Source organism: Delphinapterus leucas, chromosome 10 (genome assembly GCF_059928025.1).
Source record: "Delphinapterus leucas isolate spDelLeu-1000000601 "Yukka" chromosome 10, BTC_Dleu_Yukka2, whole genome shotgun sequence".
Lineage (NCBI taxonomy): Eukaryota > Metazoa > Chordata > Mammalia > Artiodactyla > Monodontidae > Delphinapterus > Delphinapterus leucas.
In genome coordinates, this window is record NC_143138.1 from 54,220,781 (window position 1) to 54,292,869 (window position 72,089).

Here is a 72,089-nt window from a genome sequence, read left to right on the forward strand (position 1 = left end):
ATTTTTATGCTGTATTTTCTTTCAGACCAGATTTCAGCACTTTTCAACAGCCAGGCTTTGGTTATATTCTCTGTCCATTTGTGCTGTGGTTGAATTTATCACAGACATTCAGTGAACGGGCAAATAAATCTGTGCAGTTGGTGGTTCCAGTTCTTATTTCTGGCAGCCTTTCACTTTCTTTATTGGGGTGGTGTCTTTTTCTTGCACCCATACTACTGGACTCTGAATGTTGTATGTGAAAATCTACAGTTCCCAGAATGCACTGCTACCAGGGGTCTCTTTGCCTCTGCTCCTGCCTGTGGCACTTTTCTTGTGGAATTCCCACTGCCCCAGATATACTGAAACACATATTGCCTTAACTACTATTCAGGTCGTTTTTTGGTGTTGTAATCTTATCCCAGATGTAGAAAAAAATGGTGCTTAGTTATGGACCATTTGGGGAGTGGGTAGGGGAGGGTGTTAATATTCTGTTTTTATTACCGAAGAGTTGGGAGCATACATAGGCAGTAGAGAGGGGTTGCTCTTTAATTTTCAGTTCTGTTGTTATTAAGTTTTAGATGCAGTTATGTCTGGATTATATCTGTTCTTTCCAGATTCATGGATTGCCTTTCAGCCTAAGTTTTGGGGATAGTACAGTTTTTCACCTTTTGCTATATTTTCATTGGTAATTCAGTGAGATGATAGATAGGAAAGCATGAATGGGAACTGCTAGTCAAAAGTCGTTTTAAACCAGAAAACATTTTTTTTCCCGTACTGTATGTCAGCTCTTGGTGTGTAGCAAACCACCTCCAAACTCTGGCTAATAATAATAATAATAATAATAATATAGTATCGCTCATTTGTGGTTTGGCAGAGCATCAAGTAGTTTAGTCTGAGTTTGGCTGGGAAACTCTGCTTTACTTGTCAGGCTTACTGGGCTTAGTTTCTCATTGAGGATTGGGCTCAGGTCTACTCTGTATCTGTTCATTATACAACACAGGCTGAGGTGTCTGGAAAGGCTCACCTCATGGTGAGGAAAGAAGTGCAAGAGAGGTAATAGAAACATATATTTCCTTTTAATGCCTCGGTTTGGCTGGCATGTTGTCACTGGGACCCAATTTCATTGGCCAAAACAAGTCAGATGACAGAGTCCAAACTCAAGGAACAAAGAAATCTATTTCACATCCAGTGGAAAGGACAGCAAAACCGCATCAGCAAAAGCATGGAATCAGGGAGGGAGCTCAAAGTATTTACTGTATGCAGGTACTATGCCAAGTCCTTCCCACAGATTGGTCATAGCTTTCATTTTCCCCCAACACGTCAAATCAAAATAGATTTCCTTCTATTTCATAATGAGGAAACTGAGGTTGAGGAATTTTCAGGGACTTAGCATCAAACACCTTTTCTAGGATTTAATTGGGATTTCAGACTAGGTCTCTATCCAGGAAGTTTATGCTTTTCTGACTCTACTCCTCCAAATAAAATTTCTTTCCCAAACCCCGCAATTGCTTAGACTTATAGTGCTCATTGAAAAAAATCAGACACAGAACCAGAAGTTATAAACCATCTGACATTTGAGAAGCTACCACCAACGACTCCCTAATACAGGAGGAGGTGAAAGATGCACTTTTGGGAAGAATCATGACTTAGTTAAAGGATGGGGAATTGATGCCAGGTAACAGTGCCTCTGGTTAACCTTGTCACTTGGTGTTGGCTGGATTACAGGGCTTGGAAGAGTGATGTAGAGAAGACCTTGCGAAGAACAACTCCAGCCATACCTGCTGTCCCACAGTTAACATTTCGACATCTGCTGTACAGAGCGGGTTAGCACAGAATCTCAGCTTTGGAGGCATATATAATAATGACTCACACAGTCATTAATGTGTGAATCCCAGGCTGGGAGCTCACATTTCGTATGAGAAAAGAATTTTTGTTCAGTCAAAAGTGCTCCCCTACTGGGCCTAGAATTACTCTCTGCACCAAAAATGCCTGACTTCATTTTCTTTGAATTTAAAAGGACGTTCACAAACATTTTGGCTTAAATATAACGGAAAACTTTTTATAAAGGAAAATAAATTAGAAAAAAGGTTAGTAGAATGTTATTGAAAATAGTTTCATTGAAAATGCCTCCAATGAAAACACACTTAAAAAATATTAAGACTATGCCCCCAGCCCACTCCCTATACCTCTTTCTCAGGTTTCTTCTTGTTTCCATGAAGGAGAGCAAAGGAAAAGAAGCCTGATAGATCTAGATTACTTATTTTTGTAATAGAAACTAAATTAGAAGTATCTTTTAAAATGATGTGACTAAAATAAACACTACAAATTAATTCATGTTTTTCAATAGCATAAAATATTATAAGCATCCCTGCAAAGGGATGGGCTTCAGAGTTTGGACTCAAATATCAACCCTAATGGTACATTATGGGTTAATCTGTCTCCTCTTGTCTTTTCTTAGTCTCACTTATCTTCCCATTAGTTATAACTGGGCCATACTGATACCTAGAGTTGGTCACCTTGTCCTTGTAAAAAGATCAGCTTTGCCATTTTTTCTTACTGGCTATAAACAGAAAAAAGCAGGGGCTAGTTTGCACATATGGGCGCCTGAGACTTTCTTGCTGTTCCAAGCAGAAGACACTGCAAAAGCATTAAAAGTTGGGAAGTCAACTCCGTGATTAGCAACAAGCCCCTAACTTTCTTTCCTGCCTGGGGGATGCAACTCTAGACCTTCCATTGGGAAGGGTAATCTTTACTGGATTATGACCTGAAGGAAATAAGTTTCTAAATAAAATCATCTTGAAAGAAGGTGAAACCATCATGGGGTCTCTATCCCTCTTTTTTCACCTCACTTCAAATTGTGTTCCCCAGTCCATGAACCTTCAAGGAAACTTCATCTAGGGTCTATCCATGTTTGCCATGCCTTTGGTAACATGATGGGGTGATGAAGTCTTAGGAGGGAAGACCCTCAGTCTTAACATTACATGCTTCCTGCTGAACCTCAGAACACAGATCCATGAATTAATACATTTTCTGTTGTGTACATGTAAACTTTTCTCTTGGAGAATTTTTTGTAATGGTCGATGCTTCAGAGTGGTATATTTGGTTATGGTTACTTCTAAGCTAAGCATAAGCAACTCATCTCAGTAAAAATATCTGAAACTCTTCACTAAGTTCTTCTCAGAACCAGCCATGGGCAAAACTAAAATCTGAAAAATTCATCTGTACTGGGATTATACTACCAGCTCTTTGTTTTTTTCTCCAGCATGAGACCCCTGAAGTTATCACCTGCTCCTAACCTCAGATGATCTCACTTGCCCCATCAACGTTTGCTCTTAGGCAAGAATCATAAACTGAATCACAGCAAGATGTAGGCAACTCTTAGGAGAAAAGGATGCTTTTTACAGGAATAAATGAATATTACCAAGATGGTCGTGGCTTCCAACCTGGGGTACCTGGACCCCAAGATTCTGTGTAGATAGGAAAGGAAAGAGCTTTAAGCTGTTTTCAACATTTAAAAGACACTTACCCATGAGACAATCATCTAGCAGATAAATCAAGTTTCCTTCTTTGAACTTTAATTTTATCAACTCAGTGTGGTAATTTGGGTTAACATGTGCTTGAAGAATATAAATACCAAATATTTGTTATTCAGAAATCCATCAGAGATGTGATTCACGGACGAGATTAAGAATCAGTTTGAATGGTGAAAAGTTTGGACTTCTGAAATAAAGATTTAGTAGCAGTGTTTCCAACACAGCTTGGGACTGTGATAAGGGAGAGAAGGATGTAGAGAAAAAAGAAACTACCATGGAATGAGCACCTGCTCAGGGCCTGGCTGGACACTTTTACACATAGCCATTCACTAGGCTGTGGGTAGCTTTGTGTTGGGGCTGTGGTTTATCCCAGTCTTTCCCTAGTGTTGAGTGCAGCAGTTACTTTCTATGTGGAAGGTGCTTCTTAAACATTTATGAAATGGGATGGAAGATGAGAGAACTTAACTCCCTAAGAACACACGAACTTTCACATCATCTAGATGTGTCTTGGTCACTTCCATTTTTTTTTCGGCCTCACCATGCATTTGTATTAGTGGGATGAAGAAGGATCATCCTAGATGTGCTGAAGTCATCCACACAGAAAATCACATACTGTATTCTATAGATTCACACCTATACATCTGCCCATCATGGAGCTATTGTTCTTTATGCTGTGTTTATCTGTCCTGAATCGGAAACCTTTCTGCTTTTCACAGTACCAACTATTTCTCCATATCCCTCCAAACAGAGAAGTGTCAGAAATTAGTGGCTTAGGTTAGTCTGTGAGCCCTGTGCCCTCTCGGGCACAGAAGCCTTGTGTGCAGGCTGTGCTGAAGCTCATGGAGCCTGTCTTTGAGCTGCCCACCTAGCTGGGGTGTTCGTCTCCCTTGGTTCTTGCTTGTGCTGCCCTCCAGAGCCTGCCTACCAAGCTAGATCTGCTCTCATTTGAAAGCTCAAGACTGAGCACAGCAGGCCCAGATGCAAAAAAAAAAAACCAAAACAAACAAAAAACAAACAAAAACTGAAACCCACTGACATTGTGAACCTGGAGAAAAGACTCCCTTTCACAGTCATTGTCAATTTTAGTCAGTCAGCCCCAGGACTCCTCTGCACGGCTGGGATGCCACAGCTTAGAAAAAAGGATGCTGCTGACAATGGAACACACACACACACACGCATATACACGCATGTACACACACACAATCACACAGCACAGGCATGCAGGAAAGGAGGGAGAGAGGTATGGTGATTACATCTTGTGTGTCAAGGATGAGAGATCTCACCACTCACAGCTGCATTCTTTTAATTTCAATAAACATTCACAGAGAACCCAGTCCCGTGGAGCCCTGTAGCAGCACTCTGCAGGCTCCGAGTGGGATACAAAACCCCCCTAACACAAGTAGGGAGAAGCAAAAAAACCAAACAAAACAGAAACCAGACAAAAACAAAACCACCAACCCAGGCATCAACTTGAGAATTTCCAAGCACTTGCACAAACATCTCATTTAGCCCCATGTGCAAGGCAGGTGAGGCAAGTGTTATCTGCGTTTTACAGGTGAGACCAAGGGCCTTGTTGAAGATCGCAGAGCTGGCAAATGGCAGTCCCAGAATCCAGGTCATCCAGCTCCCGATTCAAAGCTTTTCCTACAGTATGACACTGCCTCTTTGTAAACACTTGGTTATAATACAGCACTCTGTTAAAAGAGCACAAAGAAAAGAAAAAAAAGATTAATTCTTTCCAGCCCAAGGGAGATGGAGGATCAGGCTTCTCAAAAGAAGTAATTTTCCACAGGTAGAGGAAATGCAGATGGTTGTTTGCAGAAAAACACAATGGGATGCGGAGGTAGGCAGTGTTCCCATGCAGAGCAGTGGTGAAGAGGCCGACTTACTTAATCCAAACTCTACCAAACGATCAGGTCTAGGTCCAAGAGAAAACAGGCAGAGACATGAAAGCATCTGTCTGCCTGCAGCTTGCCTCCTGGGTTTCCATTTCCTGTGTGAGGACCATGTATTTCTCAGGAAATGAACATGGGGAGTAATGACCCCTCTTCATAAGCCCTAATCCTCCTCTAATCCAGTGGCTTTGCAGGCCTCAGGGTGAAGATCCTGTCAATAAACTATGGAATATCTATGTATTGGTCATCCAAGGGATGCGTGCGTAGGATTCAAGGTGGTGTTTTATTTCACAAAGATGCTTCAGACTTCCCGTGTGACTTGTAGTGCCTCATTTGACCCCATCCAATCCTATTTCTTCATTTGTAAAATGAGGGTAATTATATCAACTATGAAGGGTGGCTATGGGGATCAAGTGAATTGATTTTTGTGAAGTATGCAGCACAGTTTCTGACTCATAGCTACCTGTTTATAAATATGAGAGATTATTACTACTACTTGACATGAGGAAAAGGAACTAGTGAAGGTCTGTTACGTGCTGACCCCACTTCTCCATTCCAGCCAGATGTGACTCCTGCAGGGCCAATGTGACCAGAGGCTGAGTGGCCTCCACTGTCATAGTCAAGTGGGGTCCTTCAAAATGGGGTCCTTTTCTGAGACTTCTGTTTCATGGTTTCATGGAGAAGAGGAAGAAGGAGAAAGCAAGGTTTAGTATCTGATCTGGCTGAAGGAGTGGATCTCAGTGTGTTTTCAAAGCAGTAGCTTTGGTCTGGGTGGTTCATTTTGCCAGTGAGTACAGGATGTGTTATTCAATATGTGGCAAGGGACTACAGTAGGTACTGCTAACCCTCCAGTTATGGGTGACCCCAGACAGCAGCTGGAGGTGGGCAGGGACTGGGGCTGTAGCCAAACCAAAAGAGCTGGGGCTGTAGCAGGAACGACCAAGTGGAATAAGACATCTATGCCTGTCTTCAGGGAAAAGGTGGCATACGCAGGGGAAAATACAGCTCTGTGTTGACTTGGATGTCCGTGGCTCATTCCTGGCTCATCAGATCCTAGGTCTTTGGCAGCACAATTAAACCCAGATCTCCACTGAATAGTATGGCTGAGGCTGTCTTGCACCTTGTAGCCTTATACAGATGGACTCAGGATTTAGGCAGGACAGGGTGAGGAGGTCTGGGACTGAGCAGGGCTGGAGAAGAATGGAGCTGAAGCCCACCATGAAGCCCCTGTCACTGGTTGTTCTTTGCCAGCACCCAAACTCTTCACTTCCTCTGGATTTTGCTGATGCCACAAGGATCATTTGTCACCTGTTGAAACAAACATCTGATACTCCATCCATATGGCACTTATATTTCACAGTCCTATCAGTTAATCAGGAATTAATAACTTCAGCTAGGAATGTGTTTGCACTTTGGGGACTCTTCAGTGTGAAGGAAGAGGCAGTGGAAAAAAGTCAGAAAATCATATCCCTGGTTTACAAATGGGTGATTTTTTTTTCTAGAAGGTAGAAATCAGGGAACAATGCTTGGGAATTTTAACTTTACTCAGAGGTCACTCATGACTTTGTTGAAGGCCAATTCTATTTCCTGTGGAAGAAATGGAATTTGGACTTTATTTGATCTGATTATATACAGGTAATGGGGATAGAAAATCATGATTAAAAGTGGATTTTAGTTCTAAAGATGTGATTTTATCATTATAGTGAATGCACTATTTGTAGCTGATAATGTAGACTGGCTTACTCAGCACCCTTTCCACCCTCCTTTTAGCTTGCTGTAGAGAGTGAAATGCTAAGAACTACATTTCCCAGACTCCCTTGAAGCTAAGGTTTTCATGTGACCTAGATTATCAGGCAGGTGTACCTGCAATAAGCTTGGGGGCAGATGAGAGCAATGTGAGGTACCAGTCATGCAGAGACAGATACAATCTTCTGGAAAACACTATGGCAGTGTATTCTTTCCTTAGCCTCGTGTTCCTGTTTCATAGATGCAATCTCTTCTCTTATTTCTCTAGGTCACTGACAATCTGTATTTTATGGAAATTTGTTCTTTCTGTAGAAATTTTACTTTCTCTGAGTTGCCTTCTTGTTTGTTTGTTTTTTGTTTTGGTCTTTATATTTTATGTTAGAGGTTTTCCAAGAAGGCTGGTGATTCTTGGTTGTGTGTTCATATATAAGAGGTGGGGACTAAATACTTGGAAACCCTGAGCAAATGAGTTGGCTTGGAGACTGTGATCATCGCTGTAGGGTGGTCTGATTGGGGAACCTGTGGTGTCAGTATCTTCTGGTCCTTCCTCTGGGGCTGGGCAGAGGGTGAAGGCATGGCTGTCAGTGTTCTTGGAGCTGAGAGAGGGAAGAGGGCTGGCCTCTGCATTCAGTACACATAACTTTACCTAACTCGACTGCTTTGGGTAGAGTTGCCCACAGTCATCTGTGCCAGCTTTCTGGGAGCTTTCTGCCTAACCTAACCTTCTCAGAAGGAGACTTCCAGATTTTCCCAGGCGGGAAATCATCCTGCAGTGTGGGGTGAGCATGGGGCCTGGAGCACTACCTGACTCTTCACCCATCCTTTTCAATTTGGTTTCTATTTCACCTCACTTCCTGAAATACTTAATGATCATGGTACCTGAGCTTTTTGATGATTCTGCTGTGTTATTCAGATTGGCCTTAGATTCCCTGCTGCCATTTTAAAATTCAAATTTCAACAGTTTGCTAAATCAGTTACCCCTTGTCCATCTTCCATTCACTTTGCAATTTTCAACATTTTCTTGCTATCTCCTCCCCTGTTCTTTCCATCTTTTTGAAATTACGCCTTTAAGAAAACCCCCTTTACTATAGCTTTAGTGACACTTTGGGAAAGGAGGAAAATCAGATATTTTCAATCTGCCATCTTTATGTACAGCTGTTCACATATTTCATTTTTTTCAATACATTTTTATTGGAGTATAATTGCTTCACAATACCGTGTTAGTTTCTGTTGCACAGCAAAGCAAATCAGCCATATGCATACACATGTCCCCATATCCCCTCCCTCTTGAGCCTCCCTCCCATCCTCCCTATCCCACCCCTCTAGGTCATCGCAAAGCACCCAGCTGATCTCCCTGTGCTATGCTGCTGCTTCCCACCAGACAACTATTTTACATTCTGTAGTGTATATACGTCGATGCTACTCACTTCGCCCCAGCTTCGTCCTCCCACCCCAGGTGATCAAGTCCATTCTCCATGTCTGCCTCTTTATTCCTGCCCTGCAGCTAGGTTCATCAGTACCTTTTTTTTTTTTTTTTTTTTTAGATTCCATAATTGTAGGCGTTAGCATACGGTATTTATTTTTCTCTTTCTGACTTACTTCACTCTGTATGACAGACTCTAGGTCCATCCACCTCACTACAAATAACTCAATTTCATTTCTTTTTATAGCTGAGTAATATTCCATTGTATATATTGCCACATCTTCTTTATCCATTCATCTATCGATGGATATTTAGGTTGGTTTCATGCCCTGACTATTGTAAATAGTGCTGCAATGAACATTGGGGTGCATGTGTCTTTTTGAATTACGGTTTTCTCAGGGTATATGCCCAGTAGTGGGATTGCTGGGTCATATGGTAGTTCTGTTTTTAGTTTTTTAAGGAACCTCCATACTGTTCTCCATAGTGGCTGTATCATTTTACATTCCCACCAACAGTGCAAGAGGGTTCCCTTTTCACCACACCCTTTCCAGCCTTTATTGTTTCTAGCTTTTTTGATAGTGGCCATTCTGACCGACGTGTGGTGATACCTCATTGTAGTTTTGATTTGCATTTGTCTAACAATTCGTGATGTTGAGCATCTTTTCATGTGTCTCTTGGCCATCTGTATGTCTTCCTTGGTGAAATGTCTATTTAGGTCTTCTGCCCATTTTTTAATTGAACTGTTTGTTTTCTTGATATTGAGCTCCATGAGCTGTTTGTATATTTTGGAGATTAACCTTTGTCTGTTGTTTCATTTGCAAATATATTCTCCCATTCTGAGGGTTGTCTTTTTGTCTTGTTTATGGTTTCCTTTGCTGTGCAAAAGCTTTTAAGTTTAATTAAGTCCCATTTGTTTATTTTTGTTTTTATTTATGTTACTCTAGGAGGTGGGTCTAAAAAGATCTTACTGTGGTTTATGTCAAAGAGAGTCTTTCCTATGTTTTCCTTTAAAAGTTTTATAGTGTCTGGTCTTACGTTTAAGTCTTTAATCCATTTGGATTTGTTTTTGTGTATGGTGTTAGGTAGTGTTCTAATTTCCTTCTTTTACGTGTAGCTGTCCATTTTTCCCAGCACCACTTATTGAAGAGGCTGTCTTTTCTCCATTGTATGTTCTTGCCTCCTTTGTCGTAAATTAAGTGCCCATATGTGCGTGGGTTTATCTCTGGGCATTCTATCCTGTACCATTGATCTATATTTCTGTTTTTGTGCCAGTACCATACTGTCTTGATTACTGTAGCCTTGTGGTATAGTTTGAAGTTGGGGAGCCTGATTCCTCCGAAAAACTCCATTTTTCTTTCTCAAGATTGCTTTGGCTATTTGGGGTCTTTTGTGTTTCCATATGAATTGTAAGATTTTTTATTCTAATTCTGTGAAGAATGCCATTGGTAGTTTGATAGGGATTGCATGAATCTGTAGACTGCTTTGGGTAGTATAGTCATTTTCACAATATTGATTCTTCCTATCCAAGAACATGGTATATTTCTCCATCTGTTTATGTCATTTTTGATTTCTTTCATCAGTGTTTTACAGTTTTCTGAATACAAGTCTTTCACCTCCTTAGGTAGGTTTATTCCTAGGTATTTTATTCTTTTTGTTGCAGTGGTAAATGGGAGTGTTTCCTTAATTTCTCTTTCTGATTTTTCATTGTTGGTGTATAGGAATGCCAGAGATTTCTGTGCATTAATTTTGTATCCTGCAATCTTACCAAATTCATTGATTAGTTCTAAGAGTTTGCTGGCGGCATCTTTAAGATTTTCTATGTATAGTATCATTTCATTGGCAAATAGTGACAGTTTTACCTCTTCTTTTCCCATTTATATTCCTTTTATTTCTTTTTCTTCTCTGATTGCTGTGGCTAGGGCTTCCAAAACTATGTTGAATAAGAGCAGTGAGAGCAGACATCCTTGTCTTGTTCCTGATCCTCATGGAAGTGCTTTCAGTTTTTCACCATTGAGTATGATGCTTGCTGTGGGTTTGTCGTATATGGCCTTTATTATGTTGAGGTAGGTTCCCTCTATGCCCATATCCTGCAGAGTTTTTATTATAAATAAGTGTTGAATTTTGTCGAAAGCTTTTTCTGCAGCTGTTGAGATGATCATATGGTTTTTATCCTTCAGTTTGTTGATATGGTGTATCACACTGATTGATTTGTGTGTATTGAAGAATCCTTGCATCCCTGGGATAAATCCCACTTGATCATGGTGTATGATCCTTTAGTATGTTGTTGGATTCTGTTTGCTAGTATTATATTCAGGATTTTTGCATCCATGTTCATCAGTGGTATTGGGCTATACTTTTCTTTTTTGGTGATACCTTTTTCTGGTTTTGGCATCATGGTGATGGTGGCTTCATAGAATGAATTTGGGAGTGTTCCTCCCTCTGCAATTTTTTGGAAGAATTTGAGAAGGATCAGTGTTAGCTCTTCTGTGAATGTTTGATAGAATTCACCTGTGAAGCCATCTGGTCCTGGACTTTTGTTTGTTGGAAGATTTTTAATTACAGTTTCAATTTCATTACTTGTGATAGGTCTGTTTATATTTTCTAAATCTTCCTGGTTCAGTCTTGGAAAATTGTAACTTTCCAAGAATTAGTCCATTTCGTGGTGGTTGTCCATTTTATTGGCATATAGCTGTTTGTAGTCGTCTCTTATAATTCTTTGTATTTCTTCAGTGTCAGTTGTGCTTTCTTCATTTTCATTTCTAATTTTATTGATTTGCATCCTCTCTCTTTTTTTCTTGATGAGTCTGGCTAAGGGTTTGTTAATTTTGTTTACCTCTCACAGAACTAGCTTTTAGTTTTATTGATCTTTGCTATTGTTTTCTTCATTTCTGTTTCATTTATTTCTGCTTTGATCTTTATGATTTCTTTCTGTCTAGTGACTTTAGGCTTTCTTTGTTCTTCTTTCTCTAGTTGCTTTAGATGTAGGGTTAGATTGTTTATTTGAGATTTTTCTTGTTTCTTGAGATTGAATTGATATAAAGTTCTCTCTTAGAACTGCTTTTGCTGCGTCCCATAGGTTTTGTGTCGTTGTGTTTTCATTGTCATTTGTTTCTATGTATTTTTTAATTTCTTCTTTGATTTCTTCAGTGATCTCTTGGTTATTTAGTAGCACCCTGTTTAGCCTCCATATATTTGTGGGTTTTACAGTTCTTTTCCCTGTCATTGATTTCCATCCTCACAGCGTTTTGGTCAGAAAAGATGCTTGATACGATTTCAGTTTTCTTAAATTTTCCAAGGCTTGATTTGTGACCCAAGATATGATCTATCCTGTAGAACGTTCCGTGTACACTTGAGAAGAAAGTGTATTCTGCCACTTTTGGTTGGAATGTTCTATAAATATCAATTGAATCTGTCTGGTCTATTGTGTCATTTAAAGCTGTATTTCCGTATTTATTTTCTGTTTGGATGATCTGTTCATTGGTGTAAGTGGGGTGATAAAGTCCCCTACTATTATTGTGTTACTGTCAGTTTCCCCTTTCCTGGTTGTTACCATTTGCCTTATGTATTGAGGTGCTCCTATGTTGGGTGCATAAACATTTATAATTGTTATATCTTCTTCTTGGATTGATCCCTTGATCATTATGTAGTGTCCTTCCTTATCTCTTGTAACAGTCTTTATTTTAAAGCGTATTTTAGGGGCTTCCCTGGTGGCACAGTGGTTGAGAGTCCGCCTGCCGATGCAGGGGACACGGGTTCGTGCCCCGGTCTGGGAAGATCCCACATGCCACGAAGTGACTGGGCCCGTGAGCCATGGCCGCTGAGCCTGCACGTCCGGAGCCTGTGCTCTGCAATGGGAGAGGCCACAGCAGTGAGAGGCCCGCGTACAGAGGGAAAAAAAAAAAAGTGTATTTTATCTGATACAAGTATTGCTACTGCAGCTTTCTTTTGATTTCCATTTGCATGGAATATCTTTTTCCATCCCTTCACTTTCAGTCTGTATGTGTCCCTGGGTCTGAAGTGGGTCTCTTGTAGACAGCATATATATGGGTCTTGTTTTTGTATCCATTCAGCCAGTCTTTGTCTTTTGGTTGGGGCATTTGATCCATTTACATTCAAGGTTATTATTGATATGCATGTTCCCATTACCATTTTCTTAATTGTTTGGGTTTGTTTTTGTGGGTTTTTTTGTCCTGTGTTTCCTGCTTAGAGAAGTTTCTTTAGCATTAGTTGTAAAGCTGGTTTGGTGGTGCTGAATTGTCTTAGCTTTTGTTTGTCTGAAAAGCTTTTGACTTCTCCATTCAATCGGAATGAGATCCTTGCTGAGAGTAATCTTGGTTGTAGGTTTTTCTCTTTCATCACTTTAAGTATATCCTGCCACTCCCTTCTGGCCTGCAGAGTTTCCACTTAAAAATCAGCTGACAACCTTATGGGGCTTCCTTTGTATGTTATTTTTTGTTTTACCCTTGCTGCTTTTAATATTTTTTCTTTGAATTTAATTTTTGTTAGTTTGGTTAATATGTGTCTTGGTGTGTTTATCCTAGGGTTTATCCTGTATGGGACTCCCTGTGCTTCCTGAAGTTGGGTCACTCTTTTTTTCCCCATGTTAAGGAAGTTTTCCACTATAATCTCTTCAAGTATTTTCTTAGACCCTTTCTTTTTCTCTTCTTCTTCTGGGGCCCGTATATTTCAAATGTTGGTGCATTTAGTATTGTCCCAGAGGTCTCTGAGATTGTCTTCAATTCTTTTCATTCTTTTTGCTGTATTCTGCTCCTTGGCAGTTATTTCCATCGTTTTGTCTTTCAGCTCACTCGTTCTTCCACCTCCGTTATTCTGTTATTGATTCCTTCTAGTGTATTTTTTGGTTCAGTTATTGTGTTGTTCATCTCCGTTTGTCTGTTCTGTTAGATCTTTGTTAAACATTTCTTGTATTTTCTCAATTGGTGCTTCCATTCTATTTCTGAGACTCTGGATCATCTTTACTATAATTACTCTGAATTCTTTTTCAAGTAGATTGCCTATTTCCTCTTCATTTATTTGGTCTTGTAGGTTTTTACCTTGGTCCCTCATCTGTGACATATTTTTTTGCTGTCTCTTTTTTTTTTTTTATGAGTGGGATTGTGTTCCTGTTTTACTAGTTGTTTGGCCTGAAGCTTTCAACACTGGAGTTTGTAGGCTCTTGGGTAGAGCTGGGTCTTGGTGCTGAGGTGAGGAAATCTGTGAGACTTCACTCTGATGAATATTCCCTGGGGTCTGAGGTTCTCTGTTAGTCCAGTGGTTTGGACTCAGAGCTCTCACTGCAGGAGCTTTCGCCTGACCCTGGGCTCTTGAATCAAGATCCTGCAAGCTGTGTGGGGCAGCAAGAAGAAAAAAAAAAAGAAAAGAAAATACAAAGTAAAACTTGGACTAGGAAACTAACAGATATGTTAGAAAGAATGTAAAAATAAAAATATAGATGAATCAACAAGTGGAAGGTGCATCAGTACAACACTAGTAAAAAAGAGGAGGAGGGAAAAGAAAAAAAAAGTGTGGGGGTGGGGGGGGAAGGCCTTGGCTGTGGAGGGCGGGGCCTAAGCAGGGTGAGGTTTGGGTGGTGGGCAGGGCCTATGCTTAGGACCCACAGGGCTGGAAAAGGCCCTGGGGGCTGTGGGGGGTGGGGCTTAAGCTCAAGGAACAGAAGGGCCCCGGGTGTGCCCCCCACTCCTGGTCTCAGAGGGCAGGGGACCTCACCTGGGAGCCCAGCAGGCTTCCTGGCCTCGAGTGGGTGGGGCAAATGCCCTCCTCTCCTCTCCTGCTCCTCTGGTCTGGGGTCGGGGAGGGCCCCTCCCGCCTGCCTCTCCTGATCTCCTCAGCCTCCCTCCTATGCCCCCAGGACCAGTGTGGATGGTGGGGGGGCCTTGGAGGGCAGGAGACCTGCCTGGGAGCTCAGCAGGTTCCCTGGGCCTGAGTGGGCGGGGCAATAGCCCTCCACTCCTCTGCCGCTTCTCCCAGATGGCCCCTCCCACTTGCCTCTCCTGTTCTCCCCTTGCCCTTCTTCCTATGCCCCCAGGACCCATGCGGCCTGGATGGGGCTTTGGAGGCAGGGGGAACCGGCTTGGGAGGTCAGCAAGCTCCTTGGCCTGAGTGGGCCAGGCGATCACCCTCTGCTCCTCTCCTGCTCTTCCCGGAGAGTCCCTCCCACCTGCCTCTCCTGATCTTACTGGCCTCAGGGGCTCCAATCTTGTCTGGCCTCCACTTCTCTTCCCCCCTCGGTCCCGCTACATCCTACTGGTTCACTCTGGGGTTCCTCCCATCTCCTTGGGGGTCAGAGTTTTCCACCAGTGGCCAGCAGGTGCCCTAGTTGTGGGGAGACACTAACTCGGCATCTTCCCACACTGCCGTCTTGACTCCTCCCACATATTTCTTTATATCCAGTTTTTACTGTTTATCCAATATTCATAACTAGTAGAAATGACCTGCTACTCAGTGTTTATTAATTATAACATTATAAGCATGATTCATGTTATTATACTTTTGAAAACATTTTTATTGGCTATATACTTTAGAACATAGATGTACTTTAATTTCCACACTTGAGCAGGGAAGTTTTAGATATACAGGTTTCTGAAGATCAAACTGAAAACTCAGAGTATCAGGCTTTTACTTAGTGTTGGATATTTATCTTGTTTCAGTCATTTCACTGTTATGATGAATATCTTTGTGCATAAAGTTTTTCATGCATTAGAATTATTTCTTCAGGCTGGATTCCCAGTAGTGGAATTACTAGATTCCAAGCTATAAACATTTTTAAGGCTTTAGATTCTCACTGTCAAATTTCCTTCCAAAAGTTATGGCATATTTGCTCAACAGAGGGGAACAAGGGGTCAAAATATGTTTGGTACACCCTTGGGAAAGAGTGGGATGAGGTAGTCCACACAGCTCATCTCAGTAGTGAAGCACACACATATAAACAGCACAAAATCTTTGCATTTCCTCCTTTGTCCACTTATGATGCCAGCTCATTTGGTCATTATGATAATAGCCAATCCCAGACTTTACCTGCTATGTGGGGTCCTGCCAATCATGATTCAAGAAACACTTACCATGTGCTTGGATTACCCAAAAACACACAGTTAGGGATAATTCTGAGTGGCAGCTCCCAGTTTAGCAAAACTCTGAAATGTTCCAAACAGGAGGTTGGTGGTAATCCCTGAGCCTTGTCACCATTGGAGCCCCTCCCTCAGGGTCCCCTGTCTTTCCCGAACTCCACAGGTGGGACCAGACCTATGAAAATGGTGTATCAGGGACATGGAGAGAGGGGTGCTCAGTGGGACCTGACTGTCTCTGGAGCCATCTCTCCTTGACCCATAAGGCATTTATGATGTATCTGTCATTTTACTTAACAATGTATCTCCTTTCACATGTGGTATTTTGCTTTAAGCAAACTTATAAGACAGAACAGGCTTGAACAAGCTTGAAGGGGAAAAATGAGTCCTCATTCCCAAATGAGGGACCGTATCCTTTACCATTCCACAGCGGTCAGGCAAGGGGTCACTTGACTAGAAATCCCCCAGGGTCCATAAATGGATAGAAAAGGGGGCTGTGTCTCAAACACACTGAAGCCCAATCCATGGCTTTATTATATGAGGTGTGTGTGTGTGTGTGTGTGTGTGTGTGTGTGTGTTGGTTTACTGTTCCAGAAATAACAGGTCCTGGTTTTTTCTTATCAGTTTTCAGGGATGGTACACCCTATAGTGGTTATGGGGGTGACAGTGAAGGTTGTTGCATGCAGGGTCCTCATGGATAAGCTGAAGATTTGTGGGCATCCCCATCCATAGGCTCTCAGGACCATAAGGCAACCCTTTGAGGGGATCCTAGAAACCTTCTAAAGGACCGATGCCTTGAACAAATCTTTGGACCAACCAAGTCCACCTCCCTGATGGAACCCTGTTTACTGAATATTGCAACTGCCTTGGAAATTTTCCTTAGAATTTTATTGATGCATCTGCATGAAATGTCACAGAAGAAAGCACCCCAAAGATAAATATATTGTAGGAAAGAGCTTCTTCTTTAGTGTTTGAGATATTTGAATTCTGATTCATCTGTCTGGCTCTCAGGGGTTTCCACATCTGAAGTGGAAACATGATGCTTAGCTTATAAGGTTGTTCTGAGATTATAATGACCCTTATTGATGCATCGGGCACAGTGCCTGCCCACAGTTTGTGTTCTATGTGCTAGTTCCCTTCTTTCCTGCCAGGAGAGAAGTGCCTTCGGTGGTGGGTCCCAATCTGAGACCTACCTGGACAAGCCATCAAGACAGAGTTCCTGGAGCTTTGCTCCCACCTGCTTCCATCTGGCTTGAGTGATTGATGTACCTCTGGGAATCTGCTTTTACTCTACCACCTCCTCCTATTTCATTAAGCAGTGGTTCTCAAAGTGTGGTCCCTGGACCAAGAACATCAGCATCACCTGGGAAGTTAGAGATGCAACTTCTCAGACCTTACCCTGAACTACTGAATCAGAAACTCTAGGGCTGGGGCCCAGCAATCTGTGTTTGAACAAGCCTTACAGGTGATTCTGAGGTAGACTCAAGTTTGAAACCATTGGTCAAAGGATGCCAAACTCTCGTTAATATTACCTACTTTCACATTTGGCCTGCTGTCTGGGCACAGCCCACCTGCCTTGAGACTGTGAAATTAGCTGAAATCTCTACCCGTGTCTCCAGCAGAGGCAGACCCAGTAGTGGAGTCTTTATCTTGTCTCAGTGGCAGTGGTTCTTCTCACCTGTTGGTGCCCGGGCACACCTGTAGTCCTCAGCACTTGGCAGGGCCTCAGCATGTGGGGGAGGAAGCCTTGCTCTTAGCTCTCCTACAGCCCTGCATCTGGATTATGGGATATAAACTTTATTGTAGTTTTTCTTTCACTTTGTATTTTACATCCCGTCCGTCCTTGAAATGATTCTGTTCTGCCAAAGTGGATAGAAAAAATAAAACCTTCAAATGTTACCAGAACCACCTCAATAGTCTTGAGTGTTTTTCCTGATCAGAGGTTCAGAGCATATGCCAACCTTTTCTTCATTTTCCACTTCCAAAGTTCTGTCACCTCTTTAGTAATTAGGGGGAAATTCTCACCATGTCAAGCAGGGCACCCAAAGTCGCTATAACCGTAATCTTTGAAGTCAGGATCTGAATATTACCATCAAATCCTCGTTCCCAGCACAGGCTCAGCATGCTGAGGGTTACTTGACAAATATCCATCGAATGGACAGGCTCAGTGCGTTTCTGGCCTCTACAGAGCCTGCAGGTCTGGCTTGATCAATTGCTGGCATATTTTGAATGTTATTGAATTAAGACTTCCTTGAGTAGGCTTGTATTTATCTTGCAAGGAGCTCTGCCAAGATGAAATTAGATTTTATAAGGTCCTGAATGGTTGCGGGAGCCATAGCAAGGCTTTAATATTTCAGAGAGCAGTTATGTTGGGCTTGATCTCAAGTTCAAGGAAAATATGCAGTATCTCCTTTGTGTGGTATTTGGTTGGGGGTTTTCAAGCATGATGGTGATAGGCCTCAGACATTACCCTGACTTTAACAGTTGTTTTGGGTTTGGCCAGAAGTGGAAATGACTCAGTGGTCCAAACAGAAATTGCTGTGCTAGGGATGTCTGCTTTCCAAACATAGGAACTTGGTGCTTGCTGTACCCTGTCCCAGGGTGCTTGCCAAGATCTTCCCAGGACGTATTTCTTTATAGCATTTGCTAAGAGGCAGTATAGTGCAGTAGCTAAGCACACAGACTCCAGAGCCAGACTGCTTGGGTTAGGGCGCTGCCTCCGCCTCTGTCTAGCTGTGTGACCCTAGGTGCGTAATCAATCCCTTTGCCACCCCGGTGTCTTCAGGCAGTAAAATGGAGATAATAGTACTGACTTTATGGAGTTGTTGAAAGGATAAAAAATAATTCATACATGGAAAGTGCTTTGAACACTTTGAACATCTCTTGACACAAAGAAAGCCCTCAATCATTCTTGGCTGTTACTATTATCATTCAGGTTCAGTTCCAAAACCACCTGTTCTGAGAGTCCTTTCCTGACCACTTAATCCAAAACAGCTATCCCCACCTCAGTTTAATCTTTATTACACCACTACGTTATGGTCCTCGTGACGCTGGCACGACCTGATATGAGAATTTGTTCTGTTTATTTCATGTCTCACCAACCCCAGAAATAAGCTCCATGGTATCAGGGGTTGTGTCTTGGTCACTGCTGAATCCTCAGCACCTGGAATACTGCTGAGATCACAATAAGCATTCAGTCAAAACGTGTTGAATGAATTATGGGTTCCAGAGCTAGTCTAGTCTGACCAAACTCAGAGCTATAGTTCTCCCGTAGTGTGGAGAGGCAGGGCATGATCTAGGGCTCACACACCCCTTGGAGACCAGCTCTTATCCTGCAGTTCTTGAGAGCCTGAGCTGCACTTTGGGGAACTTCGGAGCCTGGTTCATTCCAGCATCTTCTAAGGCCTGAGAAGTGTGCAGTGCTCAGCAGGAGCACAGTGCAATGGGGTGTCTCCACAGACTAAAATGACTTGGTATTTCTAGCCCTCCAAGGACTGAAAATAAAATGAGAAGTTTATGTTTATTTTGAGGAGGCTTGGCTGGCCTCACTCAGACTCAAGGAGATGGATGCAGACTGGCCATGCTGCTCATCCTGACTACTCCTATGGATGCCTGGTCACTCCTGCCATGAGGTTTTGCTAGTCCACGTCCTGGCACAGTTCACAGGGAGCCTTCAAGTGAGAAAAATCTTACTTCTTCTTTTCCAGGCTTGGCCAAGGGTGCATAACATTTGGATGCCCAAATCTGTAACTTGCAGCGTTGGGCTTCTCTATTTTATATGCAGATGCATTCATTAGGATGCAGCCAGTCTGGGAACACTCAATCAAGACCCTGTTGGGGTCAAGCACTTGATGACTAAAAGCTGTGCTTGTCCACGTGGTTCTGGGGTGGATTATTTTTCAGTCCTTCCGTATTAATCAGGACAGAATAGGCTGTGCTGCAGAAACAAACAATCCTGATTAAGTCTCAGTGACTTAAATGCAAGAGGAGTTTATTGCTCTTGCCATGTGTGTGGGATTCTCTAGGGCAGCTGTCGTCCAAGTGGTGACTCAGCGAATCAGGCTGCTCTCAGTATGAGGCCTCCCCCGGATCACTGCAGGAGGAGAGGAGAGACTCTGGAATTGTACACAGATCTTCCCCTGTTCAGCTCTGAAGTGATGCGCTCGCTTCCCCTCTGCTTCTCTTTCATTGGTTAGAACTGGTCACACGGCCCAGCTACCTGCAAGGGCCTGCAAAGTGTGATCTGCCATGTACGCAGGAAGGGGAGACGAAGTGGGTGTTGGTGAATGCCCTGATTCACCAACCATGTTTCCTGCACCTCCCGAGTGAAAATGACTTCGTTAGGCAGAAAGACTGAGACTACTCACTTTGCACCTACTATTTGAAGGGACATTCCCCCAGCATTAAAAAGATATATACTTTCTATGCCAAGATTGTAGCACAACTTGAATCTTCACTGTCTAAAGAAAAAAATAAAGTCACACATTTAATATTTAGTGGGGGTACCCTCATGGTAGCACAGCTGTTAGACTGTGACCCACTAATGCATAGGATTTGGATAGAAGAAAAAAGTAATATTTCAAGGACTTGGGACATGTAAGCAGTGACTCAGAGACAGGGATGATTATGAATAGTACCATTAGCATGAAATTAGCTGCTCAGACGTGAGAGTCTTTGAGGGAGAGGCTAACTACCCAGAAGACTTATTCCCTAACTTTGCAGGATTGGTAATGATATAAAGAGATGAAATATTCAGGTCCTTGAATAGAGGTACCCAGGCATTCGTTAATTTCCTCAAGGAAGATGTGTGGATGCCTGCTATAGGCCGGGTACTGAACTAGAAAGGGATGTGTATATAAGTAAGACATGGTTCAAGCCTTCAGAAAACTCACGGTCTAGTGGGGGATACTGATTAAAAAAATAATAATGTCTGTAAAACACGGGAATTGTAATAGAGAAGCATGCTCAAGGTGAAGTAGTGGCTTGTGAGGTCAGAAAAGGCAGGAGGAAGTATTTAAACTTACTCTGGAAGAACGGATAAGCATTAACCAGGTAGAGAAGGGAGCAAGAGCATTCCAGAATACTGTTTAAAGGCACAGAGTTGTAAAACAGTAAGGCATGTTTTGGATTGGAGAATACACATATAAATAAATAAATAAAGTATGATTGGAGAATGGAATGGGGATGGCGGGGCATGTGATGTGCCTGGAGTGGTCATCTGGGCCGGGTCACAGGGAGTCTTGTTTGCCATGTTAAGGAGCTTGGGTTTTATCTTGAGGATAATAAGGTGCCTTTGAAGAGTTTTAAGCTGGAAGCATAAGGCAATAATGATTCAGTTTTCTTTGATAGCTGGCAGGAGGATTGGGTTAGAAATGACGAGACTAGAAGCAGGGAGACTGGTGGGGAGACTGATGGGGAAACTGATGAACTGGCCCAGGTGAGAAATGGTGGGATCTGCACTAGGACAGTGACCCCTGGAGATGAAGACGAGACCTAGTGAGTCTGGCATTGTTGCAGCAGAGACAAAGGAACAGCACATTGTACTTTTGATGTTGCTCAGATTAGGGGTACAAAAGAGGGTGTGGTGAAGGTGGGACCCATCAAGAACTACATGATGTTTCTAACTCTGGTCTTGCCAGATGTAGCAGATGCTATTGGTGCCTTGTCCAGAGCCCATTTATCATGCTGGGTTGCCCACCCCCTAACTGCTGGGAGTGTAGGCTGCTGAAAGCTCACAGTTGTACTCCTTCTCCAGAGAATTGTCTTCCTTTGATAGGAGCTGCCTGGCTCTGGTGCATGCACGTGTCTTATCCTGGGGAAGCCCGCAGCCAGTGATGGATGCATATGGGAGCACAAAAGTTGGACCTAAAGGGTGCACAACATTGTGTTGTAGTTTGTCTCCAGAGCCTCTGTGGTCAAATCAAAGCTAGACTTTACCTGAGACCCCCATCCTTGCTTGGTTCCTTTCTCTGCCTTAGCCTGCTTCCCTCCCTCCCTTGTTTCTGACAGCACTCCCTTAATATGGCACGTGCAGCAGAATCCTTGTCTCAGGCTCTGCATCAAGAGAAACCAGTCTGAGATACCAGGAAATGGTGGAGATGGAAGTTAATAAATGATTGGAAAATAAAACCCCCAAACTGCTACCCATCTGAGGAATGAGAATTAGAAAACATAGTCTGAGAACAAATGATGCAGTGGAACTGAGGACAGACACCCTCATCGTCTTGCCCAGCTTTGAACGAGAATCCGAATTCTTCAAAGTGTGTGTGTACATGCTGCCCTTAGGGATCTGGGCCACAGCTGCTGAGTTCCAGGCCCCTTCTGATGCTCATCTATCTACAAAGCAGATGTGGCCGGTGGTGGAAAGTAGAGTGAGGGTCTGAAGTGTTCTCTTGTTTCAGTAGAGCAGCCTTGGCAATAAACCTGTGGTGGCTGGACCCCAGTTGCCTCATCTGGAAAGAGAAAGGTTGGGACCAAATAACCGCAACTTCTCCAGACCTTGCTTCAGCTTTGGAATGGAATTGCAAATACCAATAACATCTATCTCCTTTTTTTTTTTTTTTTTTTTTTTGCCTGGGTGGCCCTGAAGGCTGTGGGCTGCAGAAATAGATAAAATGTGTCCCTGGCACACTCCCTTCCTTTCTAAGCCACCTTTACAAAGCCTGTGGCTCCCTCCTGTCCCCTTTATGCTGAAAAACACTACTCATGTGGGTAGAAGTCATTTTTAGCCTCTGCGTCTGGGTCGAAGGCTCCGAGCCCAGTTTCCCCACTGTTTTGTTGTCTCCTGTTCAAAGTGGCCCCCACCATGCTGAGGAGCAGCCTGGCCAGGAGGAGGCCAGGCCAGTGCCGTGGGTGGCCTTGCAGTTACCCTCTTCCCAGTGAACAAGCATCAGGTCACTGGCACGCAGAACAATACTAAGAGGGGCTGGCTGGGAGTTTTATTTTTGACTTCCCCTTCCAAAAAGCTTTGCTTCATTTTGGCGTGGGGACAAAAGGCAACTACCCCCTTCTGCAAACACTATAAAACCATATCCAGACCAAACCTCCCTTAGTGCTTTAATCAGGCAGCTGAAAGGTACCAGGTCCAGGTTGATGCTGAGGGCTTGTGTGCAAGGATGAAAATGCTCCAGGTCATCTTATACCCTGTGGGTTGTTGTGACTTGTCATTTTAGCTCCTGGTCTTATGGATGGCCTAGGGGAGGGAGTAAGAGAGGAAGCGGGGGAAGAGAGTGGTCAGAGAGAGAGGGAGAAGCAGGGGAAGGAGAGATAGTGGGAGGAGATGATAGAGACAGGGAGAACAGTAAAGAAAGCCATTGAGGGACAGGGAGAGAGGGAGAGAGAGATTAAAGAGAGGGAATTAAAAAGAGAGAATTAGAAACAGAGAGGCAAAGACACACAGAGAAGGAAAAGGGACAGGAGAGAAGAAAAGTGAGGAGAAGAAGAGAAAAGAAGGGAGAGTTAGAGAGAAAGGTAGAGATGTGGATGAATTAAAAATAGTGGAGGATTCTTGCTCGTTGCGAAGAATTTTGAAAGAGGAGGGTCACGGGCTGAGGCACAGTTGCATTGAGGAAGGGTAGTTATGAGTGAGCAAAACTGATGAAAAACTCTGAAAAACCATTTTGGCAGGCCCAGGATTGGGGGAAATGAGGGATATATGAGGCCAGGCTGGGTTTTAGGCCCAGGGCACACTGGCTCTTCCCAGGACCCTGGTCTCCCCAGCACACCCCCATCTGCCCAGGCACTGGCCAGTATTCCTGCAGCTGCCTTCCTCTAAACGGAGGGGGCCTTAGGATCATGACCTTCTTTCCGACTCTCTGCTGAGTGTAGCAGGAAAGGGGATGCTGTAGGGGGATCTACAGACACTTAGGGCACAGGGTTCTGCCTCTGTCCCCTGCCAGCTGTGCAGGCTTTGGCAAAGCCTGACCTTTCTGAGCCTCAGTTCTGTCGTATGTAAAATGGTGATGACAGTGGTACTGACGGAACTGTGTTTCTGTCCAGTGTAGGAGGGTCCCTAGTGCATTGCTTTCTCCCCTTCCCCATGACACTTCCCAGTAGAGTTCCCCGAGTGACTGTGGAGTTTGGGGTTTCTTCCTGACACAGCTTAACCCCCTGGTCTCTCAGGAATAAGGTTCCAGAAATAAGGAAAAACACTAGGTTGTAGCCTCCAGCCAGGCATAGAGGCACCGCTCTGGTAACTATGAAGACCTAGTCAGTTGGGTTTGGCTCTTGTGAGGGGGCAGGGTTGTGACAGCGTTTCATGCCCAGAAGATAATGCCGCAGCTCGTTCAGCCCACGTTGGGCCCCTGTAAGCCTTGCACACTTAGACGTTTTGGGTAATGGGCATGTTAATGAGCTTGGTGGTCAGTTTGAAGCTGGGGAGCCATGTCCACCAGGTTCTGCTCAGCCAGGGCAAGAGGAAGTGCAGCCCTGAGGTCCTATCCACTGGCCGTGAAATAAAATCAACGGAACAACTGCGTTCCCCAGGCTGCAATCAGAGATGGGTTTTTTTTCTTCAGCTCTTTTCATTGCCGTTTTGGCTCTTTGGATTATCATCCCCCAGTTCCAGTTCTTCTGCCCTGACATGGGGATTCTTGTAGTCATGAGACTGCCTGCCCTGGGTGAATGTCAGGCTGAGGCCAGAGACTTGGCATTGCCAGAGAACACAACGCATGGTCCCATTTAATCTGTTGAAATTGATCAAAGGAATGGCTCCAGACCAACATGTGAGTTGCTTTCCTGATACCACCGTTTTTTACCTTACCAAACCCCACCCAGGGGCCAGGCTCCACTGCACAGACATCTCCTCCTATCCTCACCATCCCCCACCTCCCGCCCCAAGGATAACAGGAATACAGTGTTCTGTGTTTCAGTGCAGATGTGAGAAAGCTCAGAGAGGTGAAGACTTTGCTTACAAATGGTGGAGCCAGGTTGGGATGGGGGCCAGTCCCCCAGACTCATGGACCCCAAGCTCCCAGGAGGACCATGGATGGGATGCTGGATGGAGGACTCTTGTAGGTGAGGGAAACGCAGCCTGAGTCAATGTGGATGGACAGAAAAAAGCTCCCCTTGCCTTTGGCAGAGGTCAGAATAGTGGCAGAAGGCTCCCTCTGCTGAGGTTAGAAGAGGTAAGGATCCTAGTCATCGCTACCCTGCTAGTACTGAACATTTAATTGGAAATATGCCCCCAAAGGGAGTGGGGCAAAACTTCAGACTGAGATGGCTTTGGTCACAGAACTCTAGAAATTTAGTTTCAGTTGTTTCATCTTAGTAATTAAGGGTTTGAAAGGAACGGACAGGCTTTCCCTTGCTTTGCAGATGACCCACGCACGCACGTGCGCACATTTACATCACCACCCGGAGCTTCAGAGAGAGCCAGGCCACACTACTGGGCAGCTTGGGAGGCCTCCTTGACTCCAGTCCCTGATTGCTTCCGGGGACCCAGGCAAGCAGACATCACCGGGGCATTGTAGCTGTCATCTCACAAGGGAGGAGGAGGGACAGTATCCTTTGAGAAGATGCTTCATTTTCTGTGCCTTTTCTCCTGCCTGCGCTGCTGGGTCTCTGCCGGGGCTGGAGAGATTAAGGGATGATTGTGTTCCTGCATTCCCTTGGGCTGTATTATGTGCCCAGGCACTTGGATCGGGCTGCTCTATAGCACTGATCAGTTTCCAGTACAAGGATCTGTTTCCAAGGCCGTCTTCACCACTACATTGTCAACTCCCACTGAGCCCGGGGCCAAGCCGGATTCACTGTTCTCTCTGAGCACAGAATCTTCTGGTGGAGAAGCTGGAAAGAAGGCATTGAGGACAGAGTCAGAAAATAGCATTGCCCTGGCAGCCTCACCACAACTCCAGATTTGCCTTTCATCTGCAGATGCAGAAATCCAGACCTACCAATGAACCAGAATTCCAGGAATTCCTAAGAAGCCAGGGAGCTGGGCTAGCAAGTAATGTGTGTGTTTTGCCATAAGAAATAGAATAGGTCAGACCAGCGTCCTAGCTCCCTGTGAACAAATCTGCATTGGATACCCAAGGCATTGGTTCTCACACTTGAAAGAGCATCAGAATCACCGGGAAGGCTTGTTAAAACACAGAGGGCTGGGCCCTATTCCTGAAGTTCTTCTGATTCAGTAAATCTGGGGTGGAGCCTGTGAATTTGCATTTCCATTATGTTCCCAGGTGATGCTGATGCTGTGGGTCCAGGGACCCCAACTTTGAGAACCATTGTGCTAGGTCAATATGAATGTATTACATGGAGAGGGAAACATGGCTCCAGTGGTCCCCAAACGCTGGGGATCTACAGGGCTATCTGGGTCATTATATACCACACTGCTTCCATTTTTCCTTCTCTTGTCTTCTTCTTATAAAAATAACCAAACCGAAAGAAAAAATATCCACAACAACAAAAATGATCCTAAACAATAGCAATAATAACCACCACTACACACGCAAAAGAAAGACAAAAAAAAATGTATCCTCAGTGTTGTGAAATGGTTTTGCACAATGTCCTTAGTTGGAAGTGACCCTAGTTCCGGACAGCAGGGAACTCTGGCTTGGTCTAGGTGGAACAGAGTTTGCCAGCAAGATCCCCAGCCCAAGGGCAGGAGGCAGATCAGGTGATGGCCCTGCTCAGAGGAAAGCATGCCAGGAAGTTGGTGTGAGGATGAGCCATCCTCCCCACCTGTTCTCTCCTCAGCACAGCTGTCTCCTAAGGCATGGACGCCTCACCATCTGTGCTTTTAACGTGCGAAACACATTTTTAAATATACTATTTAATTAAAAATGATATTTGTCAGCTCACTGCTGCGCCAACTCCCTTCCCACAGTTGTATTGCTGCCGGAGCTATAGTGCAACCGGAGAAGAAGTCAGCTTTCCAGGGAGCAGAGGTTGGGCAGTGGCGTGGAAGTTCAAGGCAAAACCTCAAAGCTTTTTAGAGCCAGTGGTCAGACCCTTGTGTTGTCCCTGGAGATCTGGAACCCTCCGGAGGTCAGGGTTAGACAGTCTAAGGTACTGATGTTTCTGGAAGGGCTGGGCACCTCTTAACCCTCCATGAACTTTTCCACCCTTTCTCCCACTTGCAGATCAGACCATGTAAATATTAATCCATCAGTATGTCTACCTAAAAAATCCTAATAATCTGCAAACTACACACCCCTGCCTGGAAGCTGCCTGGGTACCTTGGGTCTCATAGCTGGCATGTACCTTCTTCTTTCGAAGTCTAAATGATACTTCTGTTGGGCTTGTTTGCTTCCCTCCATTGTGGAAGTTTGGAAGATTTTTCACAGCCTCTTCCTGCTGTGCTGTGAATTCATGCCTGCTCAGCTGGCACCGCTTTCCCATGGTGAGGAGTCTAGGGGTGTCATCTGGGCTTTCAGCTCTGTTATCAGCTTTGAAATAAATTGTAACCATGTTTTGTGGCAAAAGGGAAGAGGTGAGGGAAGGAGGAAGAGAGGGAGAGAGAGAGAAAGAGAGAGCGGCCTAATTCTAGATGGATATGTTTTCTGATCAGTCTCTAGAAAAATCTTCCCTGTTCATTGTGTGCCCCAAACCCAGGACTGTAAATGGATTTTTTTCAAAATTTTTGCTTTCAGTCTAGCTTGTGGTTTGAAGGCAGAAGGACCACCAGGTGGGGCTAGAGAGAGGCTTGTTTTGGATGAGGCAGTAGCGAACTGACTGACTTAGAAAACAATTAGTCTTGAAAAAGAGTTTACTTTTCATATCTTAAAATGAAAGTTAAGACCTAGTGCAGTCTTTGCAGTTCATGGTTCTTCTGTAGAAAGGTCATATGCTTTTAGCAGTGCCAAGCATTGTTCCTTCAACCTCAAACCAACTGTAGGCAACTTCCTTTTCTACTCCCCCCTCTCCTTCTTCTCTCCCTCCTTCCCTCCCCCTCCCCCATTCTGATTTGAGGATTCACGTGTCTGTGTCATAAAGCACTTTTCAGAGGCTCCATGGACTCAAATGAAAGGGCAGAGCTGCTCAGCCTCTCATGTCAGATCTCACTGCTCTGGACCAAATAGCATTATTAGTTTGGAGAAATTCCTTCAGTAAACTTCCACTGAATATTTGTGTAGCACTTTCTAGGGATTGCTAATAGTTCTCAGATTAATCTGACAGTTTCATCTCACTTGTGATCTGTCCTTCTCAGTGCATTATTTGGAACTCCTCGTCCTTACTTGAAAGCGTATGAGATAGTTTTACCAGTCATACTTTTTAAGACAAACATTTTCAAGTTCAGAGTGCACAGATGATAAATACATAATGCTCTACATTTTTAGATTAATTGGTAATTAATTTTTGCAAAGAGCTTTGGAGATAAAAAGTGTTGTGCACTATCATGTCAAATTAGTGTTGATTGCAAAGATTTTTAAGTTTAACACCATGTGAATGTTGGCTTTTTGAGACCTCTTATATTGTGTTTCTGGAACAAAAGGGCACTTCTTTGGAATCTTACATCAATTATTGGATAAATGAGAGAGGGTCAATGACCTCGACAAACACAGCAATCAGTCTGATAGCAAACACACACACACACACACACACACACACACACACGTGCAGGCCTGATAAGAATTTTGACTGCATTGGGAAGGACATTCTGCATCACATCATGGGCAGACTGGAGTGAGGAAAAATGGTGATGAAAAGATGGGTCATTGTGGAGCCTGAAGATGTACTTTTTCTTGATTTCAAATTGAATGAATTGAACTGGGTGAATATGCTGATTCAGTCCTCAAAGGTCAAAAACAAAAACAAAACAAAACAAAACAAAACCAAGCAGGAGACATGGGAAGGCAGAGAAGGCCTCAGGAAAGTACCCCATAAAGCAGTGACACAGAGCACAGACCTGGATGCCTGGTGGGGACAGCACAGACTGTGGAACCACCCAAATGTGGAGTCACTACTCACCCAGCTGCCTTTTGGTTATATAACCTTGGGAGTCTCAGTTTCCCCTCTGAAAGATGGGACAATAATACCTACCTCAGGGGTTGTTTTAAGCGACAAATGAGGTAAATGCCTGGCAGGTGATGTTTTCCATAAGTGTTATCCTAGGTGTCGTGATACCTAGGGACACCCAGAGAGGGTTCCCCAAGTTGTGCTGGGGATAAGGACCCTATAGGGTAAGAGTATTTGAGCCACGTTGAGCAATAAAGATAGCTCGCATTTCATAAACAGCTCAAATAGCTCAATAAATTGCATCCAGCTTTGAGGTTACAGTGCACCATCACTCTTGTTCTTTCATGGTATCCCCACAACCTCCTTGTGAGATCAAGGCAAGCAGCATTTTCCCAAAACCAGAAATGGGAAAGTTGAGTGATTTGCCTACTCAGATCTTTTGATTCTAAGCCCAGCGCGATTCTGCTGCATCTCCAAAGGTACCAGCAGGGAGCGAAAGGAAGGAAACCAATGTGGATCTTAGTTCTGGCACAAAGGAATCATTCCTCAGATGGAGAGAGGGAGGGAACCTCCACCTCCTCATTCCTGTGGGTCAAAGAGCTCATGTGCATGGGGTGTGTGTGTGCACAGTCATACACACTCACACACACCCCTGAAGATAACCTGACAGCTAGTTAAAAGCATCTGCCAAGTGCCTGCCTGTAATTCTTTAAAAAAGGAAGATGCCATTTCCAAACGCTAATCTTCACTTTTTTTTTTTTTTTTTTTTTTTTTTTGAGAAAAAGGACAGTCTGATTTGGAGACTAGTAGGATGAGGGAAAGACTTGCTGGGCTAGTTCTAGAAGTGTGAACGTGGCATGCTTGTCTGGGTATTAAGGTACTGCAAATTTAATTTTTTCCCCACAGCTTTACATGAATGTCTTTCTGATGTATCCCTTCTCTTCTTATGAAATGAGAAGGCTGGCAAACGCAGAGGAGAGGACTTTTATTGTGTTAAAAGGAGCTTTATTTGAGACATGTTTCCATAACGACAGACTTTTTATATATAGAAACAACTCTACCTGCTTTTTAAAAAAAATTCTTTTGGAATCAAAGTCTGAGTCATTTTAAATCTGGTAAATTCTTAAGATACTCTGGGGGTAGAGAGAAAGGGTCCACAAACACTTTCAAATCAGTGGGTTCGTGGGCAGTTGGGCTGCAAATTGCTTCACCAGTTCTCTGTGGATCCTCTGGCCTGACCCTGGGCAGCAACCTGCACCGAGAAAGCTGGAGAGGATGCTGGCGGCTCCCCTGTCATAATGCAGTTCCATCTCCTATCACCTCCTTATTCTCTCCTCCTCTCTCTTTCTCTTTCCTCACTTTCTTTTCTTCCCTCTGACTTAGCAAGTGAATAACATGCTGGGATCTTGGCCATAAATGGATCCCAAGCTTTGCTCCATGACCCAGTCACTTGGGTGGGCCGATAAAACTATAGATTCTGGGGCCTCACACTGCATACCCTGAATTAATTCAGGCCAGAGAACCTTCATTTCTAAGCTTCTCCCCAAGTGATTCTGAGCCCACCAGCCTGGCCTGAGTCCTGCTAACAGAATAAGGAACAAGGTTATAGGTCACACTGAGCACTGTTTGTGTGAGTGCATTGGACCCTTGTAATCACCCCAGGGACAGATGCAGAAGCTGAGGCTCAGGAAGCTTAAGTAATTTGCTCCAGGGTTAACTGTTTACTCGGTCATTTATTCATTGAACTACTGAATGATTTCTTCTTTTATCATGTTTTTTGGGGGGGGCATGCCCTAAAAAATACATAGAAGAATACAGCACAGTAGCTCCCTCAAAGTGACTATAACAAAGTGGATCACACAGCTCATTGCTGCTAGAACCAGGGCTCAAATCTCGTATTCTGACTCCAGATCATGTGTTTTTAGAAAACGTTTCTCTTTTTTTTGAAGGAATTATAGACTCACAAGAAGCTGTAAAAATAGTACAGAGTTCCTGCATACCCATCACCCGGCTTCTCCCAAAGGTAAATTTTACAAAACTTATAGTGCTTTATAAAACCCAGGGAATTGACATTTGGCACAATAAAACTAACCAGACTCCAGGGCTTACTCAGACTTCACATTTTCTTTTTTTTTTTTAACATCTTTATTGGAGAATAATTGCTGTAAAATGGTGTGTTGGTTTCTGCTTTACAACAAAGTGAATCAGTTATACACATACATATGTTCCCATATCTCTTCCCTCTTGCGTCTCCCTCCCTCCCACCCTCCCTATCCCACCCCTCTAGGTGGTCACAAACCACCTAGCTGATCTCCCTGTGCCATGCGGCTGCTTCCCACTAGCTATCTACCTTACGGTTTGGTAGTGTATATATGTCCATGCCTCTCTCTCACTTTGTCACAGCTTACCCTTCCCCCTCCCCATACCCTCAAGTCCATTCTCTAGTAGGTCTCTGTCTTTATTCCCGTCCTACCCCTAGGTTCTTCATGACATTTTTTCTTTTCTCTTAGATTCCATATATATGTGTTAGTATATGGTATTTGTTTTTCTCCTTCTGACTTACTTCACTCTATATGACAGACTCCAGGTCCATCCACCTCACTACAAATAACTCAGCTTCGTTTCTTTTTATGGCTGAGTAATATTCCATTGTATATATGTGCCACATCTTCTTTATCCATTCATCTGTTGATGGACACTCAGGTTGCTTCCATGTCCTGGCTATTGTAAATAGAGCTGCAATGAACATTTTGGTACATGACTCATTTTGAATTATGGTTTTCTCAGGGTATATGCCCAGTAGTGGGATTGCTGGGTCGTATGGTAGTTCTATTTTTAGTCTTTTAAGGAAGCTCCATACTGTTCTCCATAGTGGCTGTATCAATTTACATTCCCACCAACAGTGCAAGAGGGTTCCCTTTTCTCCACACACTCTCCAACATTTATTGTTTCTAGATTTTTTGATGATGGCCATTCTGACCAGTGTGAGGTGATACCTCATTGTAGTTTACATTTGCTTTTCTCTAATGATTAGTGATGTTGAGCATCCTTGCATGTGTTTGTTGGCAGTCTGTATATCTTCTTTGGAGAAATGTCTATTTAGATCTTCTGCCTACTTTTGGATTGGGTTGTTTTTTTGTTATTGAGCTGCATGAGCTGCTTGTAAATTTTGGAGATTAATCCTTTGTCAAGTTGCTTCATTTGCAAATATTTTCTCCCATTCTGAGGGTTGTCTTTTGGTCTTGTTTATGGTTTCCTTTGCTGTGCAAAAGCTTTTAAGTTTCATTAGGTCCCATTTGTTTATTTTTGTTTTTATTTCCATATCTGTAGGAGGTGGGTCAAAAAGGATCTTACTGTGATTTATGTCATAGAGTGTTCTGCCTATGTTTTCCTCTAAGAGTTTTATACTGTCTGGCCTTACATTTAGGTCTTTAATCCATTTTGAGTTTCTTTTTGTGTATGGTGTTAGGGAGTGTTCTAATTTCATTCTTTTACATGTACCTGTCCAGTTTTCTCAGCACCACTAATTGAAGAGGCTGTCTTTTCTCCACTGTATATTATTGCCTCCTTTATCAAAGATAAGGTGTCCATATGTGCGTGGGTTTATCTCTGGGCTTTCTGTCCTTTTCCATTGACCTATATTTCTGTTTTTGTGCCAGTACCATACTGTCTTGATTACTGTAGCTTTGTAGTATAGTCTGAAGTCAGGAAGCCTGATTCCTCCAGCTCCATTTTTTGTTCTCAAGATTGGTTTGGCTCTTCGGGGTCTTTTGTGTTTCCATACAAATTGTGAAATTTTTTGTTCTAGTTCTGTAAAAATTGCCAATGGTAGTTTGATAGGGATTGCATTGAATCTGTAGATTGCTTTGGGTAGTAGATTCATTTTCACATTGTTGATTCTTCCAATCCAAGAACATGGTATATCACTCCATCTATTTGTATCATCTTTAATTTCTTTCTTCAGTGTCTTATAATTTTCTGCATACAGGTCTTTTGTCTCCTTAGGTAGGTTTATTCCTAGATATTTTATTCTTTTTGCTGCAGTGGTAAATGGGAGTGTTTTCTTAATTTCACTTTCAGATTTTTCATCATTAGTGTATAAGAATGCCAGAGTTTCTGTGCATTAATTTTGTATCCTGCTACTTTACCAAATTCATTAATTAGCTCTAGTAGTTTTCTGGTGGCATCTTTAGGATTGTCTATGTATACTATCATGTCATCTGCAAACAGTGACAGCTTTACTTCTTCTTTTCTGATTTGAATTCCTTTTTTTTCTTTTTCTTCTCTGATTGTTGTGGCTAAAACTTCCAAAACTATGTTGAATAAGAGTGGTGAGAGTGGGCAACCTTGTCATTTTCCTGATCTTAGTGGAAATGGTTTCAGTTTTTCACCATTAAGGACGATGTTGGCTTGTCATATATGGCCTTTATTATGTTGAGGAAAGTTCCCTCTATGCCTACTTTCTGCAGGGTTTTTATCATAAAAGGGTGTTGAATTTTGTCGAAAGCTTTCTTTGCATCTGTTGAGATGACCATATGGTTTTTCTCCTTCAATTTGTTAATATGGTGTATCACGTTGATTGATTTGCGTATATTGAAGAATCCTCGCATTCCTGGAATAAACCCCACTTGATCATGGTGTATGATCCTTTTAATGTGCTGTTGGATTCTGTTTGCTAGTATTTTGTTGAGGATTTTTGCATCTATGTTCATCAGTGATATTGGCCTGTAGTTTGCTTTCTTCATGACATCTCTGTCTGGTTTTGGTATCAGGGTGAGGTTGCCGCATAGAGTGAGTTTGGGAGTGTTCCTCCCTCTGCTATATTTTGGAAGAGTTTGAGAAGGATAGGTGTTAGCTCTTCTCTAAATGTTTGATAGAATTCGCCTGTGAAGCCATCTGATCCTGGGCTTTTGTTTGTTGGAAGATTTTTAATCACAGTTTCAATTTCAGTGCTTATGATTGGTCTATTCATATTTTCTATTTCTTCCTGGTTCAGTCTCAGCAGGTTGTGCATTTCTAAGAATTTGTCTATTTCTTCCAGGTTGTCCATTTTATTGGCATAGAGTTGCTTGTAGTAATCTCTCATGATCCTTTGTATTTCTGCAGTGTCAGTTGTTACTTCTCCTTTTTCATTTCTTATTCTATTGATTGGAGTCTTCTCCCTTTTTTTCTTGATGAGTCTGGCTAGTGGTTTATCAATTTTGTTTATCTTCTCAAAGAACCAGCTTTTAGTTGTTTTGATCTTTGCTATTGTTTCCTTCGTTTCTTTTCATTTATTTCTGATCTGATCTTTGATTTCTTTCCTTCTGCTAAATTTGGGGTTTTTTTGTTCTTCTTTCTCTGTTTGCTTGAGGTGCAAGGTTAGGTTGTTTATTTGAAATGTTTCCTGTTTCTTAAGGTAGGATTGTATTGCTATAAACTTCCCTCTTAGAACTGCTTTTGCTGCATCCCATAGGTTTTGGGTCATCGAGTCTCCATTGTCTTTTGTTTCTAGGTGTTTTTTGATTTCCTCTTTGATTTCATTAGTGATCATTTCGTTATTAAGTAGTATATTGTTTAGCCTCCATGTGTTTTTAGTTTTTACAGATCTTTTCCTGTAATTGATATCTAGTCTCATAGCATTGTGGTTGGAAAAGATACTTGATATGATTTCAATTTCCTAAACTTACCAAGGCTAGATTTGTGATGCAAGATATGATCTATCCTGGAGAATGTTCCATGAGCACTTGAGAAAAATGTGTATTCTGTTGTTTTTGGATGGAATGTCCTATAAATATCAATTAAGTCCATCATGTTCAATGAATCATTTAAATCTTGTGTTTCCTTATTTATTTTAATTTTGGATGATCTGTCCATTGGTGAAAGTGGGGTGCTAAAGTCCCCTACTATGATTGTGTTACTGTCCATTTCCCCTTTTATGGCTCTTAGTATTTGCCTTATGTATTGAGGTGCTGTTATGTTGGGTGCATAAATATTTACAATTGTATCTTCTTTTTGGATCTATCCCATGATCATTATGTAGTGTCCTTCTTTGTCTCTTGTAATAGTCTTTATTTTAAAGTCTATTTTGTCTGATATGAGAATTGCTACTCCAGCTTTCTTCTGATTTCCATTTGCATGGGATATCTTTTTCCATCCCCTTACTTTCAGTCTGTATGTGTCCCTAGGTCTGAAGTGGGTCTCTTGTAGACAGCATATATACAGGTCTTGTTTTTGTTTCCATTCAGCCAGTCTGTGTCTTTTGGTGGGAGCATTTAATGCCTTTACATTTAAGGTAATTATTGATATGTATGTTCTCGTTTCCGTTTACTTAATTGTTTTGGGTTTGTTATTGTAGGTCTTTTCTTTCTCTTGTGTTTCTTGCCTAGAGAAGTTCCTTTAGCATTTGTTGTAAAGCTTGTTTGGTGGTGCTGAACTCTCTCAGCTTTTGCTTGCCTGTAAAGGTTTTAATTTCTCCATCAAATCTGGATGAGATCCTTCCTGGGTAGAGTAATCTTGGTTGCAGGTTTTGCTCCTTCATCACTTTAAATATGTCCTGCCACTCCCTTCTGGCTTGCAGAGCTTCTGCTGAAAGATCAGCTGTTAACCTTATGGGGATTCCCTTGTGTATTATTTGTTGTTTTTCCCTTGCTGCTTTTAATATGTTTTCTTTGTATTTAATTTTTGATAGTTTGATTAATATGTGTCTTGGCGTGTTTCACCTTGGATTTATCCAGTATGGGATACTCTGTGTGCTTCCTGGACTTGATTAACTATTTCCTTTCCCATATTCAGGAAGTTTTCAACTATAATCTCTTCAAATATTTTCTCAGTCCCTATAATAGGGACATTCGAATTATAGGGACCCCTATAATTCAAATGTTGGTGTGTTTAATGATGTCCCAGAGGTCTCTGAGACTGTCCTCAGTTCTTCTCATTCTTTTTTCTTTATTCTGCTCTGCAGTAGTTATTTCCACTATTTTATCTTCCAGGTCACTTATCCGTTCTTCTGCCTCAGTTATTCTGCTATTGATCCCATCTAGAGTATTTTTAATTTCATTTATTGTGTTGTTCTTCATTGCTTGTTTCATCTTTAGTTCTTCTAGGTCCTTGTTAAATGTTTCTTGCATTTTGTCTATTCTTTTTCCAAGATTTTGGATAATCTTTACTATCATTATTCTGAATTCTTTTTCAGGTAGACTGCCTGTATCCTCTTCATTTATTAGGTCTGCTGGGTTTTTACCTTGCTCCTTCATCTGCTGTGTATTTTTCTGTCTTCTCATTTTGCTTATCTTACTGTGTTTGGGGTCTCCTTTTTGCAGGCTGCAGGTTCGTAGTTCCCGTTGTTTTTGGTGTCTGTCCCCAGTGGCCAAGGTTGGTTCAGTGGTTTGTGTAGGTTTCCTGGTGGAGGGGACTAGTGCCTGTGTTCTGGTGGATGAGGCTGGATCTTGTCTTTCTGGTGGACAGGTCCACGTCTGGTGGTGTGTTTTTGGGTGTCTGTAACCTTATTATGATTTTAGGTAGCCTCACTGCTAATGGATGGGGTTGTGTTCCTGTGTTGCTGGTTGGTTGGCATAGGGTGTCCAGCACTGTAGCTTGCTGGTGATTGAATGAAGCTGGGTCTTGGCATTGAGATGGAGATCTCTGGGAGACTTTCGCCATTTGATATTACGTGGAGCTGGGATGTCTCTTGTGGACCAGTGTCCTGAAGTTGGCTCTCCCACCTCAGAGGCATCGCACTGACTCCTGGCTGGAGCAACAAGAGTCTTTCATCCACGCGGCTGGCCCGCGGTCCCTGGGACTGTCACGGCTTCATCCGCCAGGCCCCTCCAGAGCCGGCAGCCTCAGTGAGGCCGCCCACCCCTTGGACTCCGGCGCAGTTCCGTGATGGCGGAGGGAAGAGACTCCGAGCCGGGAGTTCCAGCTCTGCGGAAACGCAGGCTCCGTTCTGGGTGCAGGGGGTGGGACCGCCAGATTTCACATTTTCATCTTGGACTTATTTTATGACACGCAAGGCCACAGGTGTATCTATAGACCTCCTTTAGGCTTGATGTTGGTTCACGACCAAAGTGGTTTCTGACCTCTGGAATAATAGGTGCTGATCAGAAAATGCAGGAGACACAAACTGTACTCTGGGTGAGTTTGCCTTTCACAAAATAAAAACATATGTAATATCTAGTAGATACTGTTGGTGTTATGAACCTTTACTGGGCCAGCATCTATCTCCCACCTGCTTTTAATGTCTGCTGCTACTGGCTTATAGTTGACCCTTCTCTGGACAGGTGACCCTCGGTCAAGCAAGAGCTGCCTGGCCTGGGATGTTAGATCCCCGCCTTCTCCTCCTTCAGCTCCAAATCTGTAGCCAATGATGGACTGATATGGGGGCAAAGAAAGCAAGGTCTTGGGCTTCACACAAGTCATGCTCCAGAGCTCCCAGAGGATCAGGCTGAAGCTCATCTCCCACTGAGAGCACTTTCCTGCTTAGCTCCTTCCCCTGCCCCATCCTGAGCCAACCTACCCCCTTTCTCCTGAGAGCATCCCCTCTGTAGATCATGTGCCTCTGAAGCTCCATGTGAGACTCTGCTTCTGGGGAACTTGAGCAAAGCCACATCTTCGTTTTGTTTCTTTTCTCCTCTTTTCATTTTAGAGAAGGGCTGTTCTAGACTCCAAGAAGATTTCCTTGTAGTCCACTGGAACACCCCCACAGACATACACAGACACCCAAACACACACGTACTTGTGCACCCTCATCACCACCCAACTCTCTTTCACACACACCCTAACCAGAGCAGCATGGCAGATGGTGATGGGGCAATCCTGAGTAGCTGTTTTGGACCCTCCACTGAGTGCATAAACAAACAAATTGAAGCCCAGATCAATGGTTCTGCATTTCATGTCAGATTGGGTCTCATTAGTTTGTGGACATTGCTTTGAGATAATCAATACAAGGTGATCAGAATGCAATTTTATACATAGCATAACGTCTTAGCTGGAAATCCAAATTACTGTCTCCCTGCCTCCCCGTTTACACAAAGTCAACTTTATTTTTTTAAATTTTTTTACATCTTTATTGGAGTATAATTGCTTTACAATGGTGTGTTAGCTTCTGCTTTACAACAAAGTGAATCAGTTATACATATACATGTGTTCCCATATCTCTTCCCTCTTGCGTCTCCCTCTCTCCCACCCTCCCTATCCCACCCCTCTAGGTGGTCACAAAGCACCGAGCTGATCTCCCTGTGCTATGGGAAGCAGCCACAAAGTCAACTTTAAATTAGACTGATTGGACTGAACTGATCATTTGTTTTCCCTTCAGTAGAGTGTAACGTCAATAAGGCTGCTTCTTGGCCTTCCTGGATAGCTGTGGCCAGCACAAAACCATGGGGAAGTATTACAGTCTTTTAAGAGGCACCACTGAGTTCAAAACTAGGATTCAGGAGTCCTGGGGCCTTCCCTGACTTGCTAGCTGTGAAACCCTGGGCATGTTCCTTTAAAGTCTCTGGCTTATTTTCCAGTAATATGGAGCTACTATAACCTCCCCTCCCTGTCCCAGAAAACAAGGATAAAATTATTTAAGTGAAGGTGCTTTATAAGCTAATAGGTGTCAGTTTCCAGGGCTTCAGCCCTGAACTTGTTCATTCCTTCCTCCTTTGGTTAAACTTCCACCCTCCTTCTTACCTTTATCCGAAACCAAGCACTCAATGCCCTTTTATGCTCTGCCCCCGCCCCCCTCCCCGGCAAAAGCCTTTAAAAAGTGTCTATGACTTTTTGGAGGAACTCTAAGTCTCTTAGAATTCTCTTCCATCATGAATGTGACCAAGAAGATGTGACCTAAGAATGCTCTGATGTGGCTGGAATTTTACAGGTACTTTCATCACTCTAGATGCCCCAAATTTGGATTAAAACACATAAAGCACAATGTATCCAGTCTTTTGACTTTGGCTTATTCTGCTATAGGATTTTGTGTTATTGAAACCAAGATATAGAACAAGCTCTGGTATTTTTCTACAAATTTTCTACAAAATACCCCCGAAGTGTTTAGCATTTCTTTTGCGGGACATTTGCAACTGAAGAATCACTCTTCTTAAAATTGTCCTTCAGTCTGCTATGATCACACAGCAGCTAAGGAATTGGTAGGTATGCAAGGAAGGGGACGGGGGAGCATGTGGTGATGGTGCCAAGACTTCTAGGTTTGGAGACTACATTCTCTGAGTTCAGTTTTTACTTTTTCTTGCTTCTGGAGATATACTCTTATTTCTCTCCTTCCCACTTGAAATCAGATATTAGCATCCTCCCTGAAGACTGCCTCCATATGGGGTGCAAACAACATCAAAATATAACAGTTCAGATTTTGTATGCTATAAAAATATAGCATTTATTGACGTGAAGTTAATTATATTGGAGTACACTAGAGGAAACAAAAAGGTTAAACTTCTACCCAAGATACTCCATTTCTCCTAATTCATGCAAGTTACCATAAAACTTGTTCAGGAGACACAGTCTAAGCAGCTTACTAGCCCAAGGAATAGTTCAAGGTCAGGGCCTTCTGGAAGTTATGGATGCCTATTTCCTGAGTCCGTCTGGTGTAGTCTCCAGGGAGTCCCGGTTGTATCTTATCAGCAAGGTTGACTCTGGAAATGCATAGACTGTTCTGGGTTTGACCTGAACATTTTGAGCTTTTAAGCTTATGAATGTTTAAGCTACAATCAGGAATTTTTTGATGCACTGGAAAGTCTTCTCTTCATAATTAAAAAAAACAACAGAAACAAGTACTACATTCCTTGTTGAATGCTGATGCAGTGAATGGCACCTCTGTCCACTGGTTACACCAGCCTTCGGAGATCATCTTGAAGCTTTACTCTCAATTCCCATGTCTAATCCTTCACCAGGTGCTGTTGACTCTACTTCCATACTTCTTAATAAATCTTTCCACTCCTCCAGTGCTACTGCCCCCATTTGAACCTAAGGACATGTCATATTGTGCCTGCATTATCACAGTCATGTCTTTTTGAAGACATCCTTGCCTCTCTCCAATCCATTCTCCTATAAACATTCACATCTGGCTTCAGATTTAAGATGGAAGACTCATATGTCCAGCCTTCATTTCTCCCAGAAGTCCCCTGGAAGGACGAAGGGAGATTTCAAAGAACAATAATTTAAATACAGTAGTGCTGGAAGACAAGGACAAAAGCCAACAGCAAAGGAGAAAGTTAAAGGAAATCCTGGATGAGAAGAGACAGATGTGATCAGTTTGATAAAGACAACAGAACTGGAGAAACTGCAGCCTAAAATACCCAGCATGAGAACAACCTCATCACAGCAGGGGGAGCAGAGAAAGCTTCCAGGTCGAGGTCGATGAATACAAAATGCTGGCCATGGGGTGATAACCAGGATTAGTAATCAAAAAAAAAGAAAAAGAAAATTTAAAAGGTGAGTCTCCTGGAAATATCCTCTTTCTCCCACTTCCACTCATACATAGAGCATATGGCAATGGCACAAAATCCAAGAGCTAGTCTCTAAAGAAAATGTGTGAACATTCTAGGAAGGTATCTTCCTGTGGTTTTGGGGATCTAGAGAAAAGCTGAGCAGATCAGAAATTACCTCATCAGAAATCAACATTAGAAAGAGAGGAATAAGGGCATCAAGAACAAAGCAGCTCCACTCAAGAGTCACTCCAATATGAAACCCAAGCCCTCTTACATGGCAGTTATGGGGTGTGCCGCCTACAGATAGCTCCCGAGCCCTGCACCCACAGGAGAATCAACAGGTCACCAGCCCCTGCTTCCTCATGGAGCCTGCCTTCCACTGTCCCACTTATGGAGAATCTTGTTAGGGAAACAAACCTACCCAACTGCAGAGGAAATTTTGCTCTTACTCATGAATATGAATTCTCAACCAAAAACCAGATATTGAAGGAAAACCAGTAGCACAAAGGGAAGGATTAAGATTTTAAAAAAATAAACAAAAAAGAGCAATCTTCTATGGAAGAGACAGAAATAATTGGGAAATAGAACTTGAAAGTTCTGAACTATCCTTAATAAAAGAGGCAGGTGGATATTGTCCATTTTTTCCTCTTTCAGAAACAAAGAACAAGATATTATGTATAAAACGAAATCCCTGGAAACTAAAAATATATTTCATTTTATGAAAATGAATAAAAAAGAATCAAAGGACTGACTAAATAAGAAATAGGAAAGCCAGGGCTAAAGACCAAAGCTAGGAGATAAGTCAAGGAAATCTTCCACAGTGGTAAATAGAAGTCAAAGAGGTTACCCTGTCCACAGTAGAATAGATGTAAATCGGAGTACATTCCCTCGTGGATAAGCACTCAGCACCGAGGATAAGAACACTGCAGTGCTGCACACAATGTGGATGAATCTCAAGAACACTGGGCAAAAGAAGCCAGCCAGCAAGAGCATGTGCTATGTTACCCTACACATGTATCAAGTTCAAAGACAGGCACTACTGCTCCAAGGCAATGAAAGTCAGGAGACTGGTGGCCCTTGGGGAGGTAGTGACAGGAGGTGGCCTGAGGGGGATTCTGGGTATTGGTAACATTCTCTTTCTTGATCTGGGTGCTGGTTACACAGGTTGTTAAGTTTGTGAAAATTCATCAGGTTGTACACTTGTTTGCACTTTTCTCTATGTACACTGTCTTTGATAAATGTTACCAACAAAGAGCCAAGCAAATATAAAACGTCATGCATTCGAATTTATCAGTGTATCCTTAATGGTTCTGGGTTTGGTGTCATGTTCAGAAAACCCTCCCCTAGTGTGAGATTACAGTTGTCTTTTTCCTGACGCTTTCTTCCAGTACATTTATAGTTTAATTTTGTTGTGGTTGTTGTTTAAATTGCATGACCATCTAGATTTCTTTTTATAGATCAGCATTTAAAAAACGACTCCATTCGTCACCAACAAATGTGTCACGATGTATTTAATCAATCCCCTCTTGTTAGAAATATAGGTTGTATCCAATTTTCACTATCTAGAAAATAATAAAATATAGACAACTGGGTAATAAGGAGTTAAACATTCATCCATTTAAAGTTGGAGGAAGAGGACAGAGATAACGGAGTGGAATGAAAGAAACCAATGGAAAATAGAGAGACATTTCTCATAGGTGAAGAAAGGAGGGTCACCAGCGTGTCTTGGCCTAACCCACACTGAGTGGGATGCCGAGAAAAAAACATTCACACTTAAAAGCAACCAAATTAAAGTAGAAAACTCCAAGGATAAGAAGAATATTCTGAACGTTTCTGTAAATAAGAAGCAGGTTACCTGAGATGCAATCAGCTTGACATCACATTTCTCACCGTCAAGAATGAAGATACTTTTTTTAAAAGAAAATGACATGTCTCAAATTCTGAATATGCCCCCACTCAAACTTTCAATTAAAGATATTTCTGAGAAATCAAACACTCAAAATATTTACCACCCATGTAGCCAATTTGAACATAATTACTTGAAGAGTTTTCCTGAAATATGAAAAGGAATATAAGAAAATGACTTGTGTCCTGGTTCTCCACAACCTTTGTTTGGATCCCAAACTCATTTATTCAGTGTTCTTGGTACCTCCACATCCCCTCTTCAGGACTCACAAAATCTTCTGGGTCTCCTGCTTGCCACACACCAACCATAAGGAATCAAAGCTGCCACCTCAGGTCAAATATTTAGAGAATTCCCTCCATCCATGTTGTACCATTATTCCTTAGCCATTTTGGACTTTGTGACTAACTGAATGGAGGGCTTTTCTGAACGCACTGCAGCCTCCCTCAAGCTATGGTCTAGAAAGTGGTTTGCTAGCCCCCAGCCATCTCATGAATCCTTGCTAACTGGAAGGTTACCACTGTACGCAAACTCTCTGGGATTTCAGCCTGGAGGGAAGCCAGAACACATGTTTCCTTCTCCATCTCTTTCTTTTTTCCATGCTCAGCACAAAACCAGAAACTTTGGGCTTTCCCATGTGGCAGGGACTTTTTGTATCCTGAATTCTCTCTTTCCCTTTAGCTTGTAGCTTAACTCCCAACCCTTGAGAGCCCAAGAATTCTCTCTTTCCCTTTGGCTTGTAGCTTAACTCCCAACCCTTGAGAGCCCAAGAAATATAGAAAATTCCTCCCTCTCAATATGACAGTTTCCTTGATGGGAACTTGAAAGTCCTTTTCGAATTGTTGAAACTATTCACTCTCTTCTTCCCTCATGGCATAAGTCTTCAGCTTCATCTAATCTAAAGGCAGCTAGCACTTCCTTGAGTCCTCCCAGTCCAAACCAGGTCTGCCAGATCTTTGCCTACCCAGGACATAGAAGTTATCATAATTTCTTTGTGTGTCTCTTTGGTTATCACATGGCTCCCTCTAGATCATGCACCCTATGAGAGAAATGCCTCTAAACAAGTCTATGAAGTACTCTGATTTGGCCATTTAAAGTGGATTTGTTTACACCCTCAGATCTGATTGTTAATCAGGAACGTCTTTAGAGTAAGTTTAATTTGAGCGACTTCTCCTGGGTTAAAGCCAATGGCCAGGGCTGATCCTTGAGGAGGACCCAAGGACAAAAGCAGGTGAATCTCTCAGTCATGAGTATCCAGGACCCAAGGCTCTTTATATACAATGCTTCTCTCTCCATCTCCATCCCTACCTGCCGACTCCCTATTTTGGAGGTAAACATCTGGGAGTGTCCTGTAGAGACTGCTTCTGGAGTGTCCTTTCTGGTTCAGGGTGCCCTTAATGTCAGTATTTTTGTGGACAGTAATGATGAGGACAGTCAAATCCATAAACGTAAGTTAGCCCAGCTCTCATGCTCTAGATTCAGGACATGAGAAGGACCACCTGGTGGGGCATCTTCCAAAGACCAGGAGACCTGACACAGGGGTTAGGACTTCTCAGGAGTAGTTGTGCTGGGAATCAAGAGCCCTTGCTCTTTCTTCCTTCCTTCCTTCCTTTCAAGGATGTCTGAACAATAGTATTTGCAGGGATACCTGACCCTTTTCCAGACCCTCTCTGATATTTTGGTATATTATTTGCTTGCCTTTTTTTTTTTTTTTTTTTTTTGCGGTACACGGGCCTCTCACTGTTGTGGCCTCTCCTGTTGCAGAGCACAGGCTCCAGACGCGCAGGCTCACCGGCCATGGCTCACGGGCCTAGCTGCTCCGTGGCATGTGGGATCTTCCCGGACCGGGACACGAACCTGTGTCCCCTGCATCGGCAGGCGGACTCTCAGCCACTGCGCCACCAGGGAAGCCCTGCTTGCCTTTTAAAATACACATTGGGCATCATTTTTTCATCTCTCCCTTAGTTTTGAAATACCTACTTCCAGCATTTTCCTTGGGAGGCAGGAGGCTTGGTCTTAGACTTGCTGTGTGACTATGGCAAAATTAACTGCCCTCTTTGGGTCTCTGGTTTATCCTATGCAACATGACTGAGGAGGACCAGATGATGCCAGCACTTCTGTCACTGATGGCATTCTACGACACTTTGCTTTGAAGCTGAGGCAGGGCTGACATGTGATGGCGTCTACACATGATTGGTGGCTATCAACATTCTGCTTGGAGAGGTTTTGTGGGTACGTGGACTCCCACTTGGAGCACAGCTGCCTAGAAGGAGCAGAGACAAATGTGCAGGCAGAAATGACTCTGCCTAGTAACACAGCCAGTTGTTGATTAATGGCGGGGGAGAGCGCAGAAAACTGAAATCCACAAATGATTGTCAAACCTCACCTTCAGCAATGATTTTAACCTCCTCTCTGATTCCATTAAAAAAATTTTTTTTTTTTGCTTCCTCTTAAGACCAGAGCTGCTAACAAGAAAAAAAATGGACTGATTTAAATTTCATCTTCTTTCATTTTCTCAGTGCAAGCTGAGGTACAGTGCTAATGAGCAGTGGAAAGACAACAAGGATTCACTGAAGGGTGAGAAGAAAGCCTGGAGAGGCCCAAGCCCCTGCCCATGTGGTGGAATTACAATGAGTGAAGGTGGCATTAGGATGTGCTGGGTCCTGTGACATAATCCCCAGATCTCCTTGGCTTATCACAGTGTAGGTTCATCCTCATTCATGCCATAGCCCGATGCAGGTAGTGGGCAGTGATGCACTTTTCCATTCAGTCATTCAGGAACCCAGGATTCTTCCATCTGTTGAGGCATCAGAGACTTCCACTGGATCCTCTGCATTTGGCTTAGAGAGAGAAAAAGAGAGGGAGCTTGGAGGATTGTGAGGGAGGTCTTATGGGTAGGGTCTGCCCACAGAGAACTCAGTCACATGACCCCATCTAGCTGCAGGTGAAGCTGGGAAATGTAGTCTATCCACATTGCCAAGAAGTAAAGAAACAGGGTGAACACATAGCACTGTCTCTGCCACTAGGTCTTTTGGCTATGCTAGTTGATTTATCTCAGAGCTCTGAAATGGGGATGGGGGCAGTGGGGGAAGAAAACAAAACCTTTTTCTCAGCAGTACCTATGCTCATTCACGGTGCTACTCATGGCTCTTCATTCATTCGTTCTTTCTCAGAATGCAGTCAATCCACAGCACCCAGACCTAAACTTATCCAGGTCAGGGAAACTCTCTCTGATGGTACCTGATTCTCTCTGAAGAAAGGAAGAGGATACTATTTCCCTGTAGCCTTGTGGTTAGGGACCAGATTCTAAGCCCTTCAGATCTGATTTGAATCTTTGCTATGTCATTCAACTTTCTGGGCCTGAGTTTTCCCAGCTGTAAAACAAGAATTAAAAACCTTGTCTCATAAGACTGTTGTGATGTTGAAAGTAGTGTTTGGCAAAGTTTACAGGTCTAATATTGTATTAATCTAAAACACTCAGTAGATTCAGAAGGGGAAGAAAATATTCAGACTTTGATTCCAACTCCAGTAACTCTTGGGAAGTTGTTACTTTAAAAAACAATGGGGCTTCCCTGGTGGCACAGTGGTTGAGAGTCCGCCTGCCGATGCAGGGGACGCGGGTTTGTGCCCAGGTCCAGGAAGATCCCACATGCTGCGGAGCGGCTAGGCCCGTGACACATGGCTGCTGAGCCTGTGCGTCCAGAGCCTGTGCTCCACAATGGGAGAGGCCACAACAGTGAGAGGCCCGTGTACTACAGAAAAAAACAAGTTCCTTTGTGCTGTCTCTTTCCTTCTAATTAACCAACAAAGAATCTAGATATAGCCTCCTGTCATCAAGAGGGCAGGGGTAAAAACACTACACCAGACGTGGTCCTGCGCACCAGAAAGACAAGATCCAGCCTCATCCACCAAAACACAGGCACCAGTCCCCTCCACCAGGAAGCCACAAAACCCACTAAACCAACCTTAGCCACTGGGAGCAGACACCAAAAACAATGGGAACTACAAACCTGCAGCCTGCGAAAAAGAGACCCAAAACACAGTAAGTTAAGCAAAATGAAAAGTGAGAGAAACACACAGCAGATGAAGGAGCAAGGTAAAAACCCACCACACCAAACAAATGAAGAGGAAATAGGCTGTCTTCCTGAAAAAGAATTCAGAGTAATGATAGTAAAGATGATCCAAAATCTTGGAAATAGAATGGAGAAAATAAAAGAAACGTTTGAAAAGGACCTAGAAGAACCAAAGAGCAAACAAACAATGAAGAACAACACAATAAATGAAATCAAAAATTCTGTAGAAGGAATCAATAGCAGAATAACTGAAGCAGAAGAACGGATAAGTGACCTGGAAGTTGAAATAGTGGAGATAACCACTGCAGAGCAGAATAAAGAAAAAAGAATGAAAAGAATTGAGGACAGTCTCAGAGACTTCTGGGACAACATTAAATGCACCAAAATTCAAATTATAGGGGTCTGAGAAGAAGAAGAGAAAAAGAAAGGGACTGAGAAAATATTTGAAGAGATTGTAGTTGAAAACTTCCCTAATATGGGAAAGGAAATAGTCAATCAAGTCCAGGAAGCATAGAGAGTCCCATACAGGATAAGTCCAAGGAGAAACACACCAGGACACATATTAATCAAACTATGAAACTATCAAATTAATCAAACTATCAGAATTAAACTATCAAAAATTAAATACAAAGAAAAAATATTAAAAGCAGCAAGGGAAGAACAACAAATAACATACAAGGGAATCCCCATAAGGTTCACAGGTGATCTTTCACCAGAAACTCTGAAAGCCAGAAGGGAGTGACAGGACATTTTTACAGGTCTGAATGGGAAAAACCTGCAACCAAGATTACTCTATCCAGCAATAATATCATTCAGATTCGATGGAGAAATTAAAATCTTTACAGACAAGCAAAAGCTAAGAGAATTCAGCATCACCAAACCAGCTTTACACCAGTTGCTAAAGGAACTTCTCTAGTCAGAAAACACAAGAGAAGGAAAAGACCTACAATAACAAACCCAAAACAATTAAGAAAATGGTAATAGGAACATACATATCGATAACTACCTTAAATGTAAATGGATTGAATGCCCCAACCAAAAGACATAGACTGGCTGAATGGATACAAAAACAAGATCCATATATATGCTGTCTACAAGAGACCCACTTCAGACCTAGGGACACATACAGACTGAAAGTGAGGGGATGGAAAAAGATATTCCATGCAAATGGAAATCAAAAGAAAGCTGGAGCAGCATTCTCATATCAGACAAAATAGACTTTAAAATAAAGACTATTACAAGAGACAAAGAAGGACACTACATAATGATCAAGGGATCAATCCAAGAAGAAGATTAACAATTGTAAATATTTATGCACCCAACATAGGAGCACCTCAATACGTAAGGCAAATGCTAGCAGCCATAAAAGGGGAAATGGACAGTAACACAATCATAGTAGGGGACTATAACACCCCACTTTCACCAATGGACAGATCATCCAAAATTAAAATAAATAAGGAAACACAAGCTCTAAATGACACATTACACAAGATGGACTGAATTGATATTTATAGGACATTCCATCCAAAACCAATAGAATACACTTTCTTCTGAAGTGCTCATGGAACATTCTTCAGGATAGATCATATCTTGGGTCACAAATCAAGCCTTGGTAAATTTAAGAAAGTTGAAATCGTATCAAGTATCATTTCGGACCACAATGCTATGAGACTAGATATCAATTACAGGAAAAAAATTTCTAAAAAATACAAACACATGCAGGCTATACAATACACTCCTAAATAATCAAGAGATCACTTAAGAAATCCAAGATGAAAAAATACCTAGAAAAAATTACAATGAAAACACGATGACCCAAAAGCTATGGGATACAGCAAAAGCAGTTCTAAGAGGGAACTTTATAGCAATATAATCCTACCTCAAGAAACAACATCTCAAATAAACAACCTAACCTTACAACCAAAGCAATTAGCAAAAGAAGAACAAAAAAAACCCTAAAGGTAGCAGAAGGAAAGAAATCGTAAAGATCAAATCAGAGATAAATGAAAAAGGAATGAAGGAAACAAAGCTAAGATCAATAAAACTAAAAGCTCGTTCTTTGAGAAGATAAACAAAATTGATAAACCATTAGCTAGACTCACCAAGAAAAAAAGGGAGAAGACTCAAATCAATAGAATTAGAAATGAAAAAGGAGAAGTAACAACTGACACTGCGGAAATACAAAGGATCATGAGAGATTACTACAAGCAGCTCTATGCCGATAAAATGGACAACCTGGAAGAAACGGACAAAATCTTAGAAAAGCACAACCTTCCGAGACTGAACCAGGAAGAAATAGAAAATACAAACAGACCAAACACAAGCACTGAAATTGAGAGTGTGTTTAAAAATCTTGCAACAAACAAAAGTCCAGGACCAGATGGTTTCACAGGCAAATTCTATCAAGCATTTAGAGAGGAGCTAACACCTATCCTTCTCAAACTCTTCCAAAATATAGCAGAGGGAGGAACACTCCCAAACTCATTCTACGAGGCCTTCATCACCCTGATACCAAAACCAGACAAAGATGTCACAAAGAAAGCAAACTACAGGCCAATATCACTGATGAACATAGATGCAAAAATCCTCAACAAAATACTAGCAAACAGAATCCAACAGCACATTAAAAGGATCATACACCATGATCAAGTGGGGTTTATCACAGGCACGCAAGGGGTCTTCAGTATACGCAAATCAAGTGATGTGATAAACCATATTAACAAATTGAAGGAGAAAAACCATATGATCATCTCAATACATGCAGAGGAAGCTTTTGACAAAATTCAACACCCATTTATGTTAAAAATCCTCCAGAAAGTAGGCATAGAGAGAACTTACCTTATCATAATAAGGGCCATATATGACAGACCCACAGCGAACATCGTTCTCAATGGTGAACAACTTAAACCATTTCCACTAAGATTAGGAATAAGACAAGGTCTTCCACTCTCACCACTATTATTCAACATAGTTTTCGAAGTTTTAGCCACAGCAATTAGAGAAGAAAAAGAAATAAAAGGAATCCAAATCGGAAAAGAAGTAGTAAAGCTGTCACTGTTTGCAGATGACATGATACTATACACAGAGAATCCTAAAGATGGTACCAGAAAACTACTAGAACTAATCAATTAATTTGGTAAAGTGGCAGCATACAAAATTAATGCACAGGAATCTCTTGCATTCCTATACACTAATGATGAAAATCTGACAAGAAGGAAGAAATATGGGGATATATGTATATGTATAGCTGATTCACTTCGTTACAAAGCAGAAACTAACACACCATTGTAAAGCATTTATACTCCAATAAAGAAGTTTAAAAAAAAAAGAAATTAAGGAAACACTCCCGTTTACCATTGCAACAAAAAGAATAAAATACCTAGGAATAAACCTATCTAAGGAGACAAAAAACTTGTATGCAGAAAACTATAAGATACTGATGAAGGAAATTAAAGATGATAAAAAAGAGATGGAGAGCTATACCATGTTCTTGCATTGGAAGAATCAACACTGTGAAAATGACTATACTACCCAAAGCCATCTACAGATTCATTGCAATCCCTATCAAAGTACTAATGGCATTTTTCACAGAACTAGGACAAAACATTGCACAATTTGTATAGAAACACAAAAGACCCCAAATAGCCAAAGCAATTTTGCAAAAGAAAAACGGAGCTGGAGGAATCAGGCTCCTGGACTTCAGACTATACTACAAAGCTACAGTAATCAAGACTGTATGGTACTGTCACAAAAACAGAAATTTAGATCAGTGGAACAAGATAGAAAGCCCAGAGATAAATCCACGCAGATATGGTCACCTTATCTTTGATAAAGGAGGCAAGAATATGCAATGGAGAAAAGATAGCCTCTTCAGTAAGTGATACTGGGAAAACTGGACAGCTACATGTAAAAGAATGAAATTAGAACACTCCCTAACACCATACACAAAAATAAACTCCAAATGGATCAAAGACCTAAATGTAAAGCCAGACTCTATCAAACTCTTAGAGGAAAACATAGGGAGAACACTCTATGACATAAATTACAGCAAGATTCTTTTTGACCCAGCTCGTAGAGAAGTGGAAATAAAAACACAAATGGGAGCCAATGAAACTTAAATGCTTTTCCACAGCAAAGGAAACCATAAACAAGATGAAAGAACAACTGTCAGAATGGGAGAAAATATTTGCAAAGGAAGCAATGACAAAGGATTAATCTCCAAAATTTCCAAGCAGCTTATGAAGCTCAATATGAAAAAAACACACGACCCAATCCAAAAATGGGCAGAAGACCTAAATAGACATTTCTCCAAAGAAGATATACAGATTGCCAACAAACACATGAAAGGATGCTCAATATCACTAATCATTAGAGAAATGCAAATCAAAACTACAATGAGGTATCACCTCACAACAGTCAGAATGGCCATCATCAAAATATCTACAAACAATAAATGCTGGAGAGGGTGTGGAGAAAAGGGAACACTCTTGCACTGTTGGTGGGAATGTAAATAGATACAGCCACTATGGAGAACAGTATGGAGGTTCCTTAAAAAACTAAAAATAGGGCTTGCCTGGTGGCGCAGTGGTTGAGATTCCGCCTGCTGATGCAGGGGATGCGGGTTCGTGCCCTGGTCCAGGAAGATCCCACATGCCGCGGAGCGGCTGGGCCCGTGAGCCATGGCTGCTGAGCCTGTGCGTCCGGAGCCTGTGCTCTGCAACGGGAGAGGCCACAGCAGTGAGAGGCCTGCGCACAGCAAAAAAAAAAAAACAAACTAAAAAAACTAAAAATAGAAATACCATATGACCCAGCAATCCCAGTACTGGGCATTTCACCTGAGAAAACCATAATTGAAAGAGTCATGTACCACAGTGTTCAATGCAGCTCTATTTACAATAGCCAGGACATGGAAGCAACCGAAGTGTCCATCGACAGATGAATAGATAAAGAAGATGTGGCACATACATACAATGGAATATTACTCAGCCATGAAAAGAAACGAAATTGAGTTATTTGTATTGAGGTGTATGGACCTAGAGTCTGTCATACAGAGTGAAGTAAGTCAGAAAGAGAATAACGAGTACTGTATTCTAACACATATATATGGAATCTAAAAAAAAAAAAAAAAAAAAAGGTTCTGAAGAACCTATGGGCAGGGCAGCAATAAAGACGCAGACGTAGAGAATGGACTTGAGGACACGGGGACAGGGAAGTGTAAGCTGGGAGGAAGTGAGAGAGTGGCATTGACATATGTACACTAACAAATGTAAAATACATTGCTAGTGGGAAGCAGCCGCATAGCACAGGGAGATCAGCTCCATGCTTTGTGCCTGCCTAGAAGGGTGGGATAGGAGGGCTTGGAGGGAGATGCATGAGGGAGGAGATATGAGGATATATGTATATGTATACCTGATTCACTTTGTCATAAAGCAGAAACTAACACACCGTTGTAAAGCAATTATACTCCAATAAAGATGGTAAAAATAAAAGAGTGCATGGGTAATGGTAGAGAATATTTATTTCTCCCGATCTGGAACAAAATTGAGGTTTGGTAGGCGAGGCCCAAATGTCTGATTCTGTCATTGTTAGACCATCTAAGGACCAAACAGATGACTGTGGGTCTATATTGGGGAAAAGTAGAGTTGATGGGAGCAATTAGGATTGATTTTGAAGTTTTGGAGCTTAGAAGACCTTGTGAAAATCTTTTCTTCTGTCTCCCATGGAAATAAATTTTTTTAAAAATCTTAATTCTTCCAGTCCAAAGCCTCTGTTTTCTGTTTGTACTACTCTAGGAGTGCAGGGATCAGGATCATAGTCTTGATAACTATAATAGTAAGCACAACTGACTTAGTGGCATTAAACAAATACCTATACTTAGTAGTTACTATGTGCCGGGCATATTCAATCTTGTTTGTTCCTTTCATCTTGGCAGACCTAGGATTTGAATCCAGGACCAATTGGCTGCAGAATCAAGTCTTTTCTTTGATACAGTGTTGTCCTTTAGGTTATGTAGAAGTTAGTGCTATAATTTGATCAAGTTCATGTGATTATCCTACCTCTGACACATTTGTGCCTTTGTTACATTGCACAGAAATTACATAAACTTTGTTACACTGATTAGTAATTAGGCAATGTTGGTGGAGGACTGTTTCCAACAGTTTTCGTTAGGAATGTGCAGTATTTCAGTTTTAGTCTAATAAATGAAGTAGGTCGTTATGGGTCCAGCTCCCAAAGAGGTCCAGAGCTCCCAGTTTCATGGGTCAGAGTGGAGCTGGATGTCCGAAGTTGTGTGTCCAGGGACAAGGTTCCCAAGGGAGTTCACAGAGGAACATCAAAGATCTAGCAAAGGTCTGTGTAGGGGCAGAGAGGACGACCCAGGAGAGCGAAGGAATAGAACAGGGTCTGGCACTGTCAGGTAAGTCCTAGCATCTTCTTGGGAGTTATTTGATAGCCAGGGCATGTAGAGGGGTCTCAGAAAGACCTTGGGTTATATTACCCTGATGAGAAAACCTCCACACTCTTGCATGTCCTGGGCAGGGGTAACCCTGGTGGACAAGGTGTGTCCATCCAAGGTCCTAGTGTCAGTGGCAGCCATGGGCTCTAAGACAGAGGTTGGCTGAAGCTGGGGCCACCCTCCCATATCCCCTTCCCTAAGTGAGGGGAGTGAGGACCCCCACACAGCCTGTTTTGTATCGATTCCCAGGAAGTGCAAGAAGGACAGAGGCTGACTCTTATTTGACATTTCTGCTGCTCTCTCTTTTCCTCCCACCCTACTCCGGAATTCAGAAGTACAGGAAATTACTCGGTCAACCAAATGGAGAATTTAATGAATCCACTGATATCAAAAGAAAGACCTGCAGTATCTTTATCTGTGTAATTAATTAGCCTCTGTCTGTGAAGTGTTCCGAGCATGGGAAACATAACTGGATTTTTTGACCTCCATGCCCTTAACAGCCCCTGTTTAATGGTGCATTCATTGTAGCTTTACTTTTTGATCAGCTTCGATTCTCTTTAGATGGTGATATATTGAAACACTTTTTCATGCCTTTTGAGATTTTTCCTTAGAAAATCAAGTTTCAAAAGTGTGTGTGCAAACATGAGTGGCAGTGAGGAGCCACTAAAGGTGTCTGAGGGGGGAGGAGCAGGTGACTGCACAGGAAGCAGGTTTATAGAAGATGCATCTGCTAGTGTCAGATGAAATTAAAAGGAGGAGAGACTGAAAGTGGGGAAGAATCCTGCTTGGGCATGAAGTAATGAAAATTAGGACTAGGGTAGTGGTTGGGAATTGGGGATTATTTGGTGGAGAGAAAAATTTATTATTTTAGGAACTGTTGAAGATAGTGTCCTAATGGGCCCTCCTGGTATGCTGGGGAAAACCCGTATGTAGCTTAATTCCTTGTGTTAAAAATGAAAAGGAATTTGGGGAGCTGGAAGCAGCCTTGAAATGGATAGATGTGAAACAAATTTGGAAGAAGGGCACCACGGTGAGAGTCCAGTGGGCTTCAGTCCTGTGACAAGTGGGTGGCTGTGTGGCCCACAGCAGGCATTGCCCAGGTCCTGAGTAGGTATGGGGCTGGGTAGCAACAAGGGTTGTCTTCTAGTCTGTTCTTGGAGGCAGTGTAATACTCACCTGTCTTTAGTGTGGTGGGAATGGTGTTCTGGAGAAGTCGGAGCATTCCACCCCTGGCCCAGCAGCGGGCAGAGGGGAGCGGAAGTTGGGTGAGGGCCACGCGAGTTCGGTGGGAAGCTGTCCTCCAACGTGGATTCCAGTGACTACAAGAACAAAAAGCCATGGAGGAATTCAGTATATTCTCGACCAGGGCGTGAATTTCCTAGAGCGTGTGAGCTGGGATCAAGCTAATTTTATTTGATTTTCAAATCAAAGTGATCTCAGCTAATATCACAATATCAAAAGGAAAGACAAATCCTAGAACTGGAGCTACTCTGCAAATTGAGGATTATAAGCCTAACCTTATGATGGAAGCCCACTGCCTTCCTCTCTCCAGCTTTGTCCTTGTATATATCTATTCATTATTTTTCTACTTTCCTAGAATAGTTGTCTCTATCCAAATGGGACAAACTGTGTTTTCAGAGATTTCTGAAAATCCTTTTCTTCCTGAGCCACTCTGTTCTGGATTACTCTGTGCTTCTAATGAGATAAAGCCTAGATAACTGTTCTGGATCACTGTGGACTTTTAATGAGATAAGACCCAGAGACACTTGTCCCAGAGCCAATCTTGGCTCTTAATGAGGTGAGGCTAACAGAGGATGGACTAGAATCATTTCCCCCAAGCTCCTCAGAGACCAAATATGGCTCTACCATTTTAGAAAACCTGCGCAGAGAAGAAATGCAAACATGTGGTTGAAATCTTCCAAATTGCCATCTTCTTTGCCCAACTCCTCTCCTTTTCTATTCTTCATATTCTTTTTTATTGAGTGTGTGTGTGTGCTGGTAGGCATTATCAGTGGAGAGGTGGAGGTTTGAATTTGGGAGAGTAGCTGTTTACATATTCTACACCTGGACAGCCTTTGTCACTAAATACCTATGTGACCCCTGGCAAGTCACCCAGTCTTTCTTCCTCTGCCTAGCTTTGGCCTTCTACAATCCACTGTTTACTTTTCATTAGATTACCCTGTTTAGTTGCTTCTATTGACAAAATGCTCAGGCTAACTGGTCATTTCATCTGCCAAGACAAAAAGAAAAAGGTATCAAATGTTCAACAGCCAAGAAAAGATATGCAAACAACTTAAGCACCCATCAATGAATGAATGGAAAAGAGAGATGTGGTATATGTATACAATGGAATAGTACTCAGCCATAAAAAAGATAAAATCTTGTCATTTGAGACAACATGGATGGACCTTGAGAGTATTATGCTAAGTGAATTGAGTCAGATGGAGAAGGACAAATACTACATGATTTCGCTTATATGTGGAATATAAAAATCAAATAAAATAAATGAGCAAACAAGAACACACACGTAGATAGAAAGAACAGAGTGGTGGTTACCAGAGGGGAAGGGGGGCAGGGTTGAGGGTGAAATGGATAAAGGGGATCAACTGTATGGTGATGGATAGAAACTAAATTTTTGGTGGTGAGCATACTGTGGTGTATACAGAGGTAGAAATATAAGGTTGTACACATGAAACACATAATATCGTAAATCAATGCTACCTCAATGAAAAAAAAAAGTAAAGTGTTGTCGTTTACAAATACTGATGCAAGATACTATATTATTGCTAACTTTAATCACTCTGGGGATGAGAATGCCTTCCCTGCTTGGCCTCTGGTACTCACCTGTGAAGTGGCTTGAGTATTGGAGTCGCCTGTCTCGTGGGAGAGAAATTTCTTTCCCTGTGGAAGTTACCGCACCCACCCAAGCATGCAAATCATGTCAAGGATCCTGGGCAGAATCCCATTATGACTCTAAGGTACATTTCATTCCTTGTGTTTCTTTCTGTTGCCATTCTAGGATGCAAAGGGCTTGAAGACAGGAGCTGTCTTTAATGGAAACTGAACAGTGCCTAACTCCTGTGGATGTCTGTTGAATGTTGAATAACAGCAGTGATCATGTATTAAGGATGCCCAGCTCACTCGGGAGAGAATACCAAACAGCTTGGAAATTTCCTGTTGCTGACAGCATGGCCCAGGAGCATCTTGAGGTGAATTTAAAAACCTCAGCGGTTCAAATCACATTTCCCATAAGAAATCCATCTTCTAGCTTGGAGTAATTGTTCAGGTTATTGCTGGTTTACTGCGTGATTTGTTAGTCCTCGTTTGAATCTTCCAGGTCTGGAAGAAAGATATTGTGCTTTAATGATAAATTATCTCAAAAAGAGGGGAAAACATCCAAGCAGCTCCCTGGCCAGTACCTTTCTCTTTTTCCTCATCCAGTATTTTTTCCAACTGTTTCAGTTGTTCTGAAGTAAATTATTACTGTGTGAGCTCATTTAAAGAGCTGCTGTAGAAAACAAGCTGCCACAAGCTATTAAGAAAATAACCCTATTTCAGTTTTGAGTGAAAAGGAAAAGAAATTAGCTCCATTCAAGAATACATATATATTGTTTCACGGAACCAGAGTCTTTCTCTCTAGCATCAAAAAAAAAGGAACTACGTCCTTTTTATCCTCCCTGCTTTCCTCAATTCAGCCCCATCCTTATTCCATAGGATCCTGGAGGAAAGCTGTCAGAAGTGTTGGTTAAAAGCTTTCTGATGGGGACATTAATGATTGGTTTGGAAAGAGCCAGGGTGGGTGGGCATGAACACGGCTCCCCACTGGATGTGCAGCGCTCTGCCTAGCACAGACATCTTCCCCTGGACAAGGGCCTCAGCATCACTGGGGCACTGCTGGGCTTGAGATTCATGCACTTGCTCATTTTTGGTACACTAAGTGCCACATGTTTTGCTGGGTGACCAAGATATAATAAATAAGACAAAATCCTGCCCTAAAATGACCTCACAGCAGATTAAGTAATTATGGGCTCCCCCTGGATGAGTATAATGACAGCAACAGACATGGCTTGGAGGTGGGTTGTGGGACCATGGCTCACATCACCTGCTTGGTCTTAATGGGGTCATCAGAAGCTTTCTGGAGGAGGTGACACATGAGTTGTTTTCAAAGACAAATAGGAATTTTCCAGTTGTAGGAACAGCCAGGAAAAAGCCTTTCATTGCCACACCTTATTTGCTCTCTGCTCCTTGAACTTTAGGTAGAATTATTTTACCCCACACTTCCAAACCTTGTCAAAGTCCAAAGAGGGGCTCTTTTCATGGCCATTTCTGCTTCCCTGTGTCCACCACTAATTCTATCGGCTATCAGGCACCTACAATGGAGCTGATGCTGGGTGCTTTGTAACATGTTATTTGTCTTAACTTTACCCCTATATTTACAGCTGAGGAGACTGAAGTCACACAGCCAATAATTCAGGTAGCCTAGTCTGTTTAGTAAAATCTAAGCCCTTCCCACTCGGGTGTGTTGCAAATTAAAAAGAAGAAAAATTCTACATGGAAAGAATATTTCGGCCTGACATCTCCACTTTCTAGCATGAAAAACCTACAGCATATTTATGGTATTTACCTGAATAGATAAGTATCATTATTATTATTATTTTATATAAGCAGTGCTATTTGTTGTGCTTGGTTTTTGTTTTTCAGTATTGTCAGGCTTTGGAATGTACAATTTTATAACACATGTACATTTCTTACGAACAGATATTTCAGTGTTTCTGTGTTACTTGTCTGTGGGCACCAAAAAACTTGAACTCCTGAGCCAGTTGCTAGTAAACTTTAAGAAACACTGAGCTGGGCTTAGTATCAAGGCAGAAAGATTGGATTATTCATAGTCTCCTGCCCCTAGGTAGACATAATGATACATGAAACCGGATTCTGAAGTGTCTGTTTAGGACTTTCTTTCCTCTTATGGTTGCACCAAAATTCAAAGGAGAATGTTAGGAAATTTTGAGCTGATCATTGTCCCTGGAGGCAAAGACTACTGACTGTATGAAAATCCTAGGGCTAGACTACATTCCCCAGCCTCCCCTGCAGTTCAGCGTGGTCATTTGACTGGGTTCTGGCCAATGGGCTGTGGGAGTCAGTGATGTGCACCCCTGCCAGGTTTGGCACAAAAACCTCCCGAGCAAGTTCCTCCATGCTCTGCACCCTTTCCAACTGGAATAGAGGTGACTTTCAGGGTGACCTTGGAAGCCATGTGTTGAAGATACATGGTCAACTGTCTCCCTGAATGACAATGGGGAATAATCCATTCTCTGCCAAGAACTGTTATGTGAACATGGAGTAAACTTCTATTGTGCTTCTATTTTTTATTTTTAGACTTACTTGTTATAGTAGTTGGTGTTACTCTAAATGATATAGGCCATCATCCCTGGAGTCTTTATTGTCATAAACTTAATACCTGTGTCTTGAATCTTGCAGTTTCCACTGTAGAGAACTCAGTAGGGAGAGTTGGAGGACTTTGTCAGGCTTTAATTGGAAGGAAGGCATACAGGTTACATTTATCAGGTCTGATCCCTGCATGTATCTGCTTTGTATGACTTGTCCCCTGAGGGCTCTACAGGCATGGGGAAGAATGTTCTGATTGTGATCTTTTCCCTTGGTTGCTTTATCAACATAGTTTTTTCTGCTGCAAGGTTTCTGACCACCAGGGCCTGCCATCTCTCTGTCTTTATTTCACCCTTCTTCTCTTGAAGAGTTGTCCATTGTAGTGCCTTCATTAGCTCTAACAGTTTTCAGAATTTTACTCAAGCAGGGTGAGGAGCTTTTAACTCTCAGAGTTCCTGAGTGAGAGCTCTGTCTGGAGCATAAGCAAAACCATTCCTTCCCTCACTCACATGTATCAGTGGAAGCTGCTGGCAGGAACCTGGTGTCAGTGAAATGCTTTTTTAAAAATACCAATTTAGGGCTTCCCTGGTGGCGCAGTGAGCTTCCCTGGTGGCGCAGTGGTTGAGAATCTGCCTGCCGATGCAGGGGATACGGGTTCGAGCCCTGGTCTGGGAAGATCCCACATGCTGCGGAGCAACTGGGCCTGTCAGCCACAACTACTGAGCCTGCGCGTCTGGAGCCTGTGCTCTGCAACAAGAAAGGCCACGACAGTGAGAGGCCCACACACCACGATGAAGAGTGGCTCCCGCTTGCCACAGCTAGAGAAAGCCCTCGGACAGAAACAAAGACCCAACACAGCCAAAAATAAATAAATAAATTAATTAATTAATTTAAAAAAATACCAATTTAGTGTTGAAAAATATTCATATATCCTGTCAGTGTTTCTAGAGATCTTCCTGAGTTGGAGGTTTGGAGACAATGTGTCTGGATAGATTTGGGGAACTGGGCTTTGTCTACCACTGCTGCTGTATCTGGAACGATATACAGATGATAAGCTGGGAGCATCTCTTGCTGGGTAAATCCAATTCTCACTTTATTAAAATGACACAGGGCATGACCCACAGGGTGTGTGCAGAGTGGTCCATGACCCTGTTACCACAGACTTCAGGGTCTGAGAACTAGGTTAAGTGCTTGCCTTCTCTGTGATTCTACATTGTTATTTCCGTCTTATTCTTTCAGACGCGAGAGGGCTGAAGCAGGAAGGATGCCTGTGTATCACAGTAGCCCACAAATGGTACCTTCGAGATACGCCCCTCTTCATATTTCTGGTGAAATGGATAGGGATAAGATGACTCAGCAGTTGGGGATTTTGAAGGTGAGCATGTTTGATATTATGTATTTGGCTTTTATAACCATATTTCTAACTTAACCGAGACTGAATTGGATACAATTTTATATATTTCTGTAGGCAGAGGCACCTTCTTTTACTCTGCTGGACTTCCTGTTGTTGGCATATATTACAGAACATCCCATGATTTCTCAAATATTTACCATTAACCTATTGTTTATTATTATTTGGAAAGCCATCTGAGCATCTGTCTCCACTGAACTAGAATGCTTCTGCCACCATCTCAGAAGCACCAGTAATTGCCATGACACTTAGATGAGGTCATAGCTCTGTTGCCGTCTTTAAAAATACTATGTCTAAATAATTCCAACTTTCTAACCCCCACTGAAGTTCTCAATTTGATTATCCCCATTCAAAAACTCTCCCAGGGGACATTGGGGTAGTTATCTTAATAAATTAGATCATCTTTCATTGTCTCAACTTCAAGTTGTATCAGTAACAACAAACCCCAGTTAAAATTCAGACTGTACTTTTAACCTGACCGGGGATGAAAATATCTGTTGTATTTGCCATTTAAAGGTTCCACTTGCCCCCTGAACACCTGGCGTTTAGCATTTGTTCTTTCTAAGTCTCTGGAGAAATGGAGAGAGTGGAGATCTCTTACTTGAATGAGTAACTCAGGGGAAACCTTATGCCAGATAGAACTTGATAACAGACAATATTAAATGTCTTTAATTCTGTCTTGATAATTTCTAATTGAAAAATTGTGTTGGTTTTCTTCTTGAGATCAGGTTGGCTTCATCATATTTGTAAGAAGTCACCATCAGGAGGTAGATCTTCCATTTTTTAAGGTGGCTAGATGGTGTCCCCCCCCACCCCCCCGCCGCTTGCCTGCCCTGTCCCAGGGCTAAGGACCTATAAGAGAGATTTTTACAAGGTCACTCGGGCCTGAGAAGCAGATGTTATTTTTAGCGTAATCAAGTAGAGGAGGGGTGCTAGCAGGGTGGTAATCCACCCCCGCAGCATGAGCTTCTCTGGTTGGGCTCAGGTCTCATTCCCAAATAGTGGCCCCTTCCCTCTTCCTTCAGGGCACAAGGTGGAGCTTCTCCCTCTTTTAAGGCAGCAACATCAATGGGGACAGGTAGGGACTGTCCATCCGTGTTGGAGACCAAAACCAAGAGAAGTGGGAAGAGAAAGGAGCATATAGTGCAGAGAGAAAGGGTGAGTCTATGAATGAGATCCTGTATCTGATAAGATGCTTTTGGCACCAGGGATAGGAACTCCCAAAAGATCAAGGAAGAAGGAAGCTTACTTCATGGGGATGTGTTTGTGATGTGTTTGTGACGTGTTCGTGATGGCGCCGGCTTCCTCAGTGTTTCTTGTGCCTTTCCCAATGTGCTGGCTTTGTCCTTAGACTGGTGGCCTGGTGGCTTCAGCAGCCCCAAGTCATCGAGACACCATAGCACCAGAGAAGGAGGACAGCCTTTTCTGTGGCTTTCTCTTTACACTGAGAAAACATGTCTCTGAATCCCCAGGAGACTTACCTTATTCCTCTTTGGCTAGAGTTGAGTTAAATGCCGATTTCTTAGCTACTAGCCAATAAGGAGATGGAATTACCATGATCGGTTTAGACTAATTATTTGGAGTGAAGTGAATATTGGGGGATTAGTCACCATGACACTCAAGGTTCCATATCTGTGATGTCTCTTATTATCTCTTATATGTTATCTTATCAATTAGATAGATTAATTGCACCTAGATATTTAAAACATTTAATAACTGGCATGTAATATAAAAATAAAAAATATAGTCCCTTTTATTTCTATAACTAAACCCTATATACTATGTATAAGCTAAACCATATCAATATATATACTATATCTATATTTATATTACATATTATACATACCTATTACGTAGTATAGAATATATTGTATGTACTATATTGTTACTATTTTTAGGATGTATATATATATACATATACACACATATAATATAAACTAAACTTTATATAATCTAAAAGCTTCTTTCATCACATCAATATAATAATTTCCTAGTTTTTTGTTGGCTTTCTGAAATTGTTGGTCTGCTCTTTTGCTGATGTAACATTCAGTAGCTAGATGGTGTTTGGTCAGAGCCATGGTTTGACAAGTGCTTCAGACTTTTACAGCATCTTTCCCATTACATTCATAGCCATCGGGAGGCTGGGCTTGTCAGAACCTGAGTGGGGCCCATACCTTTGCTCCATCTTAGCGCTGAGCTCTCTAATGGTCTCCAGGCTTGACTCCTCACCTTCCGTCTCCTCTTACCTGCAGTTAGTCATTTGGTACCTGGGTGCTGGCCCCATTGCAGGTGCTGCCTCTGGGGTAGGGGTCCAAGGGGACAGGCAGAGAGGAGGAGGCAGGAGTCCAGGATGGCAGGTGCAGAGCAAGTTGGCTCTTCCTGGTTGCAAGAGTTGGACCTGGATCTTTGGTTGGCCTTTTCATGGAGGGGAGGGAACTCCAAAGGACCGTGTGCCCTGCCCACACCAGTCACAGGAGGGTGGGCACTGTTGGGAAGGAGGCAGCTGGCCGTGGTGCTCTCCACAAAGTGGAACAAAGGCAGAAGGGGAGAGACAAGGAAGAGGGACATGGATAAAAATGAAAGAGGAGCTGTGACTGTTGATGGGCTGTTTGGGTGGGCTCCATCTGACCCGGGGAGAGTGTCTTGGTGGGAGGGGTGGGTGGGGTGAGGTTCCCCTGCCCAGAGGTCACTTGATGGGGCCCAGGGGACTCACATGGCCACTTGCTGGGGTGTCTGGCAGAGTTCCCTCCAAGACTGGTTCACAATGTCAGAGATGGCTGCTCCCCACTGTGGATGGGTCGTCAACTAAAGCAGAGCTGCCCAAGCTCACCTGGGGGCCCTGCTCTGACATCTGACCACTCCCATTGGCCCTGGCCCTTCTTCAGCCACTATCCGAGCCCAGTAGGGTTAGGTGTCTCTTCTAGGTGCATATAAATAGATCACCCCCAGCTTGGTTGAGTGGTCTCCATCTCCCACCCAAAGGCTTTTGAACCAGGAGTCACATTCTCAACTAATTAAAAAAGTAATAGGGCACTGCTGTGGATCTGTATCCAAAGTAGAAAAGCATTTTTATATTGCAGTCATGTGTTAGTCTGAGATAAACCACATGTGTTAGAATTTACATTATTAATTAATCCTGCATATATGGCAATTGTACTGTTTATTGGTCAATATAGAGGTATTTAAATATTGGAAGAGCTTACAATGGTGTGTACCCACTGAATACGAGGTATTGATTACATTTCTCCCCATCCCTAAAAGGTGGCTTCTAGAGGCAGGTGTTGAATTATCTAGCTTGAACCTGAATAAAATGTTATTGAGTATTTGGGGGCTATGTGGGTTTTTTTATGATGGAGGGAGGGGATAGGCCACCTCCTTACCCTTTATCAGAGTAGCCACTCGGCTTTCTCCGGTGTGGAAGGAAGAGTCCTTAACCTGACTGCTGACCAGAAAACTGACACCTCCTGAGGGTTCCACTCCCTTCTCCTCCCTGCTTGTCATTCTGTTACACTTTTTTTTTTTTTTTTAAAGTAACATATCGCCTCTGCTCGGGAACTCAAAAGTAGAGTGAACTGTGAAAATACATCCTGTAATTTATGGTCAATGTGCTTTGAAGGTGAAAAACACCCTCTAGTCATACAACGTTACTGTAGCTTCTGTCTGTCCTTTTATCCACTGTTCCCCCTACTTTGCTAGCTGACTTGAGCCACCTGCAAAAAGATCTGAAGAGGGAAGGAGAAATGAAGAAGCACACTGGAAAAATTCTTCATTTATTATTAACTTAAAACTCAAACTGACTTGCTTCCCCCAGGGCTGGAGACTACAATGGGAGCATGCAATTGGTCCAGTTAGCTTCAGATATTCGGAGAAAGAGATCAATGTCATGGAAAAATCAGTGAACTGAGAGAGAAGAGCTGAATGCTCACTGTGGTCTTCTGAGTCCTTTAACTTCTCAGTGACTCAGTTCATATTTTGGACACCTTGTTCTCTCTCTTTGCTAGCTTCTACTTCTGGCCATTCTGTGGTTTTCGTTTCTACTTATTGCAAGGCTTCAGAATGTAACAGAAAATGCCTAGGACTGTGTATTGGTTAAAAACTGCATCCCATAATTTTGTGTCTTAAAACAAAAGCATGTTATTTAGTTCATAATTCTGTGAACTGTCCAGCTCCTCTGGCCTGGGCTGGCTCAGCTGGTCATGGCTGGCTCTCTCATGCATCTGCTATCACCTGGCAGGTCTGCTTGATAATCTACAGTGGCCTCCCTTGCGTGTCTAGTGATTGGCAGGCTGGCAGCCAGGGTCTGGATGCCTGTTGGCTGGGGTGCTCCCTGGGGTGCTTTGGTTCCCTTCCACATGACCTTGCATCCTCCAGCAGACTATCTTGGACTGAATCACATGATGGTCTCTGGGTTCCAAGCTCAGCAGGTGGACAAGCCAGAATGCTCAAGCACTTTTCACACCTCTGATTATATCATCTTTGCTAATGTCCAGTTGGCCAAAGCAAATCACATGGCCAATTGAGATTCAAAGGGAGAAGAAATAGGTTTCATTTTTTGATGAGAGGGAAGGAATTTATGACCATTTTTGCAATCTATCACAGACTGTATTTTGAGACATCTGAAAAAAAATGATGACAATGGCAGATAACAATTATGAGTGTTTACTATGGCCCAGACATTACACTAATCACTGAATTTACATGATCTCATGATTCTTGACCTCATCAGTCCTACATCTTTGGTGCTTCCCTGGTGGCGCAGTGGTTGAGAGTCCGCCTGCCGATGCAGGGGACACGGGTCTGTGCCCCAGTCCGGGAAGATCCCACATGCCACGGAGCGGCTAGCCCCGTGAGCCATGGCTGCCAAGCCTGCGCGTCCGGAGCCTGTGCTCTGCAACGGGAGAGGCCACAACAGTGAGAGGCCAGCGTACCGCAAAAAAAAATAAAAAAATAAAGTAACTATATTAGAGCCCTGCTTTGCTTTACATAGCAGATGCGGTACAGAAATGTTTCTTGTAAATAGAAGTTTTTGTGGCTTGAATTATATTTTCAGCACAATAGGGGAGTTGGCTATTTCAAGGAACCCTGTCGTGAGTCTTTTTTGAAAGTAAAGAATCCTTTTGTAACACCCCAGATCACCTCCTGGTTTAGCTGCTTGGCAGGTCAAAGTAAAGGGATTTGAAAATACAGATGATGTAGAAAGGGCTCCGACCTTGAACTTGAACTGCCCAAGATTCAAATCTTACTGGCTGTGTGATCTCAGGCAAATACTTTAATTTCCCTAAGCCCTACTTAAAAAAATTTTTTTTTATAAAATAAGGTTAATAGATATCTACATCCGCTGGGCTATTGGGAGGATTACATGACAAGGGGAAAAAATATAAAGGGCCAGATAATTTACAGAAGTTCAATAAATGAGTACGATGTTTTCTTCCACATTATCAGATGTTAGATTTTGTGTAACTACCTATCCTGTCATTTCCCACCATGGATAAGAACCTTTTGAAATATTTGTTTTCCAGTTTTGAAATTAGCTTGGCTTGGTTCCCTTTGTCTGTTCTTCCAAAGTCTTGACTTAAAGGTTTATAGCCATTTTCATTCCTTGATCAAATTCAAGAGGGTGGATGAGGAAATGAATTCATAGCTCTGTAGATAAAAAGAGCTTTTTACCAGGTAAAAAGTCTTTACTAAACCAATATAATAAATTCGCTGAGAATAAGTCAGGTGCTGCCTAACACAGTCTACAACGTTACCTTTTAACCTGATCCGCAGAGAACAGGAAAACAATTAACAAATTGGGAAGCCATCTCAGGGTGTCTGAGGGCCACCAACCACAGGGTGGCCATTGGAGTGATTGCCACCAACTTCAGGGTCACTGGGTGGATGTGCAGTGTCAGCACAGAACCCTGACTTGGGGTGGCCAATCTTCCAGGGCTGTGACAGCATCACAAGGAATTTATAGCTGGTGAATTACAAAAGCAGCTCTAATTAGCCCCGAGAGGCAATAGTATAAGAACTACTGAGAACATTGCAGACTCATATTTGTTTCCTTCTCAGGATTTTATATGAGAACCTGGTAATGAATGTTCTTTAACAATAGGAGCTGAGAGACCTTAGCTCTAATAGCCCTCCTGAGGATACAGCCTTCTTTATTTGCAATCCTGCAAAGATCAGTGGGATACTATTGTTAAGCCTTGAAATCGCCCCCCAATTTGCATTGTGGCTTAAATCAGAAGGGAGGAGCAGAGGGGAAGAATTTTTCCTTAACCCCTGCCCCCTCCCCATGCAGTAATAAACAGTAAATAATCTAGCACTCATAGGTTTCGTAATGTTTTTCGAAGGACTGACACATTTTTAAAAGGAGTTTCAGGCACGAAGGGTTTTCTTGTTTGTTTGTTAGTTTGTTTTTAATAAAGAATAATAATGTCTCTCTGACACTCACAGGTTAAGGTACTGTTTCTGAAGTCAGGGTTGCTTTGGCCAGATGTTGTCACTGGTTCCCTTGGCCTGCTTTTTCTATGTCTTGGGGAAAAGGTACTCATAGATTAATCCTCTGGTTGACATTTGGGGGGTGGCTCAAAAAATTCCTTCCTCTTTCCTTGCTCCACTCAGGAAATATAGAGAGAGCCTTATATGGAACAACCGCTGTTCTAGGTGCTGAACACATAGCGGGGAACCCGGTAGGTTTGGATGTAAGATCACTCCTGGGTCTTCTCTGAAATCTGAGCCCTTCAGTGTTGTGGGTTATGGCTAGAAATCCAGACAGGTAGTTGTAGGAATCTTTACGGGTAACAGTGGAGGTTCAGCCATATCCCCATGATTGTGATTCCTGAATCAGGTGAAAGTTCAGGATGAGGCAGGTACAGGGAAGAATTAGGTGCTGTTTTCCTCATCTTGTAATACAGTCATAATGGATTTCAATTTGGGCAGTCCAAAAAGGATAGAAAAAAATAAATCATCATTTTCATGGCAGTTTGGTTCTGAACCAAACATGTTAGCCTATCCCTGATGGAGGCTGATATGGAGAGCTCCTAGCCCACTTCATTCAGGAGATGGTCCAGCTTCACTGACCTTCTGTTGCCTACTTAGGAGCTTATTGAAGTACTGATTCCTGGGCCCCATCCAGGAACTTCTGAGTCATTGTATCCAGGGAAGGGGCTGAACTTCTGACTTTTTAATAAAAGCTCCTCTGATGCAGTTTTTGGCTGAACATCTCAGGCAGGCCCATGTGGCTTATATGTTCCATGTTGGATCCCTCCATCCTTCTGGCAAGAGCATCTCACTTCCTTTTGGAGAACCACTCTCCTCATTCTGTGGAGTAAAGAAGAGTATGATAGTTGGTCATATGCCCTTAGCTCATCCAGTCAGATGTGCTAAGAGTGAGGTAAGGATAGGAAAAATCTTTTGGAGCCCACTGATTCTGCAGTGGTACTCTGACCAGCTGGTGTTAACTTCTGTTGCCTAAATCCTCAGAGCTTCTCTGGTCCGAGCTTTTGTCCAAGTTCAGTCCTTCAGCCATTTCTTGTACTGTGAACCTTCACAAAGTCTTTAAATACATTCTTGAGGGCCTAAGTTAGCCAGAATTGTTCTGCTGGTATAACCAAAGAAGCAGGAAGGACATGAAATCTTGGCATGGAATTGGTGTTCTGGCTTTTGCTGGATGTCACGTTTAGAAAGGAAATGAGGGTCTTTCCTCTGCATGGTCCATGAAGGGAAAGCCTACCCTGCCTTCCACCTCCACCCCAAGGGGAGTAATGTGCTTCTTCTCTCTCCTTCAGCTCAGGCAACTATGTTGAGAATATTTTTCTATGTATCTGTTTCTCCTTCTAAGCTCTGAGGACAAGAACTGTGTCTTACTTTTGTCTGTGGTTCCAGGGACTAATGAAGCGCTTGGAATATAGAAAACTACATGTGTGGCTGTGAGATGGGATTACATTCTGAACCTCAACAGTGATGCAGGAGCTGGGCCTTGTTTGGGACCCAGCCTTCATTGTGAGCCCCACCTAGGTGTTTGGGACCTGTTTATCTCTACCTTTACCCAGTCCTGTTCTTCCTAAGAAGAAATAATTAAGTTTAGCTGCCTCCAATTGGGCCGTTATCCTTAGTTTTTAAAGTCCAGAGATCTTTTTTAAAAAAAATTTATTTATTTGGCTGTGCTGGGTCTTCATTGCAGCACACAGGGTTTTCATTGCCGCTGTGGGATCTTTACTTGTGGCACGCAGGATCTTTAATTGTGGCATGTGAACTCCTAGTTGCAGCATGTGGGATCTAATTCCCTAACCAGAGATTGAACCTGGGCCCTCTGCATTGGGAGCTCAGAGTCTTAGCCACTGGACTACCAGGGAAGTCCCAAAAGTCCAGCGATCTTTCATTTGCTTAGGAATTTGTATGTTTCTTAGATTAATTTCTTATATCTGGGACCACATTTTATTTTCTGCTCCTCCTGAGTCTATTCTATGCAAATGGCATGATAGACAAAAGAAATGTATTTATCTCTAATCTCTCAAGGACCTCAAGAAATAAAAGTTTCCAATTAGCATTCTTTCCTTGGCAGCCCCACTTCGTGATTAAAGAGCTTCATTGGCTTTGGAAAGTTTTAGAATTAAAACCGAGTGCTAACAGAGACCCAGGGGCAAGACCTCATGAATGGAGGCCAGAAAGGAAAGCAGGCAAAACAGATGGAGCCAATGAAAGCGGTGGGAGGAGGCCGCTGTTTCTGGAGAGACAAGGGGAGGACAAAAATAGCCCACTGAGACAATTTGCCCTCCCTCAAGTGGAGTCAGTGGCCAGTTCCACAGAGGTGGTGTCGTCTGAGAATCAGGAAATTCCAGGGGGCTTGTCTTTCTTCCTGCTTTGTGAAATGACACTGAATAAATCCAGGAATCTTGCTTTGTAACTCCTTCCTCTATAAACTCACTTCATGGCCTAGATGTGCACTGAAATATTGTATTGAAAGCAGCCATGTAGGATATCAGAGGTCAGCTTAGTAGTATGGAGAGGTGGAATGTGACTGGCTAGATGTCAGGAGATGAACTTTGTCCCCTGTCTACCTATCTGGTTTATTTCATGCTGCACCACCGCTCACCCCTCTGCTCCAGCTTATAGCTGCTCTGCGTTGTACTGGGCTCTCTCACATCCATGCCTTTGCACCATTGCTTTCTCTGCCTAGAACATTCTTCTCCCCTGACTTAGGTTGGGTTTTCTAAAAGCAGAAGGGAAGACAGGGAATCGTATGATTTCTTAAGGGAGTGGTCTCGGGAGAAGGGAAGGGAAGGAAGAAGGGGAGGGGAGGGCAAGGAGATAAGCAAGAATGTGATCTCAGCTGATCCTACAGGGAGCTCTGAGTATGAGTTACATCACAGAGATTGTCCCAGTTTCAGGCAGGGTCCCTGGACCCCCATGACAGTCAGTCATTGCAGAGGGGATATTCCTGCATATGGGGTGTGTAACCTCCCAGGTGAGGTGCCTCCCCATGGCCAGGACCAACTGTCCTGAGAAGGGTGCAGGTGTGAACCATAGCAGTCGACACTCACAGCAGCTGCGAACCCTGTCCTGGTAAAGGAGACCTTGGAGCATCAACAGCATCCCCTCCACCCCCATTCTTCACCTTGTTAAGTTCTATTTACTGAATTTTCAAGACTTGGTTCTGGTCATACATTCTTTGACCACTTCTTTCCTTTGTAGCAGGTTAGATGTCCCTTGTCTGTATTCAGTAGCCTCCTGGACTTACTAACTTCCATCTAATCTCACTGTATACTATTGGGCCTTCTCTATTCATCATCTCCTTGGTGGTGTGGGATTACCTTTCCCATCTCTATCTACCATGCTTACCACAGTATGTACAACATAATGGTGTTCCATAAAATTGTGTTGAGTGGATGAATGAAATCTTGGGTCCTCCATTAGTTTACTGTATGATCAAGGTCATAACTTTTGTGAGTCTAAATCCCCACTGCTATAGGCAGGGAATAATACCTGTCCACTGGTGTCTTGGTGTTAAGAAGGTCAAGCCACCTAGCACAGTCTTAGCCATGAGGCATGGCTTGAAAACCAGATCTTGTTTTGTCTGGCTCACCCTAGTGCAAGAGTCCGCTTGACATAGGAAAATGGTGTCCCTCCCGCCTGTTCCCTTGGTCGGTAGATTGGACAGTTCCAACAAATCTGGCTTATATCAGGCTGACCCCTATCAGTAAGTCCTCCTCCTGAGCCTTTATTTTGCCTCCAGGAGCCATTCAGGACCTCTGCTCCGCGCTTCGCACGACCGTCCTTACAGATCGATTATTTCAGGGAGTGTTGCTGCCTCATCTGCTGTTCTCACTTCCCGCTGACAGCTGCAGCCAAACCTTTGAAGTTCGAGTCTTGCTTGTCTCCTTCCTTCCTTGGTTGTCATTGGCTCTCGCTGTTAAACCCAGATGAGATGGGAAGAGTTGGATGCTCAAAGTTTGTGACGTTTCCAGGAGAATGATCCTCAGGAAGGTCTTCTGAGGACATTCATGGAATTTTGTCTCTGTCTTTTTAATCGTGCCAACTCAAAGGAGGACATATCTGCTTAGAGGGATCCCACACTCCCCTGTTGTTCCTCAATAAAATCTTGGTGATAAATGACATCATATCCATAATCAATTTTTGGTTTTCCTGGATAACCTTATGATTATATTAGGGTGATGTAGAAACACCAGTGCACCAGGGATTGGAATACTTGCTCCCTATTTCAAGTGGCCATGAATTAGCTACGTGACCTTAGGCAACTTTATCTCTTTGTTCTGGAGGTGCTGCTGCAGCTCTCAACAGGTGAGAGGAGTGAAGACAGAGTGGACAGAATAAACACATACTGAAGGGCCCAGGTTAACAGGATATAGTTTTTATGAGGGGGATGAGGAAGAGAGAGTGATCAAGGACAACTCTCGGAGTCTGTAGGAACTCTAGCAAGTTGGATAGGGAACAGGAACCTGCAAAGAAAATAGAGGAGAAGCCAGGGAGATGGGAGGAAAATCAGGGGGTTGCAGAGGCCTGAGAGACCAGGTCATTCCAGAGGAGGGAAACGGTCTGCACCACTGCTGAGGTTTCTGGTAAGATGAGGATTAAAAATTGTCCTTGGGCTTTAGCAGCAAGGAGATCACCTGATGATGCCAGAGGCATCAGGTGGAGTGAATTGAGGAGTAAGTGCGAGGGGGGCATATGGAGACTGCAAGGAGAGAGAACTTTCTGGAAAACTTTGGGTGTGAGGAGGTGGAGAGAGAGCTATAGCTGCAGGAAATGTGGAGTGGAAGGAAGATATTTTTAAGGCTGGGGAGACTTGAGCCTTTTTTAGTGATTGGGAGGAAAGGGTTGACTTCTTCAACATAGAAGAGAAATGGTTTAATTGATACCCTGAAAAGGCCAGGGAAGAAGTCCAGAATGCAGGAGGAGGGACTGACATTGGCAGAGAAGGACACTTCCTTGAATGTCACATCAGGGATATGCGTGTTGTTGTGGAAACCACACTCGAATTCACTGGGCCAGCTGCTATTTCTCCTTCCTTCACCCCCGACCACAATATCGGTCAGACACCTTTTCTCTAGACCTCAATTCTCAGCAGCCCCGACTCCACGTGTGTGTGTCCAAGGTGGGAAGGAGAATGTCCCGGGACCTCACAGGCACCTTCTTGGTCATTGGGACTAACCTCCTTCCTGCCTCTGTTCACTCAGTGTCTGATCAGGCATGAGAGTCATGCCCAGGGTTCCCTATACACTCGCCCCATCCAAGCATCCATTCTCACCTGACTTCCCAAGTTCACATCCTACCAACCCAAAGTCGACTCCCTCTCTCCTCCTCTCAGATGAACTAGACAAGCTGTAGCTGCAGGGTGTATGATGGTTACCTTTCCCCTGGTCTGCCTCATGCTCCTGTGTCTGGGTCCAGGATGAGTCAGCATTCTCTAGTGCTCTTGGCCAAATCCATTTTTCTTATAAATGAAGATACTGTCCCCATTTTCCTAGTTGACAGAGGGGCCTAATGAGTCCACTGGCCTCACCTGTGTGTGTTAAGTGGCTTGAGTGTCATTTAATCTAACTTCAGGATGTGTGACTAATTCTAGATGTGCTAATAAAATGCTGACCCTATAAAAAAATCCAAGTATCACATTTAAACAAAATCCAGGAAGCAATGACTAGAAACACAAATTAACTGAGAGCTTTAATATGCTCCTATGTTTGTGCATAACTAGCTTTCTAAAGGCCTGAAGACAGAACCACAGACTTTTTTTTTTTTTTACATCTTTATTGGAATATAATTGCTTTACAACGGTGTGTTAGTTTCTGCTCCATAACAAAGCGAATCAGCCATACATGTACACATGTTCCCATATCTCTTCTCTCTTGCGTCTCCCTCCCTCCCACCCTCCCTATCCCACCCCTCCAGGCGGTCACAAAGCACGGAGCTGATCTCCCTGTGCAGACGTTTTAAAAACAACAAGAAATTGCAAGTCAATAAACATCCTATTCCCATGCCCCCCTCTGCTCATCCAACCCGGTGATGACGAAACGCACACTGACATGAGCAATAAGAAAAATAATAACGTTATCACAGGATCAATGTCTGTTGCTGGCTTCATAAATAAAGGACTTGGCTTCCTATTGATGTTTAATTTTTTGTAAATGCCTCTGGAAATTTAAGTAGCAGTAGGAAAACATTATCCTGAGATAATGTTCAATTTCTCCCAACATAAGCTCTTAAACCCTGGATGTGTTCAGTTTTCAGTCTGGGACAAATTCTGGAGAACAAATTTCTTTGGAACAGACAGTGGTAGATTTAAATAGGCTGGCTTTGGTGCTCCGGGTCTAGGGGACGGGAGAGTAGAAGATGGTTGGAACAACAGAGGCACAGAAAGCCTGGCAGTCTGCTTCTTCTGTGGCTTGTCCTAAGGTA